Raw genomic sequence first — 72,089 nt, 5'->3', positions numbered from 1 at the left:
CAGGCCAATTTTTACAATTCTGACCACTGACGCTTTATGAGGTAATTACTCTGGAACGCTTCAATGGATCCCCAGATTCTGAGATTGTTTTTTCGTGACATATTGTACTTCATGATTATGGTAAAATTTCTTCGATATCACTTGCGTTTATTTGTGAAGAAAACAGAAATCTGGCAAAAATGTAGAAAATTTTGCAATTTTCAAAATTTGAAATTTTATGCCCTTAAATCAGAGAGATATGTCACAGAAAATAGTTAATAAATAACATTTACCACATGTCTACTTTACATCAGTACAATTTTGGAAACAATTTTTTTTTATTAGGGAGCTATAAGGGTTAAAAGTTGACCAGTGATTTCTTATTTTTCCAACAAAATTTACAAAACCATTTTTTTAGGGACCACATCACATTTGAAGTCACTTTGAGGGGTCTTTATGACAGAAAATACCCAAAAGTGATACCATTCTAAAAACTGCACCCCTCAAGGTGCTCAAAACCACATTCAAGAACTTTATCAACCCTTCAGATACTTCGCAGAAATTTTTGGAATGTGGAAGAAAAAAATTAGCATTTAACTTTCGCAGGGGTAACAGGAAAAAATGAACCACAAAATTTGTTGTGCAATTTCCTCTAAGCACGTAGATACCCCATATGTGGGGAAAAAACACTGTTTGGGCGCACGGCAGGGTTTGGAAGGGAAGGAACGCCTTTTGACTTTTAGAATGTAATATTTGCTTGAATAATTAGAGATGCCATGTTGCGCTTTGGGAGCCTTTTATGTGCCTAAACAGTGGAAACCCCCCCAAGTGACACCATCTTGGAAACTAGACCCCTTAGGGAACTTATTTAGATGCGTGGTGAGCACCTTGAACCCCCCCGGAGCTTCACAGAAGTTTATAACATTGAGCCATAAAAATAAAATTTTCACATTTTTCCCACAAAAATATTTTTCAGCCCCCAGTTTTGCATTTTCATAAGGGTAACAGGAGAAATTGCACCATGCAGTTTGCTGTGCAATTTCTCCGGAGTATGCCGATACCCCATATTTGGGGTAAAACCACTGTTTGGGCGCACTGCAGGTTCGGAAGGGAAGGAGCGCCATTTGACATTTTGAATGTAAAATTTGCTTGAATAATTAGCGGATGCCACATTGCGCTTGGAGAGCCCCTGATGTGCCTAAACAGTAGAAACCCTCCACAAGTGACCCCATTTTGGAAACTACACCCCTCAAAGATTTTATCAAGGGGTATATTGAGCATTTTGAACCCAGAGGTACAACACAGAATTTGATAACATTAGGTCATCATAAAGAAAAAGTTGTCATTAGTCTTGAGCGCAAGTGCTCGCTACTTGAGTTTGCATCGGGTGCTCAGGTATGCACCATGTATCGCGGGTGCTCAAGTGACATGGCAGGCAATCCCCGCGAGTTTTTTTTGGCTGAGAAGCCTATGGGGTGGAGACTCAAGCATGTCACTCGAGCACCCATGATACTCAGTGCATACCCGAGCACCCGATGCAAACTCAAGTAGCGAGCACTTGCGCTCAACACTAGTCGCCATATTGTCATCTTTTCTTTTCTTACTTTTGAAAAAAATCCCAATCCTAACACTAGCCCAACCCTAACACCAACCCTAACCCTAGCCCAACCCTAACCCCAACCCTAACCCTAGCCCTAACCCCAACCCTAACCCTAGCACAACCCTAGCCCAACCCTAACCCTAGCCCAACCCCAAAACTAGCCCAACCCTAACCTTAGCACAGCACTAGCTCAACCCTAACCCCAACCCTAACCCTAGCCCAACCCTAGTCCAACTCTAACCCAAACCCTAACCCTAGCACAACCCTAACCCTAACCCTAGAGTTTACTTTTTACGATGTTCCTCGTGCGGTATAAGTGATTAGACGACTTTATTCTTCAGGTCGGTGCGATTACAGTGATACCAGAATTATATCGGGTTTTTATGCTTGACAGCTGTCACACATTAAAAGACACATTTTTTTGTAAAATCTAGTTTTTGCATCACCATATTTTGAGAGCTATAATTTTTCCATGTTTTGGCCGACAGTCATGTGACAGCTTGTTTTTTGCGGGATGAGTTGACATTTTTATTGGTGCCATTTTCAGGCACGTGACATTTTTTGATCGCTTTCTATTCCGATTTTTGGGAGGCAGAATAAACAAAAACCAACAATTCAGGAATTGTTTTTTTTTTGTTTTTTTATGCTGTTCCATGTGTGGTAAAATTTATAAGGTAGGTTTATTCTTCGGGTCAGTACGTTTAGAGTGGTACCACATTTATATTGTTTTTCTATGTTTTGGCGCTTTTACACAATAAAAGCTATTTTATAGAAAAAAATATTTTTTTACATCGCTTTATTCTGAGAGCTATAACTTTTATTTTTCGTCTGATGGAGCTGTATGGCAGCTTGTTTTTTGCGGGACAAGATGACGTTTTCAGCGGTACCATTTTTATTTATATTCGTCTTTTTGATCGCGTGTTATTTCATTTTTTGTTACGCGGTATGACAATAAGGCATTGCTTTCTGATTCGGTTTTTTTTTATTTTTTTTTACTGTGTTCACTGAAGGGGCTAACTAGTGGGACAGTTTTATAGGTCAGGTCATTCCAGATGCGGCGATACCAAATATGTGTACTTTTATTGTTTTTTTTTTTTTCATAGTAATATTTATTGATGGGTACATTATATTTTTTTATTTTTTGTGGATTATTTTTTTAATTTTTTTTTAGTATTTTAACAATTTTTTTTTTTTTCACTTTCTGACACTTTTATTCTTTGTCCAACCATGGGACTTTCACTTTTTTTATTTTGATCGCCTGTATAGCATAGGGATGGAGCACCATCTCTGTGCTATACAGGCGGGACCGCCCCCTGCACATAGCACAGGGTGTCAGCTGTAACAATCAGCTAACACCCGGCGGCGATCGCGCCCGCACAGCCTGTGTGCGGGCATGATCGCAAAGAAGTACTAATACATATCAGGCTCTTAAGTCCCAGGGCGCAGTTACATATTAGTACGTCTTGGGCTTTAAAGGGGTTAAAGATAGAACCTATCTTACATAGAACACTTTTAGTCCAAAACAGTAGCACCTGTAAAAGTTTTAATTGTTAAAAAAATCTCCACTTTGCATTCCTTGCTGAGTTTATTTCACAGTTTATATTTTCCTACTTCCTTTATATTTCTGCAATAACTGATTTTTAGCTTCTCCCGAGATTGACTCTTATTTGTCCAACAGAAATGTACATACCACCATTTTTGTTTAAAAACTTCTAAAGTTTTCGTTAGACGTTCTGATTGATTAGTGTTCTTATTTTCTACCAATATTTATACTTCATTGTTCTTTTTTAGAACTTTAGTATCGACCATAGTGTGGCACCCCAGGGGTCTGGTTTCCACAGTAACAGCAATGTTATGTCTGAGAGCAGGTGGGAGGTCTCTTGGTCAGGGATCCTATGCATGCCACACCTCCTGCCCAGTCCTGGGAGGGGAAGAACTTCCCCTATATAAACCTGGGGCTGAGGCAGGGTTAGAGAGTTCAGAGGGAGAGTGCAGCCAGGAGGGCTGACAGGAAGCTGTAGCTCCGGCTGGGCCCAGCTCCTGGGCCATGCCAGAAGTAGAGACAGAGAAGAGAAGCAGCTATGGGAAGAAACATCAGGAGCTCTGTGGGAGCAGTGCTACAAGGAGTCAGGGGCTGGCAGCTGCAGAGCTCGCCCTGACTGAGAAGCTATCACCGGACCCGGAGTCCGAGGCTGTGGGGACTAACCTTTACCCAGCAGCAGAAACCGCCCGGCAGGGGATTTCAGGTCCTCTGGCCAAGAAACCCGAAGGCACGGTCACACGCGTGGGACCAGCACCGCCGTCGTGGAGCGGACGCCACTAGAAGGCCCCGAGTCACCGGCCATACGGGTGAGCACCACACGGTACACTCAGGGACGTGGGCTACTTATACCCGCCTCTAGCAAGGTAGCCAGAAGAGTACAGTTAGTTTGGGAGGCCTACAACTCCGCCTGGCCAGGGGAGATCCCATCTGCTCAAGGACTGACCAGGCCCCAATTGCTAGCCAGTACTCCGGGAGGGTCTATCTTTGTCACCAGTAAAGACCCTGAACTACACCGTACCGTCTCCGAGTGGTTCCTGCTACCCCCATCATCCACGTCGGCTGCCCTGAGGCCATACCCCTCCCGTTGGGGGTTATACCATCCCCGCTGCACCATCCTTCCACCGGCCTCAGCGGTCTGCCCTGCAGCGGCAGCTCCAAAGCTGCATTCAACGGGTGGCGTAGTCATCCAACATCTACTGCTAATACAGCGCCATTTAGTCTGACTCCCTGGGCACGGACCGGATCACCGCCACGAGACTACAACCCTCAAGAGATCCGGCTCCGGGTAAGCCCCCGTGCACGCGATGCCGCACGACACAGAAAGCCCAGGGGCGCGTCAACTTTTGGCGTAGTCGGCAGGATTTCGTGCCCGCAACCACCGGGTACTGCGTGCCTGAAAAAGACTGTTCAAACTTACCAGTGGTGAAGATTCCCGCCATCCGGCGCCATCTTCAGCCTTCTTCCCGCCATCGGTGAAGATTCCCGCCATCCGGCGCCATCTTTAGCCTTCTTCCCGCCTTCCGTGGAGTTTTCCCGCCGTTGGACGCCATCTTGAGGACGCCGCGCGGGAAGAAGAGGGGCGTGGACTCCGAAAGCGCGCGAGAACTGAAGCCCCGCCTCACGTCCGGACGTTGCGTAAGGTCCTGGAAGGAGCCCAGCAGCCGCCGACGTCACAGGAGCGCGACGGAAGGTCCTCAACCCTGACGATCCACTGCGGAGCCGCGGCCTACGGAAGAGGATCATCGCAAGGTAGGCCACGGTCCACTAGGGGGGAGAAGGATGCCGGATACGGAGGAGAGCTTCACCGCTTCAACCCCCGCCAGCGCCACCGCTGTTGCGGTCATGCCTTTCACCATGCCCTATATCCCGGGGGCAGCCTGGCTACCCCAGTACTCAGGGGAGTCACGTACCCTGCATGACTTTAGAGAAAAGCTGGATAGCCTCTTCCAGGTGTACCCCCTCACAGAGGAGCAAAAAGTGAGCATCCTGGTGGCCCAATTAACCGGGGCAGCCCAAAGGGAGGTAAAGTCCTGGCCACCTGGGAGGAGGACTGTCGCAGAGATACTAACCCAGCTAACCGAGGAGGAGCTGCAGTACTACCAATACGAGGAAAGCCAAGAGGACCCGGACGGGTCTGAGGACTACCCTCAGGAGGGAGCACAAAGAGGACATAGCTACTGAAGGGAAGTAGCGTGAATAAAGAGCTGTAAATAGTTACCCGTAAGGGTACAAGGACTGCTGCTAATTAAAATATGGTCCCCGTTGGGATTAGTGAATTGTTCCCCATGTGCCCCTATCTTAAACCAGGCTGAGGACTGTGAGCAGCCATTCCTTATCCCCACTGGCCGACGACTGAGAGCGGCCATATCCTGTAAATAATTATGTGTTTCTAGTAATTTATGGGAGTCTTTGATGGATTTACCGGGAATCCTTTGTACATGGTTGGAGCGTAACCCAGGAATGGACTAAAGACTGTTAAGGACTCGGGGCAGGACAGACCCCTACCTGGTTACGTCTCCCTGTTTTGGTGAAATGGACACCTTTGTTTTCTTCAAAGACTGCACCCGGTTGCGGACACACCGTGACCATCTTTATGTGTTTCCTTATTGTATTTTATTGTTGTTGTTATACCCTGTTATGTTTTTGTAAAATATGTTTAGTCCCGGAGTACTAAATTTCACTAGGGGGGAATGTGGCACCCCAGGGGTCTGGTTTCCACAGTAACAGCAATGTTATGTCTGAGAGCAGGTGGGAGGTCTCTTGGTCAGGGATCCTATGCATGCCACACCTCCTGCCCAGTCCTGGGAGGGGAAGAACTTCCCCTATATAAAACTGGGGCTGAGGCAGGGTTAGAGAGTTCAGAGGGAGAGTGCAGCCAGGAGGGCTGACAGGGAGCTGTGGCTCCGGCTGGGCCCAGCTCCTGGGCCATGCCAGAAGTAGAGACAGAGAAGAGAAGCAGCTATGGGAAGAAACATCAGGAGCTCTGTGGGAGCAGTGCTACAAGGAGTCAGGGGCTGGCAGCTGCAGAGCTCGCCCTGACTGAGAAGCTATCACCGGACCCGGAGTCCGAGGCTGTGGGGACTAATCTTTACCCAGCAGCAGAAACCGCCCGGCAGGGGATTTCAGGTCCTCTGGCCAAGAAACCCGAAGGCACGGTCACACGCGTGGGACCAGCACCGCCGTCGTGGAGCAGACGCCACTAGAAGGCCCCGAGTCACCGGCCATACGGGTGAGCACCACACGGTACACTCAGGGACGTGGGCTACTTATACCCGCCTCTAGCAAGGTAGCCAGAAGAGTACAGTTAGTTTGGGAGGCCTACAACTCCACCTGGCCAGGGGAGATCCCATCTGCTCAAGGACTGACCAGGCCCCAATTGCTAGCCAGTACTCCGGGAGGGTCTATCTTTGTCACCAGTAAAGACCCTGAACTACACCGTACCGTCTCCGAGTGGTTCCTGCTACCCCCATCATCCACGTCGGCTGCCCTGAGGCCATACCCCTCCCGTTGGGGGTTATACCATCCCCGCTGCACCATCCTTCCACCGGCCTCAGCGGTCTGCCCTGCAGCGGCAGCTCCAATGCTGCATTCAACGGGTGGCGCAGTCATCCAACATCTACTGCTAATACAGCGCCATTTAGTCTGACTCCCTGGGCACGGACCGGATCACCGCCACGAGACTACAACCCTCAAGAGATCCGGCTCCGGGTAAGCCCCCGTGCACGCGATGCCGCACGACACAGAAAGCCCAGGGGCGCGTCAATAGGAAAATGTAAAAAGCTGTTTTAATATCTGTATTCTAGTAGACAAAATTGTTTGTTCATGACCAAAAATAGCAGTTCTTAAAATTTTCAATGGAATAATTCAAAGTTTCTTTTTAGACTGGTTATTTCACATTACTTTTCTTAGGATATCTCAAGCAAATAGTAAAAGTAAGGAAGGATATAGAGGTCTTAGTCATAAATGGACTTTACTTCGCATGGAATTCACTTAGACTTACCAAAATAAGCATTATTTAATTGATGTATAACATTGATATTGTAATATTTAATCATTTACAACCTAACAAAATCTCTTACATATCAACACCAAACACAATAGAATCATAAGAATCATGCTGTCAAAAAAATCTGGGTTATGTACAAATGCAGATATATCAGGAGGTGCACCAGATGTTTTTATGCCCTTCTATTGCCAGTCTCAGGTGTTACATTGAGAGCCTTGACAGGGGTCAAGCAGCAGTAAATGGCTGAACAAGATGTTATTACAACTCCTCAGGCAGGAGTAACAGTTCTTTAAGTTTTCTGATTTAACTACATACAAAAAAGATTACTCATCTCCTTCCTCTCACTTCAGGGTGCTTGCAAATGTGTCACCCAAACAGCAAACTAAAGCCTCACTGGAGCTATGTCAGAAGTCATAATTCACATATAAAAACTTCTACATCACTCACTTAGACCTGCAGGCATACCCTCTTCTGTGGCCTTGGTTTTGCCCATCCCACATACTTAAGTGGCAGCTTCACTATAACAACCCAGGTCCTCATACAATGAGGGCACGCTCATCTCCTACAATGCGATCAATCCTGGGTTTCAAATCTGCTCACCTGGATTTTTAGTTTATCAGTACCTCAGAGGGCGTCCTCACGCTACACTCTTGTGACTACACCTACCTGTCCCTATTCCTATCTCTATCTCAGGGGTCAGATTCTTTATGTTATTCCTCACAGCTCCATCTTTGCAGAACCAAATCATCTCAGCTGGCCTATACACTATTCCAGATGCTTGAATCGCTATGGGGGAAGCTCTCTACTATGGTGGCAATTCTCCTCCAATCCTTATAGGCAGGTATGGGTTCCTCCAACTGGAACAGTCAAAGAAACAACCTCCCATTTCTAACCGCATTCAAATGTGTCATCCACCAGTTTACAAATTGTGGACTACATCAGCTAGAGTACATCCTATAATCACAAAGTATGTTCTGCATATGACCCTAACTCCAATCCACTGAATGCATTTTAGCATTTCACCACACATGAGGTGCTTTTCTATTGGAGGAGGCTGATTGAGTTTTCGGGTCACATCCTCTATTTTAAGTGCTGATTAGTGTTGAGCATTCCGATACTGAAATATCGGGTATCGACCAATATTCGCGGTATCGGAGTTCCGATACTGAGTTCCGATACTTTTAGAATATCGAATACTGGAATCGGAAGTTCCCATAATGCCTGCGCTCTGCGGTGTCTCTGAAGGATGACAAGCTGGATGGCAGCGCTCAGCTGCGATCCAGCCTGTCATCAGAATGCCATCCCAGAATGCCATCAGAATGCCATGAATTTCATGAAATAATTTAAAAAAAAAATACGTGGGGCTTCGCCTTATTTTTGTGTCTAGCCAGGTACAGCAGACAGGAACGGGCTGCCCCCAACCCCCAGATGCCTATTTGTACCTGGCTGGAAACAAAAATACAGGGAAGCCCTTTTTTTTCTAAAATAATTTCATGAATTTCATGAAATAATAAAAAAAAAAATACATGGGGCTTCGCCCTATTTTTGTGTCCAGCCAGGTACAACTAGGCAGCTGTGGGCTGGAATCCACAGCGTCGGGAGGCCCAAGCTTTCTGCCCCCCCCCCCCGCTGCAAATTGCAGTCCGCAGCCACCCCAGAAAATGGCGCGTTCATAAAAGCGGCATCTTCTGGCGCTGTACCCAACTCATCCAGGGCCCTGGTGTGGTGGCTCATTGGGTAATAAAGGGGTTAGGGCCAGCTTGGTATTATCAGCTGGCCCTAAGCCCGAAATTCATGGGGTCACGCCAATATTAGACATGACCGCCATGAATTTCTAGTAAAGTATTTAAAAAAAACACAACACCCAGAATAAAGTCCTTTAATTGAAATAAACACACAATTTTTTAATGTTCTAAATTAAACCATACTTACCATCACGCCCATTCCAGCTGAATGCACTTTTATTGCATTCTTCTGCAATAAAAGTAAAATAATAAACCAACATCATCCTTACCTTTCCATGGTTCCCAGGACGGCTCCAGCTCTGCTACATTCACATGACAGGTTGGATCGCAGCCGAAAGCTGCAATCCAGCTTGCCATGCCGCAGACACTGAGAAGCGCAGGCATTCTTGCGCTCCTCAGTGTCTGGCTGTGACGGCATCCAGATGAGCCGAGTGCATGTTCAATGACCTCAGCTCACCACATGGACGTCACTGACAGCGTGGGAAAATTCTCCTGCGCTTGCGCTTGCCATGATGTTTGTGTTTTTTTTTAACTTTGACTATGGAGTTAGTAATGGGGGTGTCTTATAGATGTCTCTCCATTACTAACCTGGGCTTGATGTCAGCTGGCATTATAAGCTAACATCAACCACAGCCCTATTACCCCACTGCCACCGCTACAGGGCAGTGGGAAGAGCGAGGCTAAGTGCCAGAATTGGCGCATCCTATGGATGCGCCATTTCTGGGGCGGCTGACGGCTGGTGTTTCTAGCCTGGGAGGGGGCCAATATTCATGGCACCCTTCCTGGGCTATTAATATCAGCCCCCAGCTGTCTGCCTAGCCTTTGATAGCTATTAAAATAGGGGGGGACCCCACGTCATTTTTTTGGGAGTCCCCCATTTTAATAGCTAGTAAAGGCTAGGTATTCAGCTGGGGGCTGATATTAGTAGCCTGGGAAGCTCCGTGGGTATTACCCCCTTCCCAGGCTTCAAACATCTGCCCCAGCCGTTTGCTTAACCTCAGCTAGAGACTAAAATTACAGGGAACCCCACGACAATTTTTTTAAAATAAATCCTTTATTTTAACACTAAATGACAAGTACAGTAATCAACACTATCACTGTACGTATTATATTTGTGACTGACGTGTTTCTATCTATCTAATCTATGTGTGATGCTTTATTCTTTCTGTTCTAAATTGTCGGGTACCGATGCTGAATTGCCGGCCGGCTTTTTTAAAGAGACGGTGAGTGAAAACACTATTATTTTTTTTAATAAATCCTTTAACACTAAATGACAAGTACAGTAAGCAACACTGTCACTGTACTTCTTATATATGTGACTGACATGTTTCTATCTATCTAATCTATGTGTGATGCTCTATTCTTTCTGTTCTAAATTGTTGGGTACCGGTGTATGCCGCTGCTGAATTGCCAGCTTTTCATGTAATACATTCTACATTATTCTTAGTTGTTTTCCTTCATGTAGAATTAACCTACAAGGAAAGAAAGGGTTTATTTTCAATCCGATATTTGTGTCCCATTGACTTGCATTGGTTTCTGGTATCGGAATTGGCGATATCCGATATTTTTTGAGTATCGGTCCAATCCAATCCGATCCGATATTTCCCGATATCGGAAGGTATCGCTCAACACTAGTGCTGATCAATCTATGAGGAAAGCTCCAATCTGTGAGGAAAACTGTCTTTTCCTGAGCTCCTTTCAGCACATTTATGGCAACAAAATACATTAGAGGGAACCTGTCAGGTCCCCCATACACCCAGAATCACCAGCAGTTGTCTACATATTTAAATACCCTGCCAAACAGTCCCTGTATTACATTACACACATAAACAGATCTTTAGAAAAAGTATTTCTAAAGTCCTTTTATGATATGTAAATGAGGGCTTTGACTAGTTGATGTGGCGTTCCTGTCCCCAGACTATTCGGCCCACTTAGCATGTTATCACGTCTCTGTGTGATAACATTACTTATGAGATCCGGTGTCATTGCCAGCGCTATACGTACCTCGCGCATGCGTGTGACTTCTTTCCCTGACTGCATTGATTCTCTGAAGCCGGGTGTATGCAACCCCACTCCAGAAAGGCACACTGCGCATGATCGGAAGTGCAGAAGACTTCTGGGGTCACGGGGGACCTAAAAGGTTCCCTTTAAAGTTGAGTGAAGCAAAACAGTGCAAAATCTGTAATAAAACCCAATCAAAAAAATATTTTTTTTTGCCTAAAATTCATGCATTTAAGTAAAAGCAAAAGCTGTTTTTATGTTCTTGTTTTTTCCTCCTGTTCTTCCATGAATCATAACTTTTTTTAATTTTGCTATTGATGTATTAGGTACTTTTGAATGACATCATCCATTTTATCATGTGATGCACTGAAAAGCATGAAAAAAAAACTTCCAAGTGTGAAATTGTAAAAAAAAGTGCAATTCTGCAGTTGTTTTTTTTGGGGGGGGGGGTGTATTTACAGTGTTTATTATACAGTAAAATTTATCTGGAAAAATGATTCACCAGTTTGTTTTTTATGTAAGTAGAGAAAAATAACATCAGACATTTGTAGGAAAAAACAAAAACAGCTTGAGACCCATAACATTTTACATGTTTTTGTTGATAGGTCTGTGTGAGGGCTTTTGGCACTCTGAGCTGACGTTTTTATTGATACAATCTTGGGATAGATACAATGTTTTGATCGCTTCTTATTGCATTTTTTGTGGTCTTGCAGTGGCTGTATGAAAAACGCTGTTCTGGCATTTTTATTGTTTTCTCATTATAGTGTTTACTGACCAGGTTAATTATTATTATATTTTGATAAATAAAACTTTTACAGACATGAAGACAACACAAATGTGTATCTTTTTTTCATTTTTTTTCCTTTATTTTTAATGGGGAAAAGGGTGGTAATTTGAACTTTTATATTTTTTCATTTCATAATTTAAAATATTATTTTTAAATCTTTTTAATGAATATTGTAGTCACTTTAGGGGACTTGAACTTGTGATCATCTGATCACTTGCACTATACATAGGAATATTGCTGTATGTAGGAAAAATTATGGACCCGTATGAATGCCAGTCTGAGCTCCATCATGTGAGGCACAGGGTCTTCAGCAAACCCCCAGCCACCATGGCAACCCACTGGCACCATGCAATCATTGGGGAACCAATGGTCTGTTAGGACAGTGCCTGTAAATGCCGTTGTCACAGATTAACAGGTTAACAGCTCCGCTCCACCTGTAGCTTTTAATGGCAGATGTTGTCTGAATAACACAGCCATCATCTGCCTGCAAACGTGCAGCTCGGGAATAGGGGTACCGACTTACAACATACTATTAGGTTATATGTTGATAAGAAGTTGAAGCAAGGCTTTAACCCAAGACTTTATCCTTCTTTTTTGCATTTCTTTGCTAAAAGTCTTTATGTAAAAAGAAACATTTTTAGAATTACTCTATGTTCAGGAAATCAGTCACATACAGTACTAGATGTCTAGTATGTCGCAAAGACTGACAACCATGAAAAGTCAAAAGTGGGGCAGCCAGCAGCTTTCTTCATATTCTGCTGCACATTGATAGGTATTCGTATGTCTTTTTATGACTATTGCCTTAAGGTTAAGCAATCACTTTGTTTTTTTTACCCAACATTTGACTTTTTTGACCCAAGTGTACATGCTGTTTGCTGCAAAACAAATTACCTTAGTTACAGGCAATGTCACAAGTCACATTTTTTATCTTTTTTTAGAATGTTCCATATTATTCTAGACCAGAGATGAGTGAATTTATTCCAGTATAATAGAATTTTCCTTGAAATTTACAAAAATTCATAATCTCCAGAGTATGGATTATTTTTGCAATTCACTCCATGTGAATTCAGAAAAATTGCCGCTGTCTGCTGACCTCATTTTACTAAATCAGAGAAGGCCAGGTAAACTGCCCGAAATGTTATTGTGCACCAATCTGCTCATCTCTACTCTAAACCCAATATATATTTATTTCCACAAATTATAATTTTATTATGGAATGAAATTTTGTAATTGTTTTAAATCAGTATCTGTGTTGTATGACACTATCTGAGGAGAATTCATTTGTTATGCTAGAACCTGTCATTTGCTGTATTTGAAACAACAGAATTTAGGAGTTTTGCTAGTTATGTTTAAACAGAAGCCATGAGTGGTCTTCTACAGTCTGATCAAATTGTTAACTAAGAATCGGATTCAATTTAATCACCTGCATTAGATTAATGTAAAATATTTGAATGGGAGGTCCAAGTCTTTTTTATACAGTTATGCCAGAAGCCATGATGCTCTGCCAGATTTCTGCACAATAAATAACACTTACAGTGAGGGCCATTGAGTTGTGTTGTGGTTAGAGATGAGCGTTGTTCTACTCGAACTGTTCGCCAATCTCAAATTCGAGCTGTTTTGGGCGGTGTTCGAGCCGGTCGGCGAACACGAACAATTTGAGAAAAATTCGGCTGTTCGAGGTTATGTTCGATAACTGCTCGTGCACCAAAATCATAACTGGATTTTTTCTCAGTAATGATGAAAATTAATGTTAATACGCAGTTTGAGTGTACAGCGGGGCGGGGGGAGGGGCAGGGGATGGATCTCTGCAGGAACAATGAAGATCTCCATTTTTTTTTTCTCTTTCCCGCATTTACAGTGGGGAGGTGCAATCTGTCAGCCTATCAGCAGCGCACACGCGGAGCGAAGTGCTTTTTTTCACACAAGCAAGGGCATGTGTGATTGGCAGTGTATGTCACATGTCCTTGCCCTATAAGACCAAGCCATTTTCCTCGTCGCCACCATTTTCTCACTGCTGCAGCTGCGTGTTAGACGGCACCGCTGTTGCTGTGTGCGCTATACCTTGTTAATTTCAAGCCAATTTTCGCACAAATCTACAGATAGCTTGGGAGTAGGGAATAGTTGTGATTGCAGTCCTTTTAAGGACTAGGTTACAGCATTTCCTATGACTTTTATCAGGCAGGTCTGTGCTCTTAAATAGATAGATTGTGGGAGTAAAGACTAATTGTAATTGGAGTCCTTTTCAGGACTACGTTACATCAGTTCCTATCAGTTTTTGCCAGGCAGGTCTGTGCCAGTGCTGTGCAAGTTTTTTTCACAGCATTTGGCTGAATCTAGCAAAGCTAATCCTTTTTGGCCTATTGCAGAGTGTGTTAGTCAGTGGAGTAGCCTATCTGTGTTGCAAGATATACCACCTGTGTATAGAATACCAATTTTTTTACTGCACCTAGTGAAGTAAATTTTTTTGGGCATAGCATCATTCTATTAGTCCATCTATACTGACCTCCATCAGGTTGCAAATTGAATATAATTTTTTTCTGCATCTAGCTCTGAAAAAATATTGGGCTTCTAGCTGTGTGTGGGACTTGTTGTATTAGTCCATCTATACTGACCTCCATCAGGTTGCAAACTGCATATATTTTTTTCTTCATCTACCTCTGAAAAAATATTGGGCTTCTAGCTGTGTGTGGGACTTGTTCTATTAATCCATCTATACAGACCTCCATCAGGTTGCAAACTGAATATATTTTTTTCTGCATCTACCTCTGAAAAAATATTGGGCTTCTAGCTGTGTGTGGGACTTGTTGTATTAGTCCATCTATACTGACCTCCATCAGGTTGCAAACTGAATATATTTTTTTCTGCATCTACCTCTGAAAAAATATTGGGCTTCTAGCTGTGTGTGGGACTTGTTCTATTAATCCATCTATACAGACCTCCATCAGGTTGCAAACTGAATATATTTTTTTCTGCATCTACCTCTGAAAAAATATTGGGCTTCTAGCTGTGTGTGGGACTTGTTGTATTAGTCCATCTATACTGACCTCCATCAGGTTGCAAACTGAATATATTTTTTTCTGCATCTAGCTCTGAAAAAATATTGGGCTTCTAGCTGTGTGTGGGACTTGTTCTATTAATCCATCTATACAGACCTCCATCAGGTTGCAAACTGAATATATTTTTTTCTGCATCTACCTCTGAAAAAATATTGGGCTTCTAGCTGTGTGTGGGACTTGTTGTATTAGTCCATCTATACTGACCTCCATCAGGTTGCAAACTGAATATATTTTTTTCTGCATCTAGCTCTGAAAAAATATTGGGCTTCTAGCTGTGTGGGGGACTTGTTCTATTAATCCATCTATACAGACCTCCATCAGGTTGCAAACTGAATATATTTTTTTCTGCATCTACCTCTGAAAAAATATTGGGCTTCTAGCTGTGTGTGGGACTTGTTGTATTAGTCCATCTATACTGACTTCCATCAGGTTGCAAACTGAATATATTTTTTTCTGCATCTACCTCTGAAAAAATATTGGGCTTCTAGCTGTGTGTGGGACTTGTTCTATTAATCCATCTATACAGACCTCCATCAGGTTGCAAACTGAATATATTTTTTTCTGCATCTACCTCTGAAAAAATATTGGGCTTCAAGCTGTGTGTGGGACTTGTTGTATTAGTTCATCTATACTGACCTCCATCAGGTTGCAAACTGAATATATTTTTTTCTGCATCTACCTCTGAAAAAATATTGGGCTTCTAGCTGTGTGTGGGACTTGTTGTATTAGTCCATCTATACTGACCTCCATCAGGTTGCAAACTGCATATATTTTTTTCTTCATCTACCTCTGAAAAAATATTGGGCTTCTAGCTGTGTGTGGGACTTGTTCTATTAATCCATCTATACAGACCTCCATCAGGTTGCAAACTGAATATATTTTTTTCTGCATCTACCTCTGAAAAAATATTGGGCTTCTAGCTGTGTGTGGGACTTGTTGTATTAGTCCATCTATACTGACCTCCATCAGGTTGCAAACTGAATATATTTTTTTCTGCATCTACCTCTGAAAAAATATTGGGCTTCTAGCTGTGTGTGGGACTTGTTCTATTAATCCATCTATACAGACCTCCATCAGGTTGCAAACTGAATATATTTTTTTCTGCATCTACCTCTGAAAAAATATTGGGCTTCTAGCTGTGTGTGGGACTTGTTGTATTAGTCCATCTATACTGACCTCCATCAGGTTGCAAACTGAATATATTTTTTTCTGCATCTAGCTCTGAAAAAATATTGGGCTTCTAGCTGTGTGTGGGACTTGTTCTATTAATCCATCTATACAGACCTCCATCAGGTTGCAAACTGAATATATTTTTTTCTGCATCTACCTCTGAAAAAATATTGGGCTTCTAGCTGTGTGTGGGACTTGTTGTATTAGTCCATCTATACTGACCTCCATCAGGTTGCAAACTGAATATATTTTTTTCTGCATCTAGCTCTGAAAAAATATTGGGCTTCTAGCTGTGTGGGGGACTTGTTCTATTAATCCATCTATACAGACCTCCATCAGGTTGCAAACTGAATATATTTTTTTCTGCATCTACCTCTGAAAAAATATTGGGCTTCTAGCTGTGTGTGGGACTTGTTGTATTAGTCCATCTATACTGACTTCCATCAGGTTGCAAACTGAATATATTTTTTTCTGCATCTACCTCTGAAAAAATATTGGGCTTCTAGCTGTGTGTGGGACTTGTTCTATTAATCCATCTATACAGACCTCCATCAGGTTGCAAACTGAATATATTTTTTTCTGCATCTACCTCTGAAAAAATATTGGGCTTCAAGCTGTGTGTGGGACTTGTTGTATTAGTTCATCTATACTGACCTCCATCAGGTTGCAAACTGAATATATTTTTTTCTGCATCTACCTCTGAAAAAATATTGGGCTTCTAGCTGTGTGTGGGACTTGTTGTATTAGTCCATCTATACTGACCTCCATCAGGTTGCAAACTGAATATATTTTTTTCTGCATCTACCTCTGAAAAAATATTGGGCTTCTAGCTGTGTGTGGGACTTGTTCTATTAATCCATCTATACAGACCTCCATCAGGTTGCAAACTGAATATATTTTTTTCTGCATCTACCTCTGAAAAAATATTGGGCTTCTAGCTGTGTGTGGGACTTGTTGTATTAGTCCATCTATACTGACCTCCATCAGGTTGCAAACTGAATATATTTTTTTCTGCATCTACCTCTGAAAAAATATTGGGCTTCTAGCTGTGTGTGGGACTTGTTGTATTAGTCCATCTATACTGACCTCCATCAGGTTGCAAACTGAATATATTTTTTTCTGCATCTACCTCTGAAAAAATATTGGGCTTCTAGCTGTGTGTGGGACTTGTTCTATTAATCCATCTATACAGACCTCCATCAGGTTGCAAACTGAATATATTTTTTTCTGCATCTACCTCTGAAAAAATATTGGGCTTCTAGCTGTGTGTGGGACTTGTTCTATTAATCCATCTATACAGACCTCCATCAGGTTGCAAACTGAATATATTTTTTCTGCATCTACCTCTGAAAAAATATTTGGCCTTCTAGCAGTGTTTGGGACTTTCTCTATTAGTCCATCTATACTGACCTCCATCAGGTTGCAAATTAAAAATAATTTTTATCTGCATCTAGCTCTGAAAAAATATTTGGCCTCCTAGCAGTGTGTGGGACTTTCTCTATTAGTCCATCTATTCTGACCTCCATCAGGTTGCAAATTAAAAATAATTTTTATCTGCATCTAGCTCTGAAAAAATATTTGGCCTTCTAGCAGTGTGTGGGACTTTCTCTATTAGTCCATCTAAACTGACCTCCATCAGGTTGCAAATTAAAAATAATTTTTATCTGCATCTAGCTCTGAAAAAATATTTGGCCTTCTAGCAGTGTGTGGGACTTTCTCTATTAGTCCATCTATACTGACCTCCATCAGGTTGCAAATTGAATATAATTTTTTTCTGCATCTAACCCAGCCAATAGTTTTGGCCTAATACCACAGTTTGGCCACTCAGCTCTGCTCGGTTCCCATCCATTGTTTTTTTGTGCAAACAACTCCAGAGTTGTTAATTAGTTAACCACCAAAATGAGTGGAAAAAGGCCTGCTGCTGGTGGAAAGGGGAATAGGCGTGTTGGGAAGGGGAAAAAAGGTTGTGTCCGTGGGGTAGGTGTTAAAGCAACAGTATCATCTGCAGAAGAAAGACCATCTTCCAGCCAAACTAAAATGTCTACTTCTTTTAGCGGACAATGTGATAAGATCCCTTTCTTACGGCCACGCCAATCGCTACAAATTCCAGATGAGGCACAAAAACTGCAGGTGCTTCAACGGTTATCAAGTGCTCCTTTAAGTGGGCTCTCCTCCACATCAACTTCAACATCACAAATACTCCATTCCTCAAAGGTGTCACCCCAATCGCACTTGCTTCCTCACAGCTCCCAAATCTCCAGCTGCCCGTCTGAGTATGAGGTAGAACAGATGGTTGAGTCTGCAGAGCTGTTTACTCATACTATAGCCTGGGAATCAGAGGTCGACTCCAGCGCTTCTGTGAATCCAGACGAGGAAATGATCTGCACTGATGCCCAGAATCTTTATGAGTCGGATCCAGGACCAGACGCAGAAGGTTCTGACCATAATGTAGACCCTCATTCCCAAACTGTAACTCCTGTTGGTGGAGACAATGAGGAAGACGATGATAAGACTCAAATACCTGATTGGAGCGACAACTTTAGTTTTTTGTCAGGGCAGGAACAGGTTGGCTCTGAGGACGACGGATGTGATAACGCACAGGGTGATGATGATGAGGTTGGAGATCCCACTTACTGTCAACCCACAGTCAGCCAAGAGATGAGGTCAGCAGAGGAGGTGGAGGAAGATGCTAGTGACGACGAGGTCAGGTTGCGCCTTCCTGGACAGAGACGTAGTACTGGAAGCACGTCAACAACTGCATCCTCAAACACAACTCTGCCTCTCACCACAAGTCGTGGTGGCTCTTCAGGTCGCATGGGTGCTAAGCCTTGCATAGCCTGGGCATTTTTTCAGATCGATAAAGATGACCCAACTCGTGTTATCTGTAACATTTGTCAGCAAAAGCTAAGTAGAGGCCAAAAAATACATAGTTTGAGTACTTCATGCATGAACCGGCACATGGACATGAAGCATAAGTTGCAGTGGGAAGCTCAGTGTGCTACAATGCGGCCTAGCCGGCCGGGCCAACCACCGTCTGCCATATCTTGTGCCTCTTCATCCTCTGTGACTGGGGGGACAGCAGTCACACCTGTTTTGGGGCGCAGACCTGCCACCTCTTTACCCGCAACAGCCAGCGTGATTGGCAGGTCATCATTTTCTTTGGAGGTGGTAACACCAGCTGGTGTTGAGCACTGTCCGACATCGATAGCACCACCTTTGGATCAAGGCAACCTAACATGTCCGCCTGCATCTTCCTCACAGACCGGCAGTTTGCCGGGGACACCCTTATCAACCCCGTCTAAGCACAATAGCCAGCCCTCGGTCCCTCAGATGTGGACAAGTAAAAGACCATTTCCTCCTAGCCATGAGAAAGCTAAGAGGTTGAATTTCACCATCTGCAAGCTCTTGGCTACAGAAATGCTGCCTTTCCACCTGGTGGACACAGAGGATTTTCGAGACCTTTTGTCCGTCGCAGTGCCCCAGTACCAGATGCCCAGTCGGCACTACTTCTCAAAGAAAGGTGTGCCTGCGCTCCACCAGCATGTCGCACACAACATCACCGCTTCTTTGAGAAACTCTGTGTGTGACAGGGTGCATTTCACCACAGACACTTGGACGAGTAGGCATGGACAGGGGCGTTACATGTCGCTGACTGGGCACTGGGTAACTATGGTGACAGCAGGACAAGGGGCTGCTGTCCAAGTCTTGCCGTCCCCACGAGTTGTGCGTCAATCCTCTTTATGTCAAAGTTCCTCCACTGCTTCTGCCTCCTCAACCTCCTCTCGGTCTTCCACCTGCACCCAAAGCCTGTCTGGTCATGCCACAAGCTTTCTAACTGCGCAGAAGGGATCCTGCACACCTCCTTACTATGCTGGCAGTAGGGCTCAACGTCATCAGGTGGTTTTTACATTGAAATGTCTGGGAAATGTGAGTCACACAGCTGAGGAGTTGTGGTCAGCTCTGGAGAACCAATTTCATGAATGGTTGTCTCCACTGGACCTGAAACCAGGGAAGGCCGTGTGCGACAATGCTGCAAACCTGGGTGCGGCCCTTCGCCGGGGCAATGTCACACACGTGCCTTGTATGGCTCACGTGTTGAACCTGGTTGTCCAGCAATTTTTAGCCCACTATCCCAGACTAGAGGGCTTTCTGCAGAGGGCACGGTCGCTGTGTGCTCACTTCCGCCGTTCGCATCCCGCAGCTCAGCGACTTACATCTCTACAGAAGTCGTTGGGCCTGCCACTTCACGGGCTAAAATGCGATGTGCCTATCCGGTGGAATTCAACTCTGCACATGTTGCAGTGACTGTGGCAGCACCGACAAGCCCTGGTGCAATACGTTCTGATGTATAGCCTGGGCCAACGAGATCAAGAGGTGGGGCAAATCACGCTGGAGGAGTGGTCTCAGATCAGGGACCTATGCACCCTTCTGCACAGTTTTGAAATGGCGACGAAGATGTTTAGTGCTGACGATGCCATTATCAGCATGACTATTCCGGTGATTTACATGCTGGAGCACATGTTAAACAGAATTCGGAGTCAGGTGGTGGCACAAGAGGAGGTGGAGGAAGTAGAGGAGGAGTTGTATGCGGAAGGGCTAACATCTGCAAGGTCCAGACGGTCGGCAGCACCAAGGCGGCAGGCATGTGAGGGTGGGGGAGATGGTTTTACCAGGGCGCATGGTAGCAGCCAAACTAGTGAGGAAGGTGCAGGAGCCCAGGAAGAAGTGGAGGACAAACTAATGGAAGACTCATCAGATGAGGGAGACCTTGATCACATTTCTGTTGTGCGAGGTTGGGGGGAGAGGACAGAGGAAGGAAGCATGATTGTTACCTCGCCACCAACACAACAGGGACTTGGTGCTCCTGGATGCACAACACACATGAGTGCCTTCTTGCTGCACTACCTGCAACATGACCCTCGAATTGTGAGAATTAGAAATAATCCTGACTACTGGGTTGCCACACTGTTAGATCCCCGGTACAAAAGTAAATTTGCAGAAATTATTCCTGCCATAGAAAGGGATGCACGCATGCAGGAGTATCAGCAGAGACTGTTGCAGAATCTTACATGTGCTTTTCCACAAAATACCAGTGGTGCACGTAGTGAATCTCACAGTTCCAACTTGTCAACCGTGGGACCGTCAAGTGTTCAGCACTCAAACCGTAACAGAACCACAGTATCTGCTGGTAACATCAATTTTGCGGAATCATTTCACCACTTTTTTAGCCCATCCTTTGCAAGGCCACAGGAGACAAAAGTCTGACACATAGTCAACACCTAGAGACGATGGTACAGGAGTATCTCCAAGTAAACATTGAAGCCATGACTGTGTCACTGGACCCTTGCTCTTTTTGGGCTTCCAATCTGGATGAATGGCCGGAGCTAGCCACTTACGCCTTGGAGATCTTGTCATGCCCCGCAGCCAGCGTTCTGTCTGAATGAGTGTTCAGCGCTGCTGGTGGTGTGCTGACAGATAAGCGCACGCGGCTCTCCACTGATAATGTAGACAGACTCACGTTCATAAATATGAACAAATCATGGATCCGAAACGACTTTTCTACCCCTGTGTCATCCTGGGGAGAGTAAAAGCTTGATGATTGGTAAAAATCACCCTACCAACCGTTTTAAGCTTTAAAATTACTAATCATGTTTATCTGTATCTTGGCTGGAAAATAATTTGGGCTTTGTAGCAGTGTGCAGCACTGATTCTATTAGGCCATCTATAATAAGCTCCACCAGATTTAAAATTACTAATCATGTTTATCTGTATCTTGACTGGAAAATAATTTGGGCTTTGTAGCAGTGTGCAGCACTGATCCTATTAGGCCATCTATACTAAAGCTTCACCAGATTTAAAAATTAATAATAATTTTTAGCTGCATCTAGCCCGGAAAATAATTTTGGGGCTCCGAGATGCGCAAGACACATAAGTGCCTTCTTGCTGCACTACCTGCAGCATGACCCTCATATTGTTAGAATTCGAAGTAATCATGACTACTGGGTTGCCACACTCTTAGATCCCCCAAACTTTTCGATCAACCTTTTTATTTTAATAAAGACCAAAAAAATGGTCATTTTTGAAATTATAAGCATTAGCAGGTTGTTAGAAACTGAAATCAAACAGTTTTCAACTCAAAACTTTATTCTAGGTGATGTTACATTTTCACATAGGACCCCTTGTTCGAAAGGAGCTTCTGAACTCTCTCGTCCATTGAATTTGTCAGGTTTTGGATGGTTTCTGCTTCAATTGTTTTGCATGAGGACAGAAAACCCTCCCAGAGCTGTTGCTTAGATGTGAACTGCCTCCCGCCATCATAGACACTCCTTTTAATGATGCTCCAAAGGTTCTGAATGGGGTAGAGGTCAGGGGAGCATGGGGGTCACACCATAAGTTTGTCCCCTTTTATGCCCATATCATCCAGAGATGCAGATGTTTTATGTGCAGCATGAGATGGTGCATTATCATGCAAAAAAATGATCTTGCTGTGAAATACACGGTTCTTCTTCTTGAACCATGGCAGGAAGTGCTGTTTGAGAAAATCCACATACATTATGGAGTTCATCTTTAGCACCTTCAGGGATCCTAAAGGGGCCGACAATCTCTCTCCCCATGATTCCAGCCCAAAACATTACTCCACCTCCTCCTTGTTGGCGCTGTAGACGTGTTTGCGTGGGGTGTCCATCAACCAGCCATCCTCCACTCCATCCATCTGGACCATCGAGCGCTGCACGGCACTCATCCATGAACAAAACAGTTTTTAAATCAGTCTTCATGTAATGTTTGGCCCACTGGAGCCGTTTCTGCTTGTGTGAAGTGGATAGAGGAGGTCGACAGGATGGCGTATGCACAGCTGCAAACCTCTGAAGGACCCTGCATCTTGTTGTTCGGGGGACGTTGGAGGCACCAGCAGCTTCAAAAACTTGTCTGCTGCTATGACAAGGCTTTTTTGCCGCTGCTCTTTTAACCTGACGTAATTGCCTGTAGGAAAGAGTCCTCAATTTGCCCTTATCAGCACGCACACGTGTGTACTGTGAATCAGCTACATACTTCTTGATTGCCAAGAGACTTCATTCTGATCATCGCACAATGTTGATTCTAGTCATGGCTTGACCTAAACACTCCACAATTTGTTGCTTCTCAGCAGCCGACACATCCTTTTTCTTTCCCATTTTGGCAGAAAATGTAGGCTGCTTAATAATATGAGACAGCCTTCTTAAGTAGTCTTGCCTTTCATTGGACACACCTGCCAAACTAATTAGCACAGGTGTCTGCAATTGCTTACAGTGATATAAAGAGCCCTGACACACATCACCATCAATGAGTTTAGCTGACAAACAAACAAATTCTTCCCTTATCACTCCTTAACACTTTTTGCATAATAATTTGGAACACAGTGTACATGTGCTTTTCCACAAAACACCAGTGGTTCACGTAGTGAATCTTACAGTTCTAACTTGCCAACCGTGGTCTGTATGGAGTTGTTCAATAAAGGGCCCAAAATTAAGATAACATAGATGGGAGAGGTCTCTATGAATAGGAATTCCTAAGTATTTGATACCCTGTGAGGGCCAGGCAAAGGGAAAGTTGGACTGGATGGAATCCTATATGGATTTGGGGAGGGAGACATCGAGGGCCTCAGACTTCACTGCATTGATTTTAAAATTTGACCATGTAACAAAGTGATCTATTTCAGCCATAACAGCATGGATGGATATATGTGATTGAGTGATATATACTAGGACATCATCAGCAAATAGAGAGCACTTGTACTCTGTGCCTCCCACCTCAATCCACCTAATATTGGGGTTATGGCGAATTGATGAGAGCAGGTGCTCCGTCACTAGGATGTATAAGAGAGGGGACAGAGAACATCCCTGCCTTGTCCCATTGGTGATTGTGAAAGGTGATGAAAATGTTCTGACGCGCCCCCTGGGCCTTGGGACACCCGGAGCCGGACCCTTTTTGGTGGATGCTGGTGGTTGTAGTCTCCGTGGCGGCGACCCGGTTCCGTGGCTCAGGGCGGTCAAACCAGTGGCTGAACTATTTATGTGGTTTTGATGTTTAAATGTCCGACTACGCCACCCGTGGATTGCGGTCAGAGTGAACCGCCGCTCCAGGGCAGACCGCTGAGGCTGGTGTTGTGGGTGCAGCAGAGCGTAGCATAACTCCCCACGGGAGGAGTATAGCCTCAGGGCAGTGTATGCGGAGGATGGGGGTGATGGTGCAGGGCAGCAGCAGTAACGACACGGAGTCAGTGATCCAGTACAGGGCCTTTACTCACAGTTCTTATTATCCAGACCACGTCTGCAGGTAACGGCTGCCCACGTCGTACTGTGCTCACCAGGTGAGGGGCTCAGACAACTCCCAGATAACTTTGGAGCGCTTCACAGGACCCCCTTTGTGTGTCCTTTGTCTGGCCTTTCTTACCAACCCTTCTGTCCGGCTGCCTCGGGCCTCCTCTTGGTAAACTTGGCGCCAGTTTCCCTGACCCTATGTGGTACCTTCCTAGCGGGTGTAGCGAGGGGCTGCGCCACATAAAATGTCACAGCCTCCTGTTTCTAGCTGAGAGTCGTTTCCTGCCTCCACTAGTTTCGGGGACCGGTCTCCCCCTTTGGCCTGACCCCTCCACGCAGGTGGATTCGGGCGTGCGGTGGCGACTCGCCCGTCCGCACCCCTGGGATCCCTTCGTTCCTCGTTCCTGGAGCCTTCTCCGCTCCTCTTCCTTCCTTCTCCATCTTCCAGGCCTGGGCCTCTGTTACTAGGCCCGCCTCCGGAGCAGAGCTCATGCAGAGCCCCTGCTCCCTGCCACTTCTGCTCAGACTTCTCTGCACTGAACTAAGATGGTGCCCACCTTTTATACTCCCTTCTCAATGCACCCAGGAACTGCTTCCTCCCTGCTCCTGCACTACAGGGTTCCCCTTCCTCAGTGTTCCCTCCCCCCACTCCAGCCAGGGACAGGGACTGTCGTGCCCATCTCAGGGGCATATTGGTCGCCCTGCCCCACGGCAATGTGGTGTAATGCATGCAGGTGTCGGGTCCTGATCCACACTACATCCTTACCTGAGAGTGAGATATCACACCTCTGGGTGAGGTGCAATACCTCTGTAGCAACCGAGCCCTAAGGGTGCTACAGTTCCATTTATCTTCAGCCTAGGTGACGTATTGCGATACAGGGCCGTGATTTTGGCTATAAAAGGGTCCCCTAGACCCCTACCCCAAGCTTTTTAAGAGAATCATATATGGCGTGCCAGGAGACTCTATGGAATGCTTTCTCAGCATCCAACGAGAGTATCTAATTACAAATTTTTAACTGCATCTAGCCCAGGAAATACTTTGTGCCTAGTAGCAGTGTCTGCTAGTCAGCGGATTATCCCGGCTGTTAAGCAAGCTACACCACCTGTAGTTTGGACACTTAATTTTTTCAAAGGAAATGCTTCGGGACCACGGGATACTCAGTGAAGAGCATCAGGAGGCACCCCAAGGCATAGGGGCTGGGACTGGCAGTAGGATGCCTTGCGGTGGACAGCCGAGCTCGATCCTTAGAAAAGCTTTTTAACTGCAGCAGCTTTAGTGGACGCTACTGGAGCTGGAATTACGCGGCTGCTGGCATGAGACTTGCCCTCCAATAGATCCTTGTAAATGGATTTAAAGTGTATTCATTCAAATTAGAGAGACAATTTAAATTAAAAAGCTTAGAGCTGCCTCCACCACAGGGGGGCTCGCTCGACCCACCAGCGGACAGGCACCAGTATTGGGAGAGGGGGGCTGGCCGTCAGGGTTCACCGCGGCTCTGGCACAAACCCGGCGATGCGGAGGTGGCACGGGCAGGAGCGGACTGAACGTGTCGGCTTCTCACTTTTTGGATTTTAGAAGGGCATGACATGCCTATATCTGTGTCTCCCCCTCCTTTTACTCCTCCACCTCTTTTCTTTTCGCATGACTATATGTACTTGTCACTTTTCCATGTGTTAGTTGTGTCTTCTGAGCAGTTTGTCAGCTTTTGGACACCTTTGAAGGTGTTTTCTATGTGTTTCTATGTGTTTTTGTTTGCCTGCCATTGGTTTTAACGGTGTTCGAAGGTGTTCGACGAACAGTTCGACGAACAGTTCGGCGAACACACGGGTGTTCGACGAACCGAACCGAACTCGAACACTACGGGGGTGGCTCAACACTAGTTGTGGTGTCTGTCATTTTGCCAAAAAAGAATATTGTGCATGCATTATGTCAGGGGAACAGTGGGGAATCAAGCAGATCCCACCGCTGGCACCAATATGTCAAGTGCACAGCAGGAGAATTACACAGATCCCACCGCTGCCACCAATTTGTCAGAGGAACATAGTCGGCTGCCTCCAATTATCAGGACAATCACACAATTGACTAACAAGTGATAGACGAGGCCATGGCTGTTTTGACTACTAGGCCAGTTATTGGGGAAATCACAGTTAGCGTATAGGATATACACATCCAATTCCAATGTATGGAATATATATGCTGTATATATATATATATATATTTATACATATATAAAGTGGCATGTAAAAGTTTGTGCAACCCTGCTCAAAATTAGGGCACAGCAGGAGAATTACACAGATCCCACTGCTGTCACCAATTTGTCAGAGGAACATAGTCGGCTGCCTCCAATTATCAGGACAATTACACAATTGACTAACAAGTGATAGACGAGGCCATGGCTGTTTGGCTACTAGGCCAGTTATTGGGGAACTCACAGTTAGCGTATAGGATATACACATCCAATTCCAATGCATGGAATATATATGCTGTATATATATATAGATTTTTATATATATAAAGTGGCATGTAAAAGTTTGTGCACCCCAGCTAAAAATTACTGTTATTGTGAACAGTTAAGCAAGTTGAAGATGAAATGATCTTTAAAAGGCCAAAAGTTAAAGATGAGACATTTCCTTTGTATTTTAGGCAAAAAATATACAGTATATTTTCATCTTTTACATTTTAAAAATATACAAAAGAAAAATGGGCACTCTGTAGCGGTATAGTATGCAAACATGAAATTTGAATTGCATTACTGCTCTAGAAAATAGGAATAAATGAGAATTCTTAGTGCATAAATTCGCCAATTCATGTGTACCTGGCAGCCACAGTAAGGAAGGAACCTATCTAGTATGAATCCTCTCTTTGGCTGAAGCCTCCATGTATATGGGAAAGTAGGATCCTGCTATAATTAAAACTACCTGAGACTTAGGAGTGGAGTGATCAGTCAGAAAGCCTATGTATAGAAATATCAAAAGACTGACCATTACTTCCAAAACAGAAAACTGGTGTGTACAGGTGCTTATTGAGAGTAGAGAAACACAATCCGAGGTCTAACTGTTGGCCCAGGCAAAATGAAGAGATGTATGCTAATGATAAAAAATGTGTATCTTTATTAAACTGAATTATAATGAAAACAAAACATACATTGACAATTTAAACTAGAAACTGCTTAAAATCAAGCCGCAGGACCAGCATATCATATATGCTTGAGGGAAAGCTGAAATACCCATGATATAGAAGTACATATCTAGAGAAAAATCACACACAGAAGCCAAGAGCGGTCACCATTAGACCAACTATGGAAAGGGGAATATCAGGATTATTAAAGACAAACATGCCAATGGGCTACTAGGCAATAGTACCAAAATTGAACCTAATATTGCACCTAATCCAATTCACAGTGAATGGGTAAACATATGACTGGTGATTCAGTACACAAAGAAATAGGAATTATGATATTGTACATAGCCCTGTTTGCATAAGAATATAATCAAAATCCACATGATTCCAAATGTAAAGACGGGTGCTATCATATTGCACATAGCCCTGTTTTCTGCAGAGTTTAGTCAAAGTCCGCATGGTCCCATGCATCTTTAGAAGGAAAATGGGACATGAAATACTGGAGTCCCCATGTGAACAATGTATATAGAGTATACTTACATATAGACGCTGGTCCGTACGGCCAAGGATCTACCCCGACTACGCAATTTCGCAAAAGTGCTTTTTCCCAGAGGGGCGTTAACAAGAAAGGGGAGAGGTCTTAGTTAAATATGCTGCAATTACCAATGGAGTGGTGAGAGAGATAATTTAAATGCTGCCAAGATTTAAAGTGCCTATGGGTTGGTAGCCGAGAGGAGAGGGGGATGGACCCGTTGTACCTCATGGTTTGAGTGGCGCATGAATAGCCCACATATCGCTTTTTTTTTGTGTCTTTAAAGATCAATTTTATCTCCAGAAGCGTGGCACAACCATGGGGGCGGCTTGTGCCCCCTCCTACGCTAACCTCTTCCTAGGGCAGTGGGAAAGAGAAATTTTTGATGGGGAGACCATACCTGCCACCCACCATGTGCTGTGCTGGCTGAGATATATTGATGACATTTTATTTTTGTGGCAGGGCTCTGCACAGCAGCTCGGAGAGTTCATGGACTGTCTCAACATGAATCAATACAATATCAAGTTGACCTACACATTTGATACGGCGAGGGTGGACTTCCTGGACATATCCTTGTGTGCTGATGCCCACGGTGGCTTACAGACGGATGTGTTCAGAAAGCCCACCTCGGTCAACGCTTTGATTCAAGCTGGATCTGCCCACAGTCCAGCCACAATTGGGGCTGTCCCGGTCGGATAGTTGCTGAGGATGAGGCACATCTGCTCCACAGAACAGGGCTTTCAACTTCAGGCACAAGACCTTAAACAGCGCTTCCTGCAACGTGGTTATAGTCGGAGATGTATTAAGAGGGGATATGATAGAGCAAGTAAGACCCCCCGTGCCGCCCTCCTTCACCCCAAAATACAACCACTTGGGAGGGATGAAACTATATGCTTCATCTCCACCTATAACCACGAATGGGATAGCATGAGAGTCATCCTCCAAAAACATTGGGACATTTTGATGGTGGAGCCCTCCCTGAGGGGACATCTGGGGTCTTATCCATCCATGACACCAAGGAGGTGTCGCAATCTTGGTGACATATTGACCAAGAGTCACTATACAGCACCAGTAGTGCGTCCCTTTGGCTCTGGGGGCCCCATAAACGGCAATTTTAAATGTGGACACTGTGTGGCCTGCCCGAATATTGTACGGTGCACCAGTTTTTGTTCAGCTGATGGCCATAAAACATTCGACATCAGACACCACATCTCCTGCGGTACGTCCAATATTATTTACTATGCCACGTGTAGCTGCCCTATGATCTATGTTGGTCTAACCACAAGGGAACTACGGGTTCGCACACATGAGCATATTCGTGAAATTTCTGCAGCCGCCTCGGCGAGTGACTTAGCTCAGCTAAAGACAATACCACGTCACTTTAAAATGAAACATAATTGTAATACCCGCTCCTTCATGGTACATGGTATTTACGTAATACATATGGGGATACGGGGTGGCAACGCCAAAAAGTTATTTGCTCAGAAAGAGTCACAATGGATCGTACGATTGAATACGGCTTGAACGAGTCCCTGAGTTTCTCTTCATTTTTATAACCACAACTTCTGCATTTTCTATTCGGAGATACACACTCTCCTTGTACATGTGTATCTTAGAGTGGTTTTTTATATTTGATGTTAGCAATTTTTAACTGTGTCTCTTTCATTTGTGTTTCTTTTCTTTTGTTATTGGTTTCAGCAATGTATAGGTGTGGCTGTTCCCCAGAACCCAACATGATTTGGAGAACCATGGGATTACATCTACTATGGGATCTATTTCTTGATGGGAGCAGTAATGGACTAGAGCATATATAATGCCGGGATGATGTTTTTGAATGCGGCTAACTTTTATTAATTTGTAATAGTATTTGTATTGTCACTGTTCCATCCCTGTATTGCCATATCGTCACACTCTTGCTCCCTGTCTCTGCCCCCCTTATTTTGTAATATCTACATTTAGCAGCACTAGTTACCTACGTGGTGTGCGCATGCGGGTGCGGGGGGGGGAGAGATCACGTTGCGCGCCTGCCTGGCCGTCTCCATGCTTCTCTGCGCCTGCACGGACCTTTCCTCTCATCCGCGCGCATGCGCCGTTACAGCCCTCGCTCCACGTCATGTGACTTGCGGGACACGCCCCCGGTTTAGCTGGCCACTTCCGGGTGCATGCCCCGAGTCACAGCTGTCTGCAATTTTGCGGTTGTCAGAGGACATGTATATATATACACTTTGGGGCATCACACACCTATCACCCGTCCTTGAGAAAGCGGTTTTACCGTGAAACGCGCGTCGGGCTTCCTGCTACCACCATCCTTTCTCTCCCCCCTCTCTCCACTCTGACTGTGATAGTTTCTACAGGTAATCTATTTATGATTATACATTCTGTTTTGGCACCAGGTATATGTTGGTGTGCCCCCTTGCCACATGGCAGTGTTCCCCCTTGTTATATTAATGGTACCTGTTTACCCCATATAGGTGGAATGTCTCTATTATATTTATTATATTTATGACTCACCATGGGCAATTGTGCAATTCTATCTATACCAAAGGGCTAAAATGATTGTCTTATTATTATATGTACCTGATTTTCCAGTATTTTTCTATCCAGTCACCTCATTCCCATTTTTGTCTGGTTAAATACTCTCCTTTTTTCTTAATGTTTAAATAAATACACCTTTTTGCAAAGATACGCTGAGTTCTCCTTCTCTTTTTGATATGTTCTTTCAGCATGCTGTTGGACGGATGCTCGTCACTCGACTAGCTATCCGCCCATGTTTTCGCAGTTATTATATGGCATTCTCTTTGTTATTCACATATCGCTAGTTGTATAAAGGAAGGATCTTCCTGCCCATGCGCTGGGACACGTGTGTGGAATGCACGTCTTCACTATTGCGCTTGACAGGAAGTTCCCGAGCGACGCGGGCACGCATGCGCACAGCACAGGGACAAGTGGTGGAGCGCTCTGATGGTGGTACGTCAGCGCGATGTACAAAAGGGGAGGAGCCCAGAGGCGCCATGGATAAAAAGTGAAACAGTCCCCATATATTGAGCCAGAGTGCTATGTCCGAATACGGGGAGAGGAAAGGGGAGAGAAGAAATATGAACAATAGACATTTATTCTTATTAAGAGTAACCATCTCCATATATAATTAATAAATAAAGCAGCACTCTGTAGTGCTATAGTATGCAAACATGAAATCTGAAATTTTTCCAACTCTACCTTTCTATGAATCTATGATTCAGAAGGGAGGAGTGCAGTGCTGTGACATGGGGTCACAGTGAGAAGTAGTGAAGTCACATGCAGTTACATATAACAGGCAGAGGGAAAAGAGTCTTTATAGTTTTAGACTATCTCTCCAAAGTACCTTTTAAGGCCCTTCCTGGCCTGCTCAATTAAGGGGTAATACTCTCCCACCTCATACCCTCCTCATTAAATTATGCAAGTCAAAAGAGAGAGCTTTTTCTCTAATCAAACTGTATGAAAGTTTATACATTTATGATGACCAACCATACATTCAAATTACGGTGCAATAATTAAAATTTATGCTAAACGTTCGCTGGGTCATTTTGTGGACTTAATTCATTTTACCTAAATGGGAATCTGGTCTAAAGAAGTGTCATTATATGTTATATGAAGCAATAAGGATTATCTGTAATTACCTATTATAATCTTATTAGCTGAATTCTTCTTGTTCAAGTAGAAGCTCAGCCGCTAGAATACAGAAACCTCATGGTAATATACATACTCTGTGATTCCCATGCAGCCTGTTTTATGATAACTTTTAGCCTGTGTTCCAAGGTCTGACAGTAAACTGCAATTTATAGTTAACTGAATGTAAAAAAGTACCAAAGTACCAAACAACAACAAGTAACAAAGTACCAGCAGCCGCAATTCTCTACCTGCAGATTGTTACGCGATCTGGAAAAAAAAAAAAAGAGTATATTGGGAATTAAAATTATTATAATTCACATATATTTGAGCCTGAGTACCTCCATAATGTAGGGAACACATTTTTATTATTTAATCAATGCCACAATGTAACAGAATTTTCTATACTGTATCTATTAGAACGTGAGCATGAAGTAGATTACTACTGGTGGCTCTACCAAATGAATGACCAAAATGTTTAGAAATGTACTTCCAAAGTAATTTGTATTGTGTAACTCTCTTTGACGGATGTTGATAAAATGTCTTAGGTGAAACATGTTTTTCATACCATACATTCTTTGCTGTCATGGCTAGTTTAACTAAAAATATTTATTATACTCTAGTCCTGAATGTGTATCTGCATAATAAATGGTATTTTGCAAAGTGATATAAATATATATAATGTAGAGAAGCAGAAAGAAATGATCCACACATTTTTGAAGTGTTAGGCTGAGGTCATATGGCTGTCAATTCTCTCATGCAAGAGAACTGGGCTGATTATGCTAGTAACACTCGGATCACACTCGGATCAAACTCTGTCAGTTTGATCCGAGTGTCACCTTAGTGTGATCTGAATCTCTCGCATGAGATAATTGTATCACAGGTGAGGAGAAGACGAAGAACTTAATTTTTCCATCTTCTCCATTGTCTCTTTCTGCGGATGTTGGACTGCACTCGGGTGACATCCGATGTTTTACACGCACCCATAGACTTGTATGGTGCATGATCCGATCATCAGATGAACTCACAGCATGCTATGATTGTTCTCTCATGCCGAATCGGAAATCAGACTGTAGGCGCTTCTAAAACTTGTCAACAGTGGTCCCCAAAAAGTACTTAGCCTCATATTACTAGAATTTTAATGAAATACTTACATGTAATAAAACGTACCTTTACGTACAAAACTTGATCGGTTGCTAAAAAAACATAAGCCAATATGCTCAATCTGCTGTGTAGTAAAATATAATTAAAGAGGACGTGTCATTAAATTCATACTGCTTGAACCACAGGCAGCAAGAATCAGAGCCTGGGTGTATGAACTCAGTTAGTTATGTTTTTCTCTGAAATGCTGGAATGTTTCATAGAAAACATAGTTTGAAAAGCCGGATGGTGATTATTAAGAGAAATGTGTGTATTGCTGCCCATGGCCAGTTTCTCTCCGCCCCGTTCCAGTTTATTGACAGATGTCTTCCTATGTAAATACATCAGAGGGACCTGTCAATCAACTGGAATGGGGCGGTGAGAAACCATGCGGGTCACTCCAGACAAGTCTCCTGCCAGCTTTTCGAAATATGTTTTTTAGGAAATGCTGTAATAATTCAGAGAAATCATACCTTTGTTACAATCGTGCAGCCAGGCTCTAAATCATCATGTACGTGGTCCAGGTAGCATGAATATAGTGACAGATTTCCTTACCCAAAACATACATAATGCTTACATTACAGCATTCAACAATAAAGAGTTTTGATTAATTTTGTCAATGATTGATTACTATATCTAATAAAATCTTTTAACTGCTCCAAAGTTTGAGATTTACATATTTTTCCAAAATGCTTGCTTATTGAAATTGTGCCTCTCTGTTTAAGATTGGTTTATATCTTTGCATGAGCTATTTACATGTTTTGCTTGTTCCTTCTAGGTGCACAATTTTGTCCTTCAATTGCTCAAAAATCATAGAAATATATATGTTCGGCTACGTTCACATTTCGTTCCAGCCATATGTCATTGGCTCCCTCTAAAACCCTAAAAAAAGTGATTTGGGTGGAAATAATTTGCAATAATCTCGCTGATTAGCACACAGAGAGACTGTAGAGGGGAATGATATTATTGCTTTTCATGATAGGCAGTGGCATTAAGAGGTTGCACAGTTGAAATTGGAGCTAGTCATGATTGCAGTAGTTACTATTGGGTGTCTGCTGTGAAACACTGCCAGCACTCTATGGAGCAAACTCAGCTCCTGAACCCAATTTATACATGCAGTGCTCACATGCACTGTACATGTACAGAGGGTGTCTCCAGGGGGTTAATGATATAGCTGTATTTACCAATAAATTTTGCCTGTAAAAAACAATGATTGAGGCTTTTAGGCAAATAATATTCTGTTGTGCACAACAGTGCAGTCTATGGCTCACTGTTAGAGTACCTGCCTTCACTACCACAAATATAAGGTTAGAATACTAACAGACACAAGTTATAAGAAGATGGAAATTAAATATATGCAAGCATCCACTGAGAGCAGTTAGATATTAGGGGTACCCTCCTATACAGTAGCATTCTGTGGGAAAAAAAACTAAACAGGACAAGAATAGAGCAGAGATCAGCAGTACTGGCAAATGATGCAAGGTGCTGTCTAGGCTCCATTCCCCCATGTACCCCTTTACTACAGTCTGAGCTTAGCTGATTCCTGTGCAGTGAGGGTTGGGGGGAACCAAAGGGAAAAGGTGGGACAGAGCAGCTCTGCTTACATACAGCCTGCCTGTGCTTTACTTTGCCTAGGTCTTAAAGGGGTTGTCCAGTCTAAATCGATAAGTCTGCAGTCACTGCGTGCGACTGCAGTCTTATGATTTTCCCCAATGCTCACACTGTGCACTGCTTGGATTCGCCAGTTTCTGACCCGGGACCGGAGGGTATGTATGAGTTATACATACTCCTTGCCAGTATGTGCAGCCTCACTTCCATACACTAGTATGGAGCGAAGCCACGCCACTAGATGGGCCCTGACTGGGAGTATGTATAACGCATACATACCCATCCAGTCCCGGCTCAAAAACTGGCGAATCCCCGCAGAGCACAGTTCTTGCGCTGGGGGGGGGATTTATAAATCTGCAGGCACACACAGTGACTGCAGACATCGATTTGGACTGGATAACCCCTTGAATGGTTTTAGTGATACACACAGTAGTGCAGTTTGGCTTCTCCCCAGTCCGTGACCCAGAAATATCATCACGGCAGCCCAGATTGAAAGCCTATGACATCTTTCAGCTATACAGCTGCTATGTTACATCAGCCCTTTAGAACTACATCATGCCATAATGTTCAACTGATAACTAATTTTTATTCATGTGCATATGTTTGTGGTTAAAAAAAAACAAAAAAAAAACCCCACCGTCCTCCTTACACAGGATTCGCTATAGAAAGTGTTTCTTATAATGTTTTTGCCTCAGGCACGTGATGTAAAATTATTTTCCCCACAGAAGAAGGAAGCAAACCCGGCAGTGCCCTCCAGGAAAATCAACACAACTGTGCACAAAAGAAGTGAAATATTAAAGGGAACCTGTCAGCTCCTCCAAGCCCTCCAAACTGCCACCATGTATTTATTCTTATGTTGATACCCTTCCTAACAAGCCCTTTGTGCTGTATAAATGATTGCAGTAAATTAAAAAAAAATTGTATAAATCCATTTGTAATATGCTAACTGGTGTCAGACTAGTTATAGGGACGTTGGTTTCCCCAGTTTAGTCATCCCACTAATCATGTCATCATTCTCTGACTTCATAGAAGCACTGCACATTCCAGGAAGCACAGCCTTGCTTATAGTGTACTCTTTCTGGGCATTGTCTTTCGTGGACAAAAGATTATACAGTCACGATGTCCTCCCCGGACATTCGGAGTGCGCCAAAAAGACAAAAGTCGTACTCATGCACAATATTTGTAAAGCATTGACGGTGACATCAGCTCTTACAAATAATAATATCACGCCCACATGTTAAGTGGGATGACTAGTCTGGGGAAACCCTCACCCCCTTGACGAGTCTGACATTAGTTAGCATATCACATATGGATTTATGAAATTGTTTTTTGCCATTTACTGAAATGAAATATATAGTACAAAAGGCTTATTAGGAAGGGTATTAATATAAGAATAGATATACGGTGGCAGTTTTGGGGGGCATGTGGAGCTTTGGTTCCATTTAACAAAAAAGTTAAATATTTTGCATACACCTACTGTATATATAAACTTAAAACATAATTTTTAAATATGGCTGATTCAAAAGATGGAGACTTTACATAAAAGCCCTAATATGCAGGGCATTTAATATTTGCTATTTATGGAGATAAGTACTTTAATTTGCTTACTTTTTTAGATTTACAATGTGTAACCCATTATTTTTATAGTTCATGTTTACTGTAATTTTTAAATAATGTAGCAAACTAAATTTTTAAACCTGACTAGCGCCTTTGTTATACATACACAAGTAAGCGTGTTCTAACAGGTGGGTGTCTAGGATGATACTAACCTTCAGGTGTATTTGTACTTGACATAGTCAGCAGTTTGTATGGCTGAGGGGCAGGAGGAAAGTTCACATTGATAAGTACAAATACAAAATATACATACATATTGAATTCTAGGATACTAAAATGTAATTCAGGATTTCCAGATGTATTTAACAAGAATACTTATAGTGTATTGCAGTCTTGAGCACTTCTGTACAATTTGTGTACTGTCTTGTTTTGTACACAGAAGAATGATGTAAGCGGCACTCATTTAGATATTATATAAATTAACCCTTTAATAGGGCACATAATCAGCTCTAAGTATTTGTGAGTTTTTTGCGATAGAGTGGGTCTGCTGTGTTACTCCCATAAAAACCAAGTTATCCTCTATCCAAACGATAGAAGACAACTTGCTGATCTCTGATAATCCCATAGAGAATGAATTGAGTGTTAGGCTATGTTCACACACGTGTTTTTTTCTGCTGCAAATCTGGTGCTAACTTTTCTCTGTCAGGAAAACAGCTGTGTAAAAAACACGCATTTTTGCTGCGTATTTGCTGCGTATTTTTGACCATCCATTACTTCCTATGGGTGAAAAAATGCAGCAAATACGCAGCAAAAACGCTGGTGCGTTTTCTGCTGCTGAAACGGTGAAAGAAGTGACATGCTCTATTTTCCAAATACGCAAGCAAGGCAGGAAATGCGCAGCAAACAAAAAGCAACATGTGTGAACAAAGAATTTTGGTTTCTTATAGACTTTGCTGGTACTGTTAGACGCAGCTGAAAATTTGCATAAAAATCTGTTGCAAAATACGCAGCAAAAAAAAACAACGTGTGTGATCATAGCCTTAGTGTGAGAAAACGCTGATACTGTTAAAATGTTTCTGGGTAATATGTCCCACAGCCTGGCTGCTTCTACTCCCAGGGGACAGCAAAATGACTCCACCTGAGAGTAACCTCTTAATGCCGCCTGAGGCTAGATACCCATCTTGCTTCATGGCAGATGTTCCCCTAACCACATGAAGCAACAACATCTGCTCATTTGGGAAAAGCAAGCTGGTCAGCAATCAGACAAGCTTCAAGTTGTCCTCCTACAACTTCTCCATTGCACAACCAAATCTCCATACCTGATTGCGTGTTGAGGAAACAGGTGTTGTGAAAAACTGGAAGAGTGGTAGTTTTTACATGACCGCAAGTATGAAAATCATATATGATTGGTCATGTGATGACTGCTGGAATTGGCAAGCAGAGCCATATCCTGACAGTATATTACACACTCTTAGGATTTGGCAGGCTACACTGCTTAACTTCTTCCCGACCGCCCACTGTATATCCACGCTACCTGGGCTCTGTGCAGCGCCGACGTTTATTAATGGTTGGTGGTCCCACAGTGCTCAGGACACCCAGGGTCCTGCAGACACTGCGGTTGCAGTTCAGATCAGTAGCAGTGACAGGGAACATCATCGGAACCTGATTGGATCAGGTCCCAATGATGTTAACCCTTTGCTATCTTCTAGATGCCGCAATCTATAGTGATTGCGGCATTTAGAAGATAGTGAGAGGAGAGGGGGTCGTCCACTTACCTTTCCGACGTCCCCCCTCATGTCTGAGAGGACTTGGCATTGTCATGGCATCCGGAGGTCACATGACCGCCTCCGGGTCTGCCATGTACGGTGTCCTGCTAGTCTCGGCCTGCAGCTGAGTCTAACAGGAGATAATGACAGTTTTACACTGTCAGCAGAGCTCTCATGCAATGCAATACATGTCTATTGCATTGCATGAGAACAGTGATTAGAAAAATAAAAATTGATGTCCCATAAAGGGACAAAGTAAAAATGTAAAAAAAGTCTAAAAAATGTTTTCAAACTGTTAAAAAAAATCACAAAATAAATAAAAATAAATAAATAAAATATTAAACCAATAAATCCGTATATTTATGCAAAAACAAAAAAAGTACACATATTTGGTATCACCGCGTCTGGAACAACCCGATCTATAAAACTGTCAAACTAATTACCCCCTTCTGAGCACACCGTAAAAAAAATAAAAAAAAAAACGGAGCAAAAAAATGCTTTTTCATCATATCGCCAAACAAAAAGTAGAATAAAATGTGATCTAAAAGCCAAATGGAAATAGAAATGATACAGCTGAAAACGTCATCTTGTCCCGCAAAAAAAAGCCGCCATACAGCTCCATCAGCCAAAAAATAAAAAAGTTATAGCTCTCAGAATAAAGCGATGCAAAAAAATTATTTTTTCTATAAAATAGTGTTGTGTAAAAGCGTCAAAACATAAAAAAACTATATAAATGTAGTATCGCTGTAAACGTACTGACCCGAAGAATAACGCTGCCTTATCACTTTTACCACACGCAGAATGGCATAAAAAAAAAACTCAAAAAACAATTCCTGAATTGTTGGTTTTTGTTCATTTTACCTCCCAAAAAACGGAATAGAAAGCAATCAACAAATGTCACGTACCCAAAAATGGTACCAATAAAAATGTCAACTAGTCCCGCAAAAAACAAGCCCTCACATGACTCTGTCGGCCGAAATATGGAAAAATGATAGCTCTCAAAATATGGCGATGCAAAAACTAGATTTTGCAAAAAAAAAGCGTTTTTTAGTGTGTGACAGCAGCCAATCATAAAAATCCGATATGAATCTGGTATCGCTGTAATCGCACCGACCCGAAGAATAAAGTAATCTAATCACTTATACCACACGAGGAACGGCGTAAAAAATAAATAAAACCAATTCTTCACCTGCTGCTGATTTGTTTATTATGTCACCCAAAGATCGCAGAAAGGCTCTGCTCACATTTATCCTGTGCCCTGCGCTGAGCACTTACATCGGGGTTTCCGTGTGAATCTCTGAAATACGTGATTCAGATGGAACCCATGACGGAAGATTCCCTGTTATGAGGCAGATATAGGCACTGTGGATGCCGTGTGGCCTGTGATCCCATGGTGTCAGTTTTTTTAGGCGTGCATAAAAGTGCAGTTGGCCACAATTTTGTGCACTTCTGAAAAAAAGGACACCACTAAACAGAGGCCAGACAGAGTCCAGAGTAACTCTGCTGCCTCATTATAGAGAATGGATCCCGCAGAGGTTTCATCTGAATTACATCACTTGGAAATGTAGATGGAAACCCCGATGTAAGTGCTCAGCCTAGAGTACTGGATAAATGTTATGTAAAATGTTCCCAATAAAGGACTCAACTCAGTCCTCAAAAAAAGCTAGTCCCCACTCAGGTCCGTTATCTGTTAAAAATATAAGGGGCTTCCAAGTTACTGGTAGCAGAAAGGCTCTGGAAAAGCAAAATGGCCCTTGCCCCCCAAAAGAAATTCAGAAAATTTTGTGCTCCCAAATCCAAATGCCTCCCTCCCTTCTGAGCCCCACAATGTGCCTAAACTACATTTAGGGTCCACATGTTTGGCATTCCTGTAGCGATGAGAGCTTGCCTAATTTACAGGTGCATATCTCCAGAAGCACAATCTGGGCACAACATACTGGTCATTACAGCGTACTGGTCATTTCAACAGCAGTTTGAAATTTTCACTCAGCAACATCCACTGCTGCTTGTTTCTGGAAAAGACCCATGGAGTCAAAATCGTCACTACACCTGTAGGTAAATTCCCAAAGGGGTATAATTTCCAAAATGGGGTCACTTGAGGGGGGATTCTGCTCTTCTAGCGCTTAGGGGCTGTGTATATGGAGTCCGCAAACTATTCTACAATAATTTGTTCTCCAAGAGTCAAATAGCGCTCCGTCCCTCCCGGTACGGTACAGCCACATATTGGGTATTGCCACATTTAGAAGAAATCGTGTGACACATTTTGGCACCATTTTTACCCAGTGCCCTGTGTGAAAATGTAAAATCTGAGGGTAAAACATTTTTTTGTGGTAAAAATATAATTATGTTTTCTTCACCGCCCAATGGTATAAATTTAAAAATTAAAACATACTCACTACTTCCCTAGATGAATTCCTTGAGAGGTGTAGTTTACAAAATGGGGTCACTTGTTGGGGTTTCTGCTCTTTCGGCATGTCACCGACTCTTCAAATGTGACATGTTGTCTGCAACCTATCCCAGCCAACATAGCGCTCCTTTCTCTTCCGAACCCTGCCGTACACCAAAGCATTGGTTTTCCCCCACATATGGGGTATCGGCGTACTCAGGAGAAATTGCAAAACAAATTTCATAGTGCAATTTTTCCTGTTACCCTTATGAGAATGCAAAATTAGGGGATGAAAAACATTTTTGTGGGAAAAATGTGAAAATTTTATTTTTACGGCTCAATATTATAAACTTCTGTGAAGCACCTGTGGGTGCAAGGTGCCCACCACACATCTAGATAAGTTCCCTAAGGGGTCTAGTTTCCAAAATGGTGTCACTTGTGGGGGGTTTCCACTGTTTTAGGCACATCAGGTGCTGCCCAAATGCGACATGGCATCCGCTAATTATTCAAGCAAATTTTACATTCAAAAAGTCAAATGGCGCTCCTTCCCTTCTGAACCCTGCAGTGCGCCCAAACAGTGGTTTTCCCCCACATATGGAATATCGGCGTACTCAGGAGAAATTGCATAACAAATTCCATGGTGCAATTTCTCCTGTTACCCTTATGATAATGCAAAATTAGGGGATGAAAAACATTTTTGTGGGAAAAATGTGAATTTTTTTTCTTACGGCTCAATATTATAAACTTTTGTGAAGCACCTGTGGGTGCAAGGTGCTCACCACACATCTAGATGAGCCCCTAAGGGGTCTAGTTTCCAAAATGGTGTCACTTGTGGGGGGTTTCCACTGTTTAGGCACATCAGGGGCTTCCCAAATGCGACATGATGTCCGCTAATTATTCAAGCAAATTTTACATTCAAATAGTCAAATGGCGCTCCTTCCCTTCTTAACCTGCAGTGAGCCCAAACAGTGGTTTTCCCTCACATATGGGGTATCAGCGTGCTCAGGAGAAATTGCACTACAAATTGTGTAGTCCATTTTTTCCTGTTACCCTTGTGAAAATAAAAAAAATTGGATCTAAAGTAACATTTTTGTGAAAACTTCAAATATGATGTGGTCCCTTAAAAAATGTTTTTGTAAATTTTGTTGTAAAAATGAGAAATCGCTGGTCAACTTTTAACCCTTATAGCTTCCTAACAAAAAAAAATGTTGGTTCCAAAATTGTGCTGTTGTAAAGTAGACATGTGGGAAATGTTATTTATTAACTATTTTATGTGACATATCTCTCTGATTTAAGGGCATGAAAATTCAAAGTTTGAAAATTGCAAAATTTTCAAAATTTTCGCCAAATTTCAGATTTTTTCACAAATAAACGCAAGTGATATCGAAGAAATTTTACTACTATCATGAAGTACAAGATTTCACAAAAAAAACCATTCTCGGAATCAGAGGGATCCGTTGAAGCGTTCCAGAGTAATTACCTCATAAAGTGACAGTGGTCAGAATTGAAAAAATTGGACTGGTCACAAAGGCGAAAACAGGCTCTGGCACGAAGTGGTTAATTTTATAATTAATGCTCCTAACATAAATAGAGATGTAGTAATCCTTAAACTGTCAGGATGCACAATACTATATTCACTTGACTATATATCACAGTATCTGTCTATTTATGGATTGTGTTGCATGTATTTAGGATCAGATCCAATAAAGGTACAAAAATGAAGTACCAAAAGTAAAATACAGAAATAGAACATTACAATCACTATCAGTACAAGAATGTATCACCAGAAAAACAATCATTACATTAATACATCATCAGAATCACCATCATTACATGAAAACAGCACCAGAACTACCATCAGTACGTGAATACAATACTAGAAGCACCATCAGTACATGAATACTGGACCAGGGGAACCATTAATATTTGAATACATCACCAGAAGCACCATCCGTAAATGAATACATCACTAGATGCAACATCAGTACATGAATATATAATCAGAAGCATGTTCTGTACGTGAATGCAGCACCGGAACCATCATCAGTACATGAATATAGCACCAGAATTATCATCAGTACATTAGTATAAAATCACCATTAGTATATGAATATATCACCAGAAGCACCATCTGTACATGAATACATTATCAGAATCACCATTGCTGCATGAATACAGCACCAGACCTACCATCAGTACATGAAAACATCACCAGAAGCACCATCAGTATATGACTACAGAACCAGAGGTAACATTAGTATATGAATACATTACCAGAAATACCAACAGTGTATGAATAAATCAAAAGAAGCGCCATCAGTACATGCATACATCAAAAGAAGTGCCATCAGTGCATGAATACATTGCCGTAAGTACCAATAGAACAATACATGAATATATTACCAGAGGAACCATTAGTATATGAATACATCACCAGAAGCACCATCAGTACATGAATACATCAAAAGAAGCACCATCAGTACATCAATACATTGCTGGAAGTACCAAAAGAATATGAATATATCACCTGAAGCACCATCAGTATATGAATACATCATCAGAATCACCATCAATACTTGAATGCAGCACCAGAACCATCACTAGTACATGAATACAGGACCGGAATCATAGTATTAGTACATGAATACAAAATCACGATCAGTACAAGAATATATCACCATAAGAACCATCAGTACATGAAAACATCACCAAAAGCACCATCGGTATATGAATACATCATTAGCACCATTAGTATATGAATACATCACCAGAAGCACCATCAGTGCATGAACACATCAAAAGAAGCACCATCAGTACATCAGGACTTGGGCATCTTGATTGATAGCAAACTAAATTGGAGTGCCCAAAGTCAGGCCGCTGCTGTAAGGGCAAACAGGGTAATGGGATGTATCAGAAGAGGTATAGCTGCAAAGGATGAGAACATTGTTCTTCCACTGTACAAAGCACTGGTCAGACCACACTTGGAATACTGTGCTCAGTTATGGGCCCCAATATATAGAAAGGATATAAATGAGCTTGAAAAGGTACAAAGGAGGGCAACAAAATTAATAAAGGGAATGGAGGGACTGCAATACCCAGAGAGGTTGGCAAAACTAGGACTATTCAGCCTGGAAAAGAGAAGGTTGAGGGGGGACATAATAAATGTGTACAAATATGTTAGGGGACAGTATAGAGATCTTGCCCGGGATTTGTTCAAAAGGAGGGATATTACGGTAACAAGAGGGCACTCACTAAGACTGGAAGAGAAAAGGCTTCAGCACCAGCATAGGAAGGGGTTCTTTACGGTAAGAGCAGTGAGAATATGGAATTCACTGAGTGAGGAGACGGTAATGTCGGATTCACTACACCAGTTCAAGCGGGGACTGGATGCATTTCTAGATACCAGGCAGATTTCAGCGTATACTTAAAAATAAAATAGTAGGTTGATACAGGGATTTATTCTGACTGCTGGTTTCAGAGTCGGGAGGAAATTTTTCCTCAGGTGAAGATTGGCCAAATCATTTGGGGTTTTTGCCCTCCTCTGGATCAACTTTAGCAATTACAGAACTAACAAGTCGAACTTGATGGACGCAAGTCTTTATTCGGCTTTACAAACTATGTTATGTTACTATGTTACATGAATACATTGCTGGAAGTACCAATAGAACATGAATATATCACCAGAAGCACCATCAGTACATGAATATATTTATTTATTATTTATTTACTTACTTATTAGTGTTGAGCGAGCATGCTCGACATTGCTCGGTACTCGTCCGAGCATCTCTCTACTCGGGATGTTCGGCGAGCACCGAACATTTCCGGGTTACTCGGGCGGGAGCTCGGGTCTTACAGTGATTGGCTGGCTGCACAGCGTCACCTCGAGTATTTAAAACCGGGCGTCGCCATCTTGGACACAGTCTCTCCGGGTCAGACAGTGTAGGGAGAGTGCTGCTGAGTTAGGGAGAGATCTATAGTGCAAAATAGGTAGTGTAGGGTCTCTAAAGCCTGCAAAATCAAACAGTCCTTCTCAGGACTAATATCCATCCAGATATCAGGCAGGCAGGCAGACTGTATAGGAGACGCAGTGGTTATACCAGTAAACGCTGCATTACAGTCCTGTGTGCTCCTGCTGGTCAAATTGCTAGACTTATCCCCGGGTCTCAGGGGCCAGGAAAAATCCTTTTTTTTTTCATCAAAATCCTGTATTTTTTTTTTCTCAATCAGACTGTACAAATACGCGTCTTATTAACCTTTTAATATTCCCCCCCCCAAAAAAAAATTGAGTGTGTCTGTGACTGTTCAGACACCAATATATCTGTTTAAAAGAGTCTGGTGTAGGCCAGATAACTAGAACTGTGGTTTTGCAGTTCCACGTTTCAAATCTCTGTATTATCCTGTTTTTGGCATTTTTTCCGTAAAAAAAAACAGTAATAGTGTCTCCCTGACTGTTCAGACACAAATAAATCTGTTTAAAAGAGTCTGGTGTAGGCCAGATAACTAGAACTGTGGTTCTGCAGTTCCACGGTTCAAATCTCTGTATTATCTTGCTTTTGGCATTTTTTCCATAAAAAAAAACAGTAATAGTGTCTCCCTGACTGTTCAGACACAAATGTATATGTTTAAAAGAGTCTGGTGTCAGCCAGATAACTAGAACTGTGGTTTTGCAGTTCCACGGTTCAAATCTCTGTAATATCCTGCTTTGGCATTTTTTCCGTAAAAAAAAACATTAATAGTGTCTCCCTGACTGTTCAGACACAAATATATCTGTTTAAAAGAGTCTGGTGTAGGCCAGAGAAATAGAACTGTGGTTGTCCTCTTCCACAGGTCAAATCTCTGTATTATCCTGCTTTTGGCATTTTTTCCGTAAAAAAAAACAGTAATAGTGTCTCCCTGACTGTTCAGACACAAATGTATCTGTTTAAAAGAGTCTGGTGTGAGCCAGATAACTAGAACTGTGGTTTTGCAGTTCCACGGGTCAAATCTCTGTATTATCCTGCTTTTGGCATTTTTTCCGTAAAAAAAACAGTAATAGTGTCTCCCTGACTGTTCAGACACAAATGTATATGTTTAAAAGAGTCTGGTGTGAGCCAGATAACTAGAACTGTGGTTTTGCAGTTCCACGGTTCAAATCTCTGTAATATCCTGCTTTGGCATTTTTTCCGTAAAAAAAAACATTAATAGTGTCTCCCCGACTGTTCAGACACAAATATATCTGTTTAAAAGAGTCTGGTGTAGGCCAGAGAAATAGAACTGAGGTTTTCCTCTTCCGCGGTTCAAATCTCTGTAGTATCCTGCTTTTGGCTTTTTTTTCCGTAAAAAAGAACAGTAATAGTGTCTCCCTGACTGTTCAGACAAAAATATATCTGTTTAAAAGAGTCTGGTGTAGGTCAGAGAAATAGAACTGTGGTTTTGCAGTTCCACGGTTCAAATCTCTGTATTATCCTGCTTTTGGCATTTTTTCCATAATAAAAAAAGAGTAATAGTGTCTCCCTGACTGTTCAGACACAAATATATATGTTTAAAAGAGTCTGGTGTAGGCCAGATAACTAGATCTGTGGTTTTGCAGTTCCACGGTTAAATCTCTGTATTATCCTGCTTTGGGCATTTTTTCCATAAAAAAAAAACAGTAATAGTGTCTCGCTGACTGTTCAGACACAAATATATCTGTTTAAAAGAGTCTGGTGTAGGCCAGAGAAATAGAACTGTGGTTTTGCAGTTCCACAGTTCAAATCTCTGTATTATCCTGCTTTTGGCATTTTTTCCGTAAAAAAAACAGTAATAGTGTCTCCCTGACTGTTCAGACACAAATATATATGTTTAAAAGAGTCTGGTGTAGGCCGAAGAAATAGAACTGTGGTTTTCCTCTTCCGCGGTTCAAATCTCTGTAGTATCCTGCTTTTGGCATTTTTTCCGTAATAAAAAAACAGTAACAGTGTCTCCCTGACTGTTCAGACACAAATATATATGTTTAAAAGAGTCTGGTGTAGGCCAGATTACTAGATCTGTGGTTTTCCTCTTCCGCGGTTCAAATCTCTGTAGTATCCTGCTTTTGGCATTTTTTCCGTAATAAAAAAACAGTAACAGTGTCTCCCTGACTGTTCAGACACAAATATATATGTTTAAAAGAGTCTGGTGTAGGCCAGATTACTAGATCTGTGGTTTTGCAGTTCCACGGTTAAATCTCTGTATTATCCTGCTTTGGGCATTTTTTCCATAAAAAAAACAGTAATTGTTTCTCCCTGACTGTTCAGACACAAATATATCTGTTTAAAAGAGTCTGGTGTAGGCCACAGAAATAGAACTGTGGTTTTGCAGTTCCACGGTTCAAATCTCTGTATTATCCTGCTTTTGGCATTTTTTCCGTAAAAAAAACAGTAATAGTGTCTCCCTGACTGTTCAGACACAACTATATCTGATTAAAAGAGCCTTGTGTAGGCCAGAGAAATAGAACTGTGGTTTTGCAGTTCCATGGTTCAAATCTCTGTATTATCCTGCTTTGGCATTTTTTCCGTAAAAAAAAAACAGTAATAGTGTCTCTCCGACTGTTCAGACACAAATATATCTGTTTAAAAGAGTCTGGTGTAGGCCAGAGAAATAGAACTGTGGTTTTCCTCTTCCGCGGTTCAAATCTCTGTAGTATCCTGCTTTTGGCATTTTTTCCGTAAAAAAGAACAGTAATAGTGTCTCCCTGACTGTTCAGACACAAATATATCTGTTTAAAAGAGTCTGGTGTAGGTCAGAGAAATAGAACTGTGGTTTTCCTCTTCCGCGGTTCAAATCTCTGTAGTATCCTGCTTTTGGCATTTTTTCCGTAAAAAAGAACAGTAATTGTGTCTCCCTGACTGTTCAGACACAAATATATCTGTTTAAAAGAGTCTGGTGTAGGCCACATAAATAGAACTGTGGTTTTGCAGTTCCACGTTTAAAATCTATGTATTATCCTGCTTTTGGCATTTTTTCCGTAAAAAAAACAGTAATAGTGTCTCGCTGACTGTTCAGACACAAATATATCTGTTTAAAAGAGTCTGGTGTAGGTCAGAGAAATAGAACTGTGGTTTTGCAGTTCCACGGTTCAAATCTCTCTATTTTCCTGCTTTTGGCATTTTTTCCATAATAAAAAAAGAGTAATAGTGTCTCCCTGACTGTTCAGACACAAATATATAAGTTTAAAAGAGTCTGGTGTAGGCCAGATAACTAGATCTGTGGTTTTGCAGTACCACGGTTCAAATCTCTGTATTATCCTGCTTTTGGCATTTTTTCCATAAAAAAGAACAGTAATAGTGTCTCCCTGACTGTTCAGACACAAATATATCTGTTTAAAAGAGTCTGGTGTAGGCCAGAGAAATAGAACTGTGGTTTTGCAGTTCCACGGTTCAAATCTCTGTATTATCCTGCTTTTGGCATTTTTTCCGTAATAACAAAACAGTAATAGTGTCTCCCTGACTGTTCAGACACAAATATATAAGTTTAAAAGAGTCTGGTGTAGGCCAGATAACTAGATCTGTGGTTTTGCAGTTCCACGGTTCAAATCTCTGTATTATCCTGCTTTTGGCATTTTTTCCGTAAAAAAAACAGTAATAGTGTCTCCCTGACTGTTCAAACACAAATATATCTGTTTAAAAGAGTCTGGTGTAGGCCAGAGAAAAAGAACTGTGGTTTTGCAGTTCCACGGTTCAAATCTCTGTGTTATCCTGCTTTTGGCATTTTTTCCGTAAAAAAAACAGTAATAGTGTCTCCCTGACTGTTCAGACACAAATATATCTGTTTAAAAGAGTCTGGTGTAGGCCAGAGAAATAGAACTGTGGTTTTCCTCTTCCGCAGTTCAAATCTCTGTAGTATCCTGCTTTTGGCATTTTTTCCGTAAAAAAGAACAGTAATAGTGTCTCCCTGACTGTTCAGACACAAATATATCTGTTTAAATGAGTCTGGTGTAGGCCAGAGAAATAGAACTGTGGTTTTCCTCTTCCGCAGTTCAAATCTCTGTAGTATCCTGCTTTTGGCATTTTTTCCGTAAAAAAGAACTGTAATAGTGTCTCCCTGACTGTTCAGACACAAATATATCTGTTTAAAAGAGTCTGGTGTAGGCCAGAGAAATAGAACTGTGGTTTTGCAGTTCCACGGTTCAAATCTCTGTATTATCCTGCTTTTGGCATTTTTTCCGTAATAACAAAACAGTAATAGTGTCTCCCTGACTGTTCAGACACAAATATATATGTTTAAAAGAGTCTGGTGTAGGCCAGAGAAATAGAACTGTGGTTTTGCAGTTCCACGGTTCAAATCTCTGTGTTATCCTGCTTTTGGCATTTTTTCCGTAAAAAAAACAGTAATAGTGTCTCCCTGACTGTTCAGACACAAATATATCTGTTTAAAAGAGTCTGGTGTAGCCCAGAGAATTAGAACTGTGGTTTTCCTCTTCCGCGGTTCAAATCTCTGTAGTATCCTGCTTTTGGCATTTTTTCCGTAAAAAAAAACAGTAATAGTGTCTCCCTGACTGTTCAGACACAAATATATCTGTTTAAAAGAGTCTGGTGTAGGCCAGAGAAATAGAACTGTGGTTTTGCAGTTCCATGGTTCAAATCTCTGTATTATCCTGCTTTTGGCATCTTTTCCGTAAAAAAAAAAAAAAATAGTGTCTCCCTGACTGTTCAGACTCAAATATATCTGTTTAAAAGAGTCTGGTGTAGGCCAGAGAAATAAAACTGTGGTTTTCCTCTTCCTCGGTTCTAATCTCCCTTTTATTACCCTTTTTCCATTGATAGTGCGAGTGTAAGCTATTTTACTTCATTTACAATGGTCAAGGCGTGTGGCAAGGGACGTGGAACTGGATGTTCTGGTGATGGTGCGTGTAGAGGATGGGGCCGTGGCCAATGTGAAAATGTGCCACAACCAACAGCCATATCTTCTCACTCCCACTTCTCGACCGAATTACTAGGGAAGTACACTACAACACCAGTATTGCAAACTGATCAGTGTGAACAGGTTATTAATTGGATAGCAGATAATACTTCCAGTTACCTGGGCACCACCACCTCCGGTCTGTCTTTCACACAGTCAAGTTTTAGTAGCCGTGAGTCTCGAACGCATACTCCTCCTCACCCTGATGCTCCTTCCTCCCACCATGCCGAGTGTCCTCAGACAGCAACTGATCCCACACTTGGACACTCTGAAGAGCTGTTCACTGGTCCATTTCCATATTTGTGCCACTCGCCTGCTCCGCTTGAAGTGGTGGAAGAGGAGATCCCATGTAGCGATGCCCAAATATTTGAACAGCCACGGCCAGAGGAACTCGACGCTGGCAATTTGTCACAAGAGGTGGACGATGACGAGTCACAATTGCCAGGAAATAAGGAGGAGGATCGTGGTGCGCAAGTGGAAGAAGAGGAGGTCATGGATGATCTAGTAACTGACCCAACGTGGCAGGAGGACACGCAGAGCGAGGCCAGCAGCACACAGGGGGAGGGAGGCAGAGTAGCCTAACTGGCAGGAAGAAGCAGTGTGGTGGCCATACACAGAAGGCGGGCAACAGTTCCCCATAATACCAACACGAGGGACGTTGCCAGTACAACTGGTAGGTCTTCCAGAGTCTGGAATTTTTTAAAAGACTCTGCTGATAACCCCAAAAAGGCCATTTGTACCACCTGCCATGCCAGTATCAGCAGGGGTGACAAAACTACCAGCCTGACCACCACCAGCATGATCAGGCACATGTTAGCAAAGCACCCGACTTTGTGGGGCGAACCCCAGGGTCCACGACCAGTGTCAGCGGGTGTCACCACTGCTTCTTCCGCTGTTGTGCGAGTAAGAGAACCCCCTGTTGTGCGTGCAAGGCAATCCCCTGTCCATACTGCATGCAAAGTTGCCCCCTCCTCTCAGTCTTCACTTGTTATGGCAGTTTCTCAAGAAACAGCATCAACGTCCACGTCCCACTGCAGCGTTCAATTGTCCATATCCAAGACCTTTGAACAGAAGCGCAAATTCGCAGCCAACGCCCCATAGTCCACAGTCCTAAATTCGCACATTTCATGACTGCTTGCGTTGGAAATTCTGCCTTTTAGGCTGGTGGAGACGGAATCCTTCCACAACCTTATTTCGGTGGCCTTCCCTCGGTATTCTGTCCCCAGCCGACACTATTTTGCTCAGTGTGCCATCCCCAAGCACGTGTCCCAAAACATCTGCCGTGCCATCAACAATGCAGTTACTGGGAGAGTGCACCTGACAACGGACACGTGGACAAGTGCTTGTGGCCAGGGACGGTACATCTCCCTGACGGCACACTGGGTAAACATAGTGGAGGCTGGGACCCATTCGGACCTTGAAACGGAACACATCCTCCCCACACCGAGGATTGCGGGCCCTATGTCAGTCAGAGTTGCCCCCACAGTGTACAGCTCCTGCGCATCATCCTCCTCCTCCTCCTCCTCATGTTCAGCCTCCATCTCAGATATCACCACATCAGTTACAAGCTGGAAGCACTGCAGTACTGCCTCAGCCAAGCGGCAACAGGCTGTGCTGAAACTCATAAGCTTAGGTGATAAACCTCACACTGGTCAAAGTACGCCGCCTGTCAGCTCATTTTCGCAAGTCGGCTACAGATTCCACCGCCCTTGCTGTGTTGCAGCATCGTTTGCAGCTTCCGGCACACCGACTGGTGATTGATGTCCCCACACGTTGGAACCCTAAACTCCACATGTTGCAAAGGATTTGTGAGCAGAAGAGAGCAGTTGTGGAGTACCAGCTGCTACAAGGCCGTCGATATTCAGGTCAGACTCCACACATAAGACCTCAGGAGTGGACCTGGATGTCTGACATATGTACCAGCTTGACAAACTTTGAGGAGTCCACCAAGATGGTGAGTGGCGATGACGCCATCATTAGCGACAGCATCCCACTTGTCTGTCTTTTGCAACGTTCTCTGAAGAGAATTAAAGAGGAGGCATTGCAGCCAGAGTATGATGAGATGGATCAAGAAGCCGTAGCTGGCGATTGCACACCGCCCAGCCTCATCTCATCCCAACATGCATTGGGGGACAATGAGGCAGAGGAGGAGGAGGAGGAGGAAAAACAGGAGCTGGTATCATGCGCTGTAGACGGTAGTACCTGTACAACTGTCATACAGTCGGTTCAGCGTGAGTGGCCTGAGGACAGGAGGGAGGAGGAGGAGGAGGAGAGCATGGTCAGTCGTCATCTTGGAGAGGACACGGAAGTCTTGCCCATTACCAGTCTGGCACGCATGGCTGACTTAATGTTACACTGCCTTAACCGTGACCCTCGCGAGGTCAAAATGTTGGCTGACAATCATTACTTGTTGGTGACACTTTTAGACCCCCGCTACAAGGAGAACTTTCACTCTCTTATTCCTGAGGTGGAGAGGTCTACAAAAATGGGGCAGTTCCTGAAGGCCCTTGCTGCAGAACTGTTAAAAAAATTCCCATCTGAACACGCTAGCGGCAGGGGTCACAGTTCGTTGACCAACCAAGGCGTACAGGCGAGAGAGACGCAACTCCAATCCAGCAGAGGCAGGGGAACACTGTCAACGTTCTGGGACAGTTTTCTGACACCCGCCCAGCTTACAGGCCCTGAGGCGCGGGGTACTCTCACAAGGAGTGGAAAGTTTTAAAAGATGGTGAGGGAGTACCTTGTTGACCGTACCAGCGTCCCCCGTGATTCCTCTGTGCCTTTTAATTATTGGGTATCCAAGCTGGACACTTGGAATGAACTCGCTCTGTACGCCTTGGATGTCCTGGCCTGCCCTGCCGCTAGCGTGTTATCGGAGCGTGTTTTCAGTGCCGCTGGGGGAATTATAACTGATAAGCGCACTCGCCTGTCAACTGACAATGCTGACAAACTGACCCTTATCAAAATGAACAAGGGCTGGATTGGTTCAGACTTCTCATCACCACCAAGTGACAGCAGAGTAACATAAAGTCAAAACCACTGTGTTATTTCGGGAGGTGTATTCACATGCACCGCTTCACACCCACACATGGATATATGCTTCCTCATTTCGGCTGTATTTTGCTCTTCTCCTTTTCCTCAGCCTCCACCACCACTATACCACCAGGGTGACCGTGGTCCGTATTGCCAGCATTGCAAGTTCCTCCGTCCAAATTTTTGGCAACCTTTGCTTGGAAGGAATAGGCAAAGACTATGGGAGACCCACTCCCCAATAATGGAAATAATGTTTTGAATATGCTGTACTGCATGGCTCTTGTTTGCCAGCATTGCAAGTTCCTCCGTCCTAATTTTTGGCAGCTTTTGCTTGGAAGGCATAGGCAAAGACTATGGGAGACCCATTTCGCAATAATGGGAATAATGTTTTGAATATGCTGTACTGCATGGCTCTTGTTTGCCAGCATTGCAAGTTCCTCCGTCCTAATTTTTGGCAGCTTTTGCTTGGAAGGCATAGGCAAAGACTATGGGAGACCCACTCCCCAATAATGGGAATAATGTTTTGAATATGCTGTACTGCATGGCTCTTGTAAGGGGCATTAAAACCATCTTGTTAAGCTACTGTGACCTCCACGTCTCTTCCAAGGGGCATTAAAACCATCTTGTTAAGCCACTCTGAACTCCACGTCTCTTCCAAGGGGCATTAAAACCATCTTGTTAACCTACTGTAACCTCCACGTCTCTTCCAAGGGGCATTAAAACCGTTGTGTTAAGCTACTGTTACCTCCACGTCTCTTCCAAGGGGCATTAAAACCATCTTGTTAAACCACTCTGAACTCCATGTCTCTTCCAAGTGGCATTAAAAGCATCTTGTTAAACCACTCTGAACTCCACGTCTCTTCCAAGGGACATTAAAACAGTCTTGTTAAGCTACTGCGACCTCCACGTCTCTTCCAAGGGGCATTAAAACCATCTTGTTAAGCTACTGTGACCTCCACGTCTCTTCCAAGGGGCATTAAAACCATCTTGTTAAACCACTCTGAAATCCACGTCTCTTCCAAGGGGCATTAAAACAATCTTGTTAACCTACTGTAACCTCCACGTCTCTTCCAAGGGGCATTAAAACCATCTTGTTAAACCACTCTGAACTCCACATCTCTTCCAAGTGGCATTAAAAGCATCTTGTTAAACCACTCTGAAGTCCACGTCTCTTCCAAGGGACAATAAAACCGTCTTGTTAAGCTACTGCGACCTCCACATCTCTTCTAAGGGGCATTAAAACCATCTTGTTAAGCTACTGCGACCTCCACCACTCTTCCAAGGGGCATTGATATTGTCTTTTTATTCCACTGTGACCTCCACGTCCCTTCCAAGGGGCATTTAAACCGTCTTCTTAAGCTACTATGACCTCAACGTCTCTTCCAAGGGACATTAAAACCGTCTTGTTAAGCTACTGTGACCTCCATGTCTCTTCCAAGGGGCATTAAATCCGTTTTGTTAAACCACTCTGAACTCCACAGCTCTTCCAAGGATCATTGAAATGTTGTTTTTAATTACCTCTAACCTCCACGACTCTTCCAACGGGCATTGAATTTCCTCCTAATTTTAGTCAGCTTTTGCTTTTCAATGCATATAATGGGTAGAAGGTTTTTAGTATGCTGTAATCAACATCTGTTTCAAGGGGCATTGCAGTTCCTCATAATTTTTGGAAAGCCTTCCATTTGCTGCTTAGGCCAACAGTGTACAGGAGACCCAGTTGCTATAAATGGAAAAAACGGTTTAGTTAAGGCCCTCTGACCTCCATGTCACTTCCAAGGGGCATTGGAGTGCCTTGAAATTTTTAGTAGGCATTGCACTTACTGCATGCCCTATAACTGTGTAGCCAAACTGCTCCTTTTGTTACAGAAACATATCCTACAAGACATGTGTGGTTGACTGGCCTGATATTGATGTGAATGGTCCCTGTTCCTCCTGCAGTTTCTCCTTTGCCCCCACCTCATCCATAATTTATCACCTGAAGCTTTGTTTTAATGGGAGTCATAGAACTGGGATAGTAGCAGGAAAACATCCAGCAATCCTCGGAGGAGGTAGGATATGCGCCAAAACACTGACCACCTCAGGCCTAGCCGCTACTACATACATACGCTTGCATTTCTTCCTCAGCAGGAGTCGCCAAGTTCCACAAAGAAATAAGCAGATTTAATTCTCTTTCCAATTCATAGTGAACATCAGTCAAGGTGTTGTGCAATAATATGAATTCCCTAATTTTAGTGTCAAAATGTTGCATTCCATTCTCAACATCAGGGATCGAAGAATTTAAAGGGTTAATGAGGTTGCCAAATCCAAAGCTCAAAATTTCAAAAACACATAAAAAATGCTACTTGTGAACATAGCCCAAGGTGTGGAGGAGTATTTTTGTTTTTGGTTATTTATTTTACCTTATACACAAGTCTTTACCCTGGAAAAGAAGTTCCTTAACATATTTCACAGGAAAACCGTTTCAGTTTCGTTTTTGAACGTTTTATTGTGAGCCCGTAAAAGTGGCTTAATACCTCTGACCACGTTGTTGACAGCAGTGACCTGGGGGTCAGAAATGCTTCCTGGGGCGATGCCCATGCGTTTCCCATGTCTTTTGAGCACTGTCACTGTCATCGTTTTGGGCACTTTTTAGGCTTTCTACAGATTGCCGGGGGTGCCGCCGCAAAAATGCTCCGGTCTCCCATAGACTAACATTGGGCTCATTGCTCGGGTAGAGCACCCGAGTATCACGGTGAGCTCGGCCCGAGCTTCGAGCACCCGAGCATTTTAGTGCTCACTCAACACTATTACTAATATAGCGCTATTAATTCCACTGCGCTTCACAGACAATATTGGCACTGTCCCCATCGGGGCTCACAATCTACATTCCCTATCAGTATGTCTTTGAAGTGTGGGAGGAAACCGGAGATCCCGGATATGAATATATCATCAGAAGCACCATCAGTACTTGAATGCAGCACCAGAACCATCATTAGTACTTGAATGCAGCCCCAGAACCATCATCATCAGTACATGAATACAGCACCAGAATCATCAACAGTACATGAAAACAGAATCACCATCAGTACATGAATATATCACCAGAAGATCCATCAGTAAATTAATATATCTCCAGAAGCACCATTAGTCCATGAATATATCACCAGAAGTACCTTCAGTTCAAGAATACATGACAAGCTTGTTGCAATGGTCAATCGTAATGTCAAGACAGCTCAAACCTAAAGCTTCCAGTATGTCCTTATTAATTGTAAGGAGATACTGGGAGTTGTTATCAGCTATCATTAGACTGTGGACCATACAAAAACTACCGTACTCATGAGAAGTAGTCAGTATTACAAATAAACATTTACATCCAGGTGCCTTATTAATGGCATCTTGCTTGATCAGCATTTTTCTATTTCTTTGCTTCTGCATCTTGCCACAGGTTGTTGCTGCAGACTTCCATCTTCTCGGGTCTTCTGAAGTATATTCCGACATGATACCCTGAAATGAAAAAATAAAAATGTCATTATAATGTCCCTGAAAAAAAATCTGCCCTACGCTTTGTCCATGAATAAGTAATTGCACCTCACTGTACAACCTGGCACATGGCCTCCAGACAGTCCTCTTCTATAAAATATTGTCTTCACATTATCCCACCTTATGAACTAAAACTGCCACACTGTCCCCCTTATGAACTATAATGGTCATTGGTCGCCATTCTGAACTATACCTACTAAATTGTCCTCCTAATTATCTATAACCGTTACACTGTCCAACCTAAATAGCAATAATCACCACAATGTCCACTCGAATTTTCTATAACAGCCACATTGTCCATCATGATTAGCTATAATTATTTTTATCTTACGTGTCCCCCTCACACACTGTGTCTTTTCAATACAGGATACCCTCTTCATACTGTCACCTCACACTGTGTCCCCACTATACTGTCCCATTTCCATAATCTGCACCACTCACACTGCCCCCTCTGTATACTGTTCCACATACTGTCCATTCACATTGTGTCAACCTCATGCTGCTCAGTCTCTATACTGCAACCCCTTCTCACACTTTCCCCCTCTGCACACCGCCCTTCACATACTGTGCCCTCCCCACACTGCATCCTCTCTATACAATTCGCCCCCACTTCCCAGTCTCTGTACAGACCATCCTTACACTTTCTCCTCACATACTGTCCCCTCACACTATTCCCCCATCAATAAATTACCCCTGCTTCATCTGCTTACCGTACTGCAGTTTTCTACTACTCTGGGAAGTAACATCAGCAGCATGATCAGGTGACCTATCCATCTGATGTACATTGCCTTGACCCTGGAAGTCCAGCAATCAGAGCTTTAATACCACTTGCATCTGAAAGTACAATTGAATACACAGAACAGGCCTTTTACTTGTTCTCCAAGCTGACTGACAATTTAAGGTTGCCAGGGAGCTTTAAAACAATATTTACTTGCAGGTTGACCATGAGCCCAGGATAATGGATAGTAAGCCTATCTGAGGAGATGGTGGGTGCAACTCTACTGCTTGTGAGATTGTTTTATAGTGAGAAAATTATGTTCAATAGCTTATTGACTAAAGGACAGTCTCACCGTATGTGTAGAATAGTCCCAGATGCATTGCTACAACACAAGCACAAGTCTAACACAGTGGGGAAAATCCTATGTAACATTTTGGGATAGCGATACCATCTAGAAAAGGTCTTGAATTTTTTTTCCTGTTCACAGCAGACTACAGGTAATTTATGGGACAGTATGAAGGCTTTTTTTTTAATCCCCTTCTGAAATCTTCCCAATTTTCTCTCCTATGGTCTAATAAAAAGTAGAGAGTAATAGAGATCATTTTGCAATATTCTTTAAATACAAGATAAATGTTTAGTCCAAGGATCTTCTTGAATTTTTAAAGCACCACTTGGGTTTTTATGCTCTGTAGTCGTTCTTCTAATTTAATGTCCCTGCCCCTGGTCTTATACTCACCTTTTTGCAGCACCGCTCCAGTCCCGCCACACCATCTTGTAACCGCAATATCTGACTGAAGTCGCAAGCTCTCAATACAAGTCTATGAGAGACAGAAATAGGCTGCATTGAGCTGTAACCTCTGGCTCACTCCATAAAACATTGGAGCGATCCAGCAAATCACAAACTGTCGGAGACCAAGAGGAGCGCCGGTGATAAAAGACGAAGACAGCGACAGGTGGGTATAAAAGTAGGGTCTGGGACCTTAGATTAGAAGAACTACTCCAGTGGCAAAATCTAAAAAAAAGCTAGAGTGGTGCTTTCAGGCCTCGAACAATGTAAGGTCGTCAGTTAGTTGGATCAGAGGTATAAGAGAATTTATAAAACATCTAAGTTGAAAATATGCTAACCAAGATAATTTTCTTCCTCAGCAGGAGTCGCCAAGTTCCACAAAGAAATAAGCAGATTTAATTCTCTTTCCAATTCATAGTGAACATCAGTCAAGGTGTTGTGCAATAATATGAATTCCCTAATTTTAGTGTCAAAATGTTGCATTCCATTCTCAACATCAGGGATTGAAGAATTTAAAGGGTTAATGAGGTTGCCAAATCCAAAGCTCAAAGCTTTTACAATGGTTTTCATAGCATTTTTAATTATTGTAGAGTCCAATGCAGAAAGCTTATCAATAACATCTGTAGCTGTGCAATCATTCAGGTTAAGTATTGGTATATTGCTTACCTCTAATTCAGCAATTTCAGAGTTTTGCATTCTCTAATTTGCCAGGCTCCTGGTGGCTGGAGAGTCTGGGGTGGCTATGGGAGAATCATATGCATGATAATAGTTGATCTGCACAGGAACAGGATCTCTGAAGTCTTTTGTGTTTAAGCTTGGATCAAGCGCCCTGTGGCATGTAAGTAGAGCTGCATGTACATATTGGGACAGGACATCTTCTCCTTGATGCTTTCGAGTGACCTTGGCAATATGGAAAGCCGTATGCATTAGATGAACTTGCTTACAAGTTTTCAATGGTGTTTCATGGGTTCTTTTCCATGGCTTGAGAAAAGATGAAATGTAACAGTTTCCCTGGTCTGGCAGAAACCAGTCTCCCTCCTTGGCATGACAGAAGCTTTTATCCATTGCTTGTGTAGTAGGTTAACCTTTCTACTATGCAAGAGTTGCTATGCTGGTGTATATTGACTCGCCCAGGGGGATGGGGATTACTCGGTTACCCGGGCCTTTAGCCTTAGGGATGTCGCGGTGGTCGGCTCCCGGGCCCGTACCCTGGGGTCACTCTTTAAAAGCGTTGATAGATGTTTATTTTATAAAAAGTTCGTGACGCCACCTGTGGCTTCTGGTGAGAATCACCAGCGCTGCACAGTCCACTGAGGCCGGTGATAAGGCAGCTTGACAGTATAGCTCCCCACAGGTGGAGCTGGGCCTCAGGGCAGCGTACGGAAGGGGGATGCAGGACAGACGAGACCCAGCCGGGTCAGAGCAAGAACAGGGACAGACGATTGTCACTTCAGTACCTTTTACTGGTGGAAAATCAGGCACGTCCTGGAGCACTGTAGGGTGAAGGGTGCATATCAGGATCCTCCCCAATGAGCGGGTGTAGGACCTCCTGTTACTTGCCTCTGCGTAGTAAGTTTCTGACCTGCCTGGAGCTAGGCCTAACTTTGTCTCTGTCCTGCGCTGGCTGACGTTGTGGTTGGGCCTTCTCTTGGAGTGCACGCTCCCGGCTTACGGGGCCTATGTGTCTCCTGGCTCTGTTATGTATCAGCACTTTAGCGATCCTGGGACTTGTAGTTCTCCAGGGATTCCGGTTATGCCTTACTGGGTCATAGAGATCCCGGTAAGCTTCGGACCCGGTGTCCGTTAAATGCTTCGGGGTCAGCTGCTCCTCTGCCCCCTATGTACTAACTCTCCACTCGCCTTCGGCCTACTCGGGCCCTCACTAGGCTATACACACTAACGGCAGCTTGCCGCGCTTCACTGATCTTATGGCGCCAGCACACCTAAAGCTCACTATTCTGAGCTACAAATGAGTCTGGACTGGGCTCCACTGCAGGCTGACCTCTCTCAGGCTTTTCTACTGCAGGATCTCTCTCAACAGACTTGGCTCTCTGTCGACTCCAGACTAGACCGAGCTACCTAGCTCCACCTTCCCTATTTAAATCCCGAACGGGCTCCCTCTGGTGGTCTGAGGTGGAAGGTGGAGATGTGTGAATGTTTATGGGAGCCTCTTGTGGAGGAATCCATCAATGCACTTTTCCAGGATCTGTGATACCAAGCGCAGCTGGGCGTCACAATATCAAAAGGTCATATATAGAGCACTGCCTTTAATGGTAACATTAATCAGCAGCAAAGCAAATTAAAATCTAAAGCAAAGGTACTCATATCCTAATACTATAAGAAGATAAAAAAAGCTTTTGGCTCACTTTTCAATTGATTTCACTCTAGGATACTTTTTTGGGTAACCTCCTATGACAATGTCATACTTATAGAATTATTTTTGAAGACATGTTCTTGCTATTGTTTTGCCAGCTGTTAAACTTAAGACAATGTTACTGACACTTGTTTGACTCTCCTGCGGATTTTATGAAAGGAAAACAGTTTAAGCTTAATTTCCTTCCGGAAGCTTACATGTTTTGCATTTGTAGATAATTACATAATGCCATCTAAAAACACAGAAATACTTAAGGAATTGCATGACTAACCAATGTGAGAGTAGTCCCATGCTTACCAAATATTGATTAATAGTGTACCTAATAGTAACCTATTTGAAATGTATTTTCAATTCCACAAACATGAATACACAACCTCCCTGCCAAGTTCCTTCCAAAAGTGTATCTAAAAAAAATTGATGCTTTGATGCTCTGTACCCATATCTGTGGGAGTACTGTGCTAAAAAGTCGCTGTGTGCACTCTGCAACCTTGCCTGTGGGAGTACTGTGCTAAAAAGCCTGTGTGTACTCTGCAACCCTGCCTGTGGGAGTATTGTGCCTTTAAGCCTCTGTGAGTACTCTGCAACACCGCCTGTGGGAGTACTGTGTCTTTAAAGGGGTATTCCCATCTCCAAGATCCTATCCCAATATGTAGTAGATGTAATAATAATAATAATATTAGTAAATACTTCCAATTAGAAATGTAGTATAGTATTTTTGATTCACTATCTCTCTTTCCTCATGTGCAGGCATTGCAGGACCTTAGGTATCCATGGTTACGTCCACTGATAAAGTCACAGTTAGTTAGCTAGTTGCTCGTGGTCGTAACCGTGGATACCTAAGGTCCTGCGATGCCTGCACATGAGGTAAGAGACATAGCAAATCAAAAATATTATACTACATTTCTAATTGGAGATATTTGCTAAAATTATTATTATTATTATTATTATTATTATTATTAAACCTACTACATATTGGGATAGGATCTTGGAGATGGGAATACCCCTTTAAGCCTCTGTGTGTACTCAGTACCCCTGCCTGTGGGAGTACTGTGCCTTTAAGCCTCCATGAGTATTCTGCAACCCCACCAGTGGGAGTGCGGTGCCAAAAAGCCTCTGTATGTACTCTGCAACCCTGCCTGTGGGAATACTGTTCCAAAAAGCCTCTGTGTACTCTGCAGCCATGTCTGTATGAGCAGTATGCCTAAAACATAATTCTACTCTGTAGTTATCTCTTTCCCATTTGTGGGCCAAAAAAAAAATTGTGAAGCAGGAAAAAGAAGAAATCCTCCAGAGAAAAAAAATATAAAAATATAAAATGCTTTATTAATTCAAATAGAGTGGGTTAAAACATGCCGGACACCAGAAGAAATCCAAGGGAAACACAAACCGATGTGTTTCAGCTATATGCCTTAATCATGGTATTAACTCACTCTATTTGGATTAATAAAGCATTTTCTATTATAATATTTTTTTTTCGCTGGAGGATTTCTTCTTTTTCCTGCTTCACATGATATCTACATCCCAGACTAGGATGGCTCAGTGCGATCAACTGAAGTGAAACAAGGTGTTGCAGCCACATGGTGAGCTGACTTTCCCATTCCTATTCCCCTCTATTTATGAAAAAATTGTTTTCTAATGCTGTGGGTCAAAAGATAATTCTACTATGCAGCCATCTCTTTCCCATTTGTGAGCCAAAAAAATACAGTATTTTTCTTATTAAAAGATGCACTTTTCTTTCCCTCAAATTTGAAGGAAAAATGGGGGTGCGTCTTATAATTCAAATGTAACTTACCAGGGTGGGGGTTGGTTGCAGTGGAGTGGGGTCCCGGGCAGCAGGGTCTCTGCAGGAAGCTGGCAGCGGTGGTAGGAGTGGGACAATGCTGTGGGCCCCGGGCTGGGAGAAGGGGGTGTTTGGGTGTGTGAAGCTGTGGCGTGCTCTGGGATTTCACAAAATGGTGGCAGAGTCACCTCATTTCCCTTTTCACTGTGGTGGACTTTGGGAAAATGGCCGCCAGAGGCGACGCATTCGCAGATTGAGATCTCGGCTCCAGATATCTCAATCAGATTCCTGGGATGCCTTCCTCTTTTCCCCCAGAAAGCTACCGTAAAAGAGGACTATGAGACAGACCATCATTTTATTAAAAAAAAATGTTTTCCTAATTTCTTCCCCAAAATTTGGGGTGCGTCTTATGGTCCAGTGTGTTTTATAGTCCACAAAATACGGTAATTTTATTCTAACACTGGGTCTCTTCGAGTAGTACGCCAAAAAATAATTATACTCTGCAGCCATCTCTTTCCCATTTGAGGGTCAAAAAAATAATTTTATTCTACCGCTGTGTCTATAAGAGTATTGTATCAAAAAAATAATTATACACTGCCGTTGTGTCTGTACGAGTTGTGGGCATAAAAAATAATTATACTCTGCCGCTGTGTCTGTACAAGTTGTGGGCTTAAAAAATAGTTATACTCTGCACCCGTGTTTGTGAGAGTAGTGTGCATAAAATCAAATTTTTCTACTCTGCAATCATGTCTGTAGGAATACTTTGCCAAAAAACCTGTGTGCTCTGCAAAGCAACCTCTGTGGGGCTACTCTTCAAAACAGCCTGTGTAGGTGTACTCTGCAAAACAGTCAATATTTTCTGTTTTTATTTTACTTTGGGCCCCAAAACATTGTGGATGGAAAATAAAACAAACAAACTGCGGTGGAGTGTAACAATGGCTAGGTTTGGCTCTTCTCTGTTCAGCCAGAGGTACAGAAAAATCCTGTGAGATCCACGCCTGGTTCATCTTAATGAATGTGAGCTTGCTCATGTTTAGAGATGAGCCAACATTTCAATATTCGGTTTGGAAATTACCGAACGCCATATGATTCAATGGAGGGTCAAAAAGCATATACAACACCGTCAAACGGGCCCAAAAGCTGCCAAAACACATGAAATTGACCCAGAGTATAAGTACTATAATTATTATTACAGCGACATTTATTCCGTGGCGCGTTACTTGTGGAAAGGGGTCACCGACTGGTACAAGAGGAGAGAGGACCATGCCCGCGAGGGCGCACAATGTGCAAGGCATGGGTGAGGGTACAGTATGTCAGGGTACAGCTAGTCGTGCAGCGGTATGCTGGAGCGAGGGTTACAGTAGATTGTACGCTTGTCACAAGAAGTGAGTCTTCAGCTTCCTTTTTAAGGTTTCCACGATAGGCGACAGTCTGATGCATTGGGGTACAGAGTTACACAGTAGGGGAGATGCATCGGACAAATCTTGTATGCGATATTGGCAAGAAGAGATAAGAGGGAAGTAGAGAAGGATATCTTGAAAGGATGGAAGGTTGTATACAGGTAACTAGTACAGGGAGACTAGGTCACATGTATGAAGGAGACAGGTTTTCGATGGCTTGGTATGCCAAAGTTAGGCCTTTCAACTGGAGTCTCTGGACAACAGGGAGCCATCTCAGGGATTGACAGAAAGGAGAAGCCTTGGAATAGTGGGGTGACAGGTGGATTAATTAGGCAGAACAGTTTAGGATAGATTGGAGAGGTGCGAGAGTGGTAGAAGGGAGGCCACAGAGCAGGAGCTTGTAGTAGTCAAGGCGGGATATGATGAGGGCGTGCACTGGTGTTTTTCTAGATTCATGGTTGAGGAATGTGCGGATCCCCGATATACTTTGGAGTTGGAGTCAGCAGCAAGTGGAAAGGGCTTGGATCTGACATTTGAAGGACAGATCAGAGTCAAGCTTGCGGGACTGGGGAGAGTGGGCAGCCATTCACTTTGATGGATAGGTCAGTTGGGGGGATGAATGAGATGGTGGAAAGATGATGCATTCTGTTTTATCCATGTTAATTTTTACAAATCTAGCAGAGAAGAAAGATGAAATACAGAACACACATTGTGGGATTCTGGTTAGTAAGGAGGTGATATCAGGTCTAGAGAGGTAGATCTGTGTGTCATCAGCACAGAGGTGATACTGAAAGCCTTGAAACTATGAGCTGGCCCAGGCCAAAGGTGTAGATGAGGAAGAGCCTGGGTCCTAGAACTGAACCTTGGGGGACAACATAGGGGGTGAGATGAGGTGGTATGTGAGTGGGAGACACTGAATGTCCTTCTCAGTTACGCATGAAAAGATCCAAGACAGGGCCAAGTCTGTGATGCAGAGAGATTAGAGTCTGTAGTAAGAGGGTATGGTCTACTGTGTCGAAGGCAGATGACAGGTCTAGGAGGAGGAGGAAGACAGAGTAGTCTTGCTTGCATTTTGCAGTTAGTAGGTCATTGGTGACTTTAGTCAGGGCAGTTTCAATGGAATGGTGAGGGCGGAAGCCAGATTGTAAGCGGTCAAAGAGGGAACAGGAGGAGAGGTGGGAGGACAGTTCAAAATAGACTTGTTGATCCAGTAGTTTGGAGGCATAGGGGAGAAGTGAGATGGGGCGATAGCTAAACATAGGATGGGTCAAGGGAGGGTATTTGAAGGATGGATGTGATCGAGGTATGTATGAATCATGAGGGAAAGACACCAGTTGTTAGTGACAGGTTGAAGAGGAGGGATAGGCTTGGGATAAAGACTGTGGTATGGTTTGGAATGAGGTGGGATGGTGTTGGGTCAAGTTCACAGGTAGTGAGAGGTGATTTGGAGAGTAAAGATGATCTTCCTTGATGGCAGAGAAGCTGGTTTTGAAGGAGGAGAGTTGAGTTATTATGAGAAGGGGCATTTGGGACTTAAAGCAAAAGCTTTGCCCTTTGTTGTCAATCTTCTGCTTGAAGAATGAGGCAAAGTCTTCAGCTGAGATGAGAGGAGAGGAGAAGGAGGGGGAGCTGGTGGACAGAGGAGGTACTTGAAAGTACTGAATAGCTGTTTAGGGTTGTGAGACATGTATGATATGATAGATGAGAAGTAGATTTGTTTTGCTGCAGTGAGCAATTGTGCAGCATTTTGAAAACCTCTGTTACAGGACTCCACTCCCTTTCTTTGCTTTCTTTGGCAGTCGAACAGCGGTACACCTTGTAGATGAGGGGCAGGAAGAACATGTGCTCCAGTAGATGACAAGTGCAGCATCAAGTGGCCTCTGCTCCTCTTCCTCCACCTTATCATCACACACAGTACAGCCACAAGAGGTGGCACCCCAATTACCCTTGTTTTCACCCACGTCACAACTCTCCAATCGGCCAACTGACTGTGGTGAAGCACAGATGGGCGAGTCTGCTGAGCTGTTCACACATTCTATTCGGGGGCATCAGAGGTCTGATCCAAAGCTTCACAGACTCAAGAGGGGGAAAGCATGTGTAGCGATGCCCCAAATTTTTTTCACTTGATCCGGGCCTGGGCGAAGTAGGGTCCGAAAAGAATCCAAACCTTTGTCACCAGATGTTAACCCCTGGGGGTGGGCATGGATGGTTTGGAGAAAGAAATAAATACACACCAGAACATGGAGAACTAAACTAATAGAAAACAGGGGTTGGAGAACTAAACTAATAAGACAACAGGGTTGGAGAACTAAACAACTAAACATCAAAGGTTGGAGAATGAAACAATCAACATCCTCCACCTCCTCTAGGGCCCCCACTTGCATCCTCAATCTCTGCCTTAATGAGACTCACGTTCCTACACTGCAGAGAGAATCCTCTCTACCTTCGTATAGCGCAGCCAGGGCTCACCACAATCAGGCAGTGTTAAAATTAATATGCCTTGGAGATCGCAGTCATAGAGCTGAAGAGTTGTGCTTTGCTCTTCAGGCCGAATTTGAGCAATGGCTGTCTCCAGTGAACCTAGAGCAAGGGAAGGCCATGTGCGATAAAAGTGCAAACCCAGGGTGGCCCCATGCCGGTGTAATGCACACGCCCGGACTGACTGGCGTGTGCGTGTATATGTAGAGATTCCACTGGACCGTACCGGAGAGTGAATACCTGGAGGGGCGTAACTAAGTATCCACCTGATCCGACCAAGGTCGCACGACGGCATACGACGCCAGTGCACCAAGGAGGAACCGAGCAGAGGGACCAGGTGCTACTCCAGGTCAGACCCCGGACACAGCTGTTGACCCACACCGGGGAATACAGGAACAGGCAGGTTAGGCTGGCACACAGACGGGTGGATGCTGGCAAGCACGACTGGTATGCAAACAGGGAGGTACTGGCAGGTACGACAGGTTGGAGCACAGAGTGGATAGGTCTCAGTACAGACTGGGACTCAAGAACAGAACCGCAGTTGCGGAGGACAAACACAGCAGAGTGAGGCCGCCCGGAGCGGCGAGCAAGAGCAGAGCGAGACGAGACCACCTGGAGCGGTAAGCGAGAGTAAAGCAGGATGAGGCCGTCTGGAGCAGTGAGCAAGAGTAGAGCAGGACGAGGCCGCCTGGAGCGGTGAGCAAGAGTAGAGCAGGACGAGGCCGCCTGGAGCGGTGAGCAAGAGTAGAGCAGGACGAGGCCGCCTGGAGCGGTGAGCAAGAGTAGAGCAGGACGAGGCCGCCTGGAGCGTTGAGCAAGAGTAGAGCAGGACGAGGCCGCCTGGAGCGGTGAGCAAGAGTAGAGCAGGACGAGGCCGCCTGGAGCGGTGAGCAAGAGTGGAGCAGGACGAGACTGCCGGAGCAGTGAGCAAAGGGTCAGAGCAGAGCGAGACTGCGGGAGCAGTGAACAAAGAGTCAGAGCAGAGCGAGACTGCCGGAGCAGTGAGCAAAGGGTCAGAGCAGAGCGAGACTGCCAGAGCAGTGAGCAAAGGGTCAGAGCAGAGCGAGACTGCCGGAGCAGTGAGCAAAGGATCAGAGCAGAGCGAGACTGCCGGAGCAGTGAGCAAAGGGTCAGAGCAGAGCGAGACTGCCAAAGCAGTGAGCAAAGGGTCAGAGCAGAGCGAGACTGCCAAAGCAGTGAGCAAAGGGTCAGAGCAAAGCGAGACTGCCGGAGCAGTGAGCAAACGGTCAGAGCAGAGCGAGACTGCCGGAGCAGTGAGCAAAGGGTCAGAGCAGAGCGAGACTGCCGGAGCAGTGAGCAAATGCAGAGCAGGCAAGAACCACCGGAGCGGTGAGCAAGGCAGAGCAGGCAAGAACAGCCGGAACGGTGAACAAGGCAGAGCGGGCAGAAACCGCCGGAGCGGCGAGCAAGGCAGGGCAGAGGGGACAGAGCTCTGTTCACACGGAACAGACAGGAAGGGAAAGGCAGAACCAGATACCCACAGGGTATTTGCAGTGAAGTAGCGAGTGGACCACAAACTCAGAAACGGAAGTACAGTGACAATGAGCAGGAGTTAGGTACGAGTTCAGACTCTGCAGAAAAAGGGAAGATATGGGCGTAGAGAGAAATGGGAAACAGGCTGGAAGATGGTTAGGGCAGGAACAGACACTGGGAAAAGACACAGACAACAGATCTAGGTATGCGGCCCCTAGAGGGCCGAAGGATCAGGCTAAGAGCGTGTTCACACGGGCCTGGAATTACAGCCTCCAGGAAAGGCAGCTGGCTAGAGTGCACAGACAGGATAAAGTTCGGACATGGGAACTGATACCGCAAGGCAGGAAACATAGACAGGACCTGGCACATCAGTGACAAGAAGCCAACTGAAAGAACAAGATGCTCAGGCAAGGATTCCAAGTAGGAGCTGGTTAAAATATCAGGTGACAGACAGCAATAGGCTGATGATGCATTAGGGGTGTGTCTGAAGCAGCTACATGAAACAGGAAGTTCGGCGGGCGTCGCCCTAAGCAGCCACAGCAGAGCAGACAGTATGGAAAAAAACCAGAGTGGCAGTCTGGATTGGAAATCAAGTGCGCGCTCTTGCACAGTGGGAGGTGGACCACTATGCAAGGACGCCGCCAGGTATTTTACAGCCGGGACAACTTCAGACACATGCCTTGCATGGCTCGCATCCTCAACCTGATGGTACAGCAATTTCTCTGCCAATATCCCGGCCTGGAAGTGCTGCTGCAGAAACCACGGTCTCTGCGTGCTCACAGAAAACTATAAAAATGAGCAGAATCTTTAGGATAAAAGCCAGACTACTAGACAATGAACAAACTCCTTTATGATGATAGAGGCCACCATCTCCTTAGCTTGCTGGTACTTTTCTGTGGGAATGAGCTTGTCTCCAACCAGCCAGTACCAGAAGCAAAGCCATCCACAATTTCCGTACCTCAGAAATTTTATTTGGTAGACTGGCTGAGCAAACATTAGTGTCTCACAAAGAAGCTGAAGATACTGAGTGGCAGTAGGTGCAAATTTCTCCAGCATGACCTGTTTGTTATTGTTAGATATCAGAGGGAGAGCATAACTTGGCTTTGCCAAGGTGGCATATTGCATCTTATAGACCCTGCACTTACATCCTTACATTCTATGGTGGGCAAGGAGACAGTAGGTTGTGGAGTTGCATTAGCTCCGGTGGTGATGAGGTGGCAGTGAGGCAATGGCAGGCTGTAGGCTGTCTTGAAGACATGGGTTTTAAGGTTCTGTCTGAAGGATCTGAATATGTTGCCTTTTAGACTCGTGGAGGTGGAAGCTTTTCACAACCTCATGGCGGCGGCCAGGTCTCCATACTCGGTCCCAAGCCTCCACTATTTCTCCCGGTGTCATCCCCGCCTTCCACAAGCACGAGTCCCAGAACATTACCCGTGCCCTCCCCAGTGTACTTAGTGGGAAGGACCGCCTAGCCACAAACACGTGGACAAATGAATGTGGCCAGGGACGGTACATCTCACTGGAGCCAGTCCACAGTAAAAAAGCAGACATAGTGTCCAGGAACCTTCCCACAGACTTTTCTTAACCGGGGCTGCTTCTCGGCAGGGTTGGACGGGCCCATCAGAGAATCGGAAACTCCTCCGGTTGGCCCTGGCTTCTCCTTCAGGAGAGTTCATAGCGCAAACCTTCCAGCTGCTATGGGGCACTTTAGCGGGGGGGAAAGGTAGTTTTTTAAAATCAAATCCTCTGGTTGGCCCAATGTTCTTCAGTCTGACACTGAGAGTTGTATTTCACCTTAGCCATATTCTTTAGCTCAGTGAAAGGACTGGCATAGAGGGAAACTGTATCTACTCTATCTGTCATTTCTCCCAGGAAGTCCTCTAATACAGCTTGTTGCATAAGCAATGGAAGCCCATCCAACATCAGCTCACACTTCTCGGTGGTGCTTAGTCACAGACAAAGATCTTTTTTTACGCCTTGAATTTAATCACTACAGAGGTGGACAATGGCTTGATCTGCAATGCGTTTTGAGAAATAACGTGCATAAGAAAAGCCATGGTTTAGGCCACTGAAGGTCATTAAGTGAAACTCACACCGCTTTCCCACAGACTGAAAGAGGGGTATCAAGACTTCCAAGAAAGCCAAGAGTTCCCTGTCCTCCCCAAGAGGACGACTGTCCATGTTCTCCTCCTCCTCCTCCTGCCCCTCATTATCACCCAATCTGCATTAAGATGAGATGAGGCTGGGCTGCATAGTTCCTTGCTTTGCCTGCAATGCCTCCTCTTTAACTGTGAGTGTGGCGCCCTGCTGCGCATTGGTGCCACAGAACCCAGAAGGGCTTCTCCACAAGAGGCCCTCACACATTCACACACCTCCACCCTACCACCTCAGACCAGCAGAGGGAGCCTGTTAGGGGCATATATAGGGAGGGTGGAGCCGGGCAGCTCAGTTTAGTCTGTGAGTTTAGAGTGACTAGTCTCTCAGTCAGAGAGAGAGTATGCTGGCACTCAGACCAGTGAAGAGGCAGCACGCTGGCTGCTGTGCTTAGGCGAGCCAAGGCCTACAGCATGAGTGAAAGCCTAGTGAGGGCCCTGAGTGTGGACGAAGGCGAGAGGAGAAGGAGAAGTAGCAAGGGGGCAGAGGAGCATACCAGGCTCACCCCGAGATATACTGAGTATATAGATATGAAATATGAATAGCATAACTGCTGTAGAAAATAGAAATAAATGAAAAAAAAATTTTTGAAAATTTTTTGTAGCGCATGTAAATATGAAGTATGGAAAATGAATAGCATTACTGCTGTAAATAAATGAGAAATCTTAGCGCATAAATTGGCCAATTCATGTGTACCTGACAGCCGCGGTAAGGCGTTTCTCGATGTCAGGACCTATCAATGTGAATACCTCTCTAAGAGACCTCCGTCTGCTTATGTGTGAGAAAGACAGATCCTGATGCATTTAAAACCACCTGCGGCATGGGGGTGGAGGTGGAGTTCTCAGTCATCGCTGAATCTAGTAACAAAGAAAATGACGGCACTTCCACTACAAAAACTAGGTGTGAACAGGTGCTTACTAAGAGCAGCTACCTCCATATATAATGAACAAATAAAGTAGCACACTGTAACACTGAGTATATAGATATGAAATATGAATAGCATAACTGCTGTAGAAAATAGAAATAAATGAAAAAAAATTTTTTAAAAAATTTTTTTAGCGCATGTAAATATGAAGTATGGAAAATGAATAGCATTACTGCTGTAAATAAATGAGAAATCTTAGCGCATAAATTGGCCAATTCATGTGTACCTAACAGCCGCAGTATGGAGGTAGCTGCTCTTATTAAGCACCTGTTCACACCTAGTTTTTGTAGTGGAAGTGCCGTCATTTTCTTTGTTACTAGATTCAGCGATGACTGAGCACTCCACCCCCACCCCCATGCCGCAGGTGGTTTTAAATGCATCAGGATCGGTCTTTCCCACACATAAGCAGACGGAGGTCTCTTAGAGAGGTATTCACATTGATAGGTCCTGACATCGAGAAACGCCTTACCGCGGCTGTTAGGTACACATGAATTGGCCAATTTATGCGCTAAGATTTCTCATTTATTTACAGCAGTAATGCTATTCATTTTCCATACTTCATATTTACATGCGCTAAAAAAAATTTTCAAAAAATTTTTTTTCATTTATTTCTATTTTCTACAGCAGTTATGCTATTCATATTTCATATCTATATACTCAGTTTTTCAGTGTGCTACTTTATTTGTTCATTATATATGGAGGTAGCTGCTCTTAGTAAGCACCTGTTCACACCTAGTTTTTGTAGTGGAAGTGCCGTCATTTTCTTTGTCACCCCGAGATATAAACCGGACACCGGGTCCACGCCTACGGGGTCCCTTTATACCCAGTAGGGACCACCGGAAACCCTGGAGGACTACAGGTCCCAGGTCTACCAAATGCTGACTACAGTACCAGGGCTAGGAGTCACGGAGGCCCCAGCATCCAGGGAGAGTGGTCTCCAAGAGAAGGCCCTACCACCAGGTCAGCAGGTGCAAGAGAGAGACAGTAATCAAGCTAGGCCTAGCTCCAGGCAAGTCAGAAGCGTAGCAAGAGGAAGCAACGGATCAGTAGGTCCTACACCCGCTCACTGGGGAGAGTCCAAAAGTGCACCCTTCAACCGGAGTACCCTGGACCATGCCTGCATCGTCACCAGTAAAGGTACTGAAGCTTATCCCCCGTGTGAGTGTCCGTCTTTCCTCCGGGACCGTCTTGCCGTCTCTCCCCAGCATCCACCATCTACCCCTACACTGCCCTGGAGCTAGCTCTACCTGTGGAGAGCCACACCATTGCTGCTGCCGTAACACCAGCTCCAGAGGACTGCTCCGCAGCGGCGGCACCCCTTTTACCGCATTCCACAGGTGGCGTCACGAACTTTCCAAATCCCCTATAAATATTCCCTCTTTTTACTGACCGCCCTGGGTCACGGACCGGGCCAGTCACCGTGATATTCCCCCACCGGCATACACAGAGGCCCGGCTGCTGAGTACCCCACGGCCCAGGGGGCGCGTCATGAGAACCGAGCATTTCAGTAAACATCGCCGCCTCAAAGTTATGGAGGATGGTACAGATATCAGACATCCATGCCCACTCATCAGCTCTTATGTTCAGAGGCTGACCTGAATGCCAATGGGCGTGTTGAAGCTGGTACTCAATAACTGCCCTCTGCTGCTCACAAATCCTTCCCAACATCTGCAACGTTGATTTCCAACATGTGGTGACATCGCATAACAGTCGGTGAGCTGGAAGCTGCAAAAGCCGCTGAATCACTGCCAGTGTGGCGGAAGTTATATTTGACCTTCTGAAATGGGCATACGCGTTGTACTGTCACAAGCAGATTTGTCAGATCTGGGTAGGTTTTGAGAATACGCTGGACCACTAAGTTGAGCACATTTAGTGCTCTCTCATTACTAATGTGTACCCCTGTATGGAGAACACTATCAGCACTGAAAAATTAAAAGATGACATATAGCCTGTGTTATTTACCACGGTACTAAGAAAACCAATTTCGATTATATCTTGTATACTCTTGTGACAAAAATATCTGCACCAAAGAATAAATTTCACTAGAGTAGAACTAGTATAATAGCGACTGACTACTCTTCCACTACAGCCAAACCCAATAGATGGAGACCCAATCAGGATTCTCCGCATTTCAAAAAATTAGTGGCAGACACCAGCAAAGTGGCATCAATTTCAATACAGTAGAAATTGTAGAAGTAAGAATGACACCTTTTCCCTACAGCCAACCCAGTAGATGGAGATTCAATCAGAAGTATTTACATTTCCCTAAATTAGGGCCTAACACCACCAAAGTGGCATTAATTTCACCAGAGTAGAAGTAGTTTAATGGAGACAGAAACCTCTTCCACTACAGCCAAACCCAATAGATGGAGACCCAATCAGGAATCTCCACATTTCCAAAAATTAGTGGCAGACACCAGCAACGTGACATTAATTTCACTACAGTAAAAATTGTAGAATTAGGAACCAAAACCTCTTCCACTACCGCCGCCAACCCAGCAAATGGAGACTCAGTCAGGAGTGCACTATCCTCTCCAATCGTTCACCACATGTCAGACTTGTACTCTGTTTTGCAGGTGCACGAGATGGTCTA

Source organism: Phyllobates terribilis, unplaced genomic scaffold, assembly GCF_046119375.1.
Source record: "Phyllobates terribilis strain yellow unplaced genomic scaffold, ASM4611937v1 Scaffold_11__3_contigs__length_659146591, whole genome shotgun sequence".
In the NCBI taxonomy this organism is placed as follows: Eukaryota; Metazoa; Chordata; class Amphibia; order Anura; family Dendrobatidae; genus Phyllobates; species Phyllobates terribilis.
The sequence above is the reverse complement of the archived record's forward strand: the minus strand, read 5'-3'. Positions refer to the sequence as shown.